Raw genomic sequence first — 72,089 nt, 5'->3', positions numbered from 1 at the left:
GATACACCATTTTTATGCCCAGTAGAGCTCCTTTTCTCCCAGAAATAGCACTGCTCTTAGGAAGAGCTCCCATTTTCTAACCAAAATGCTGCTTTACACTCCTCAAGATCACACTTACCCCCATCAAGATGGCAGTGTCACAGAAATACCAGCTTCTGCCCCCAAAATGGGACTTTGGCTCTCCAAAACAAGACATTTTCTCCCAGAAATACCAGGACTCTTAGAAATACCTCACGTTTCATCTCAAGAATACTGCTTTCCACTCCTCAAGATCACACTGACTCCCATCACAATGGCCTTTTCTCCCACATACACCAGCTTTCTCCCAAATACACGACATTTTCTCCCACATACACCCGTTTTCTCCCAAAGATGGGACATATTCTCCCAGAAATGCCAGCTTATTCTTTAACAAACGGCCTTTTTTTCCCAAAATACCAGCTTTCTCACAAACACCTGTCATTTTCCAACCAAGTCTGCTACTATCTCCCAGAAACAGCCGGTTTCCGAGAAATACCTGACGTTTGCTCTCCCAAATACTACTTGACACTCCTCCAGGGGACATTGTCTCCCCTATTTACCACGTTGTCTCCCCAAGAGACCACTTGGCACACCAAAAAGACCACCGTTGCTCTCCAGTACAAGATCTTCTTTCCCACCGGTTCCCACTTTTCTCCCCCAGCTATGTCATTTCCTCCCAGAAATGCCACTTTTCCCTTGGAAATTTCACCTTCTCTTCCAAAAAGAGGAGATTTGCTCCCAGAAATACCCCTTCTCTTACAACTGCCACACGCTTTCTCCCCAAAAAGCCTCCATGACAATGCCAAATGGGACACTTGCAGCCAAGAAGAGGACACCTTCTCTCAGAAAGACCACTTTTCTCCCCAAGAGAGGAGATTTTCTCCCAATTGGATGACATTTGCTGTAAGAAAGACCTGTTTTCTTCCCTCAAGAGGACATTGTCTTTCCCACTGAGGACATTTTCTCCCAGAAGTGCCGCTACTCTGTGAAACACCTCCATTTCCTCCCAAATCTACTCCATGACACGCCTCAGGATGACACTTACTCCCCGATTTGGGGCATTTTCTCCCAGAAATACCACTTCTCTCCCAAAGGGATGGCCTTTTCCCTCTCTAGCATCTGTTTCCTCACCAATACCTGGCATTTTCTCCCAGAAACACCAGCTTTCTCACAGATACATCACCTTCCCCCCCCCACATCAGACCTCTTCTCCCAGAAATACCAGGACTCTGCTGAATATTTCCCATTTCCTCCGGAACATACAGCATTACACTCCGCAAGAGGACAGTTTCTTTCAGAAATGTGGCATTTTATCACAGATACACCATTTTTATGCCCAGTAGAGCTCCTTTTCTCCCAGAAATAGCACTGCTCTTAGGAAGAGCTCCCATTTTCTAACCAAAATGCTGCTTTACACTCCTCAAGATCACACTTACCCCCATCAAGATGGCAGTGTCACAGAAATACCAGCTTCTGCCCCCAAAATGGGACTTTGGCTCTCCAAAACAAGACATTTTCTCCCAGAAATACCAGGACTCTTAGAAATACCTCACGTTTCATCTCAAGAATACTGCTTTCCACTCCTCAAGATCACACTGACTCCCATCACAATGGCCTTTTCTCCCACATACACCAGCTTTCTCCCAAATACACGACATTTTCTCCCACATACACCCGTTTTCTCCCAAAGATGGGACATATTCTCCCAGAAATGCCAGCTTATTCTTTAAAAAACGGCCTTTTTTTCCCAAAATACCAGCTTTCTCACAAACACCTGTCATTTTCCAACCAAGTCTGCTACTATCTCCCAGAAACAGCCGGTTTCCGAGAAATACCTGACGTTTGCTCTCCCAAATACTACTTGACACTCCTCCAGAGGACATTGTCTCCCCTATTTACCACGTTGTCTCCCCAAGAGACCACTTGGCACACCAAAAAGACCACCGTTGCTCTCCAGTACAAGATCTTCTTTCCCACCGGTTCCCACTTTTCTCCCCCAGCTATGTCATTTCCTCCCAGAAATGCCACTTTTCCCTTGGAAATTTCACCTTCTCTTCCAAAAAGAGGAGATTTGCTCCCAGAAATACCCCTTCTCTTACAACTGCCACACGCTTTCTCCCCAAAAAGCCTCCATGACAATGCCAAATGGGACACTTGCAGCCAAGAAGAGGACACCTTCTCTCAGAAAGACCACTTTTCTCCCCAAGAGAGGAGATTTTCTCCCAATTGGATGACATTTGCTGTAAGAAAGACCAGTTTTCTTCCCTCAAGAGGACATTGTCTTTCCCACTGAGGACATTTTCTCCCAGAAGTGCCGCTACTCTGTGAAACACCTCCATTTCCTCCCAAATCTACTCCATGACACGCCTCAGGATGACACTTACTCCCCGATTTGGGGCATTTTCTCCCAGAAATACCACTTCTCTCCCAAAGGGATGGCCTTTTCCCTCTCTAGCATCTGTTTCCTCACCAATACCTGGCATTTTCTCCCAGAAACACCAGCTTTCTCACAGATACATCACCTTCCCCCCCCCACATCAGACCTCTTCTCCCAGAAATACCAGGACTCTGCTGAATATTTCCCATTTCCTCCGGAACATACAGCATTACACTCCGCAAGAGGACAGTTTCTTTCAGAAATGTGGCATTTTATCACAGATACACCATTTTTATGCCCAGTAGAGCTCCTTTTCTCCCAGAAATAGCACTGCTCTTAGGAAGAGCTCCCATTTTCTAACCAAAATGCTGCTTTACACTCCTCAAGATCACACTTACCCCCATCAAGATGGCAGTGTCACAGAAATACCAGCTTCTGCCCCCAAAATGGGACTTTGGCTCTCCAAAACAAGACATTTTCTCCCAGAAATGCCAGGACTCTTAGAAATACCTCACGTTTCATCTCAAGAATACTGCTTTCCACTCCTCAAGATCACACTGACTCCCATCACAATGGCCTTTTCTCCCACATACACCAGCTTTCTCCCAAATACACGACATTTTCTCCCACATACACCCGTTTTCTCCCAAAGATGGGACATATTCTCCCAGAAATGCCAGCTTATTCTTTAAAAAACGGCCTTTTTTTCCCAAAATACCAGCTTTCTCACAAACACCTGTCATTTTCCAACCAAGTCTGCTACTATCTCCCAGAAACAGCCGGTTTCCGAGAAATACCTGACGTTTGCTCTCCCAAATACTACTTGACACTCCTCCAGAGGACATTGTCTCCCCTATTTACCACGTTGTCTCCCCAAGAGACCACTTGGCACACCAAAAAGACCACCGTTGCTCTCCAGTACAAGATCTTCTTTCCCACCGGTTCCCACTTTTCTCCCCCAGCTATGTCATTTCCTCCCAGAAATGCCACTTTTCCCTTGGAAATTTCACCTTCTCTTCCAAAAAGAGGAGATTTGCTCCCAGAAATACCCCTTCTCTTACAACTGCCACACGCTTTCTCCCCAAAAAGCCTCCATGACAATGCCAAATGGGACACTTGCAGCCAAGAAGAGGACACCTTCTCTCAGAAAGACCACTTTTCTCCCCAAGAGAGGAGATTTTCTCCCAATTGGATGACATTTGCTGTAAGAAAGACCAGTTTTCTTCCCTCAAGAGGACATTGTCTTTCCCACTGAGGACATTTTCTCCCAGAAGTGCCGCTACTCTGTGAAACACCTCCATTTCCTCCCAAATCTACTCCATGACACGCCTCAGGATGACACTTACTCCCCGATTTGGGGCATTTTCTCCCAGAAATACCACTTCTCTCCCAAAGGGATGGCCTTTTCCCTCTCTAGCATCTGTTTCCTCACCAATACCTGGCATTTTCTCCCAGAAACACCAGCTTTCTCACAGATACATCACCTTCCCCCCCCACATCAGACCTCTTCTCCCAGAAATACCAGGACTCTGCTGAATATTTCCCATTTCCTCCGGAACATACAGCATTACACTCCGCAAGAGGACAGTTTCTTTCAGAAATGTGGCATTTTATCACAGATACACCATTTTTATGCCCAGTAGAGCTCCTTTTCTCCCAGAAATAGCACTGCTCTTAGGAAGAGCTCCCATTTTCTAACCAAAATGCTGCTTTACACTCCTCAAGATCACACTTACCCCCATCAAGATGGCAGTGTCACAGAAATACCAGCTTCTGCCCCCAAAATGGGACTTTGGCTCTCCAAAACAAGACATTTTCTCCCAGAAATACCAGGACTCTTAGAAATACCTCACGTTTCATCTCAAGAATACTGCTTTCCACTCCTCAAGATCACACTGACTCCCATCACAATGGCCTTTTCTCCCACATACACCAGCTTTCTCCCAAATACACGACATTTTCTCCCACATACACCCGTTTTCTCCCAAAGATGGGACATATTCTCCCAGAAATGCCAGCTTATTCTTTAAAAAACGGCCTTTTTTTCCCAAAATACCAGCTTTCTCACAAACACCTGTCATTTTCCAACCAAGTCTGCTACTATCTCCCAGAAACAGCCGGTTTCCGAGAAATACCTGACGTTTGCTCTCCCAAATACTACTTGACACTCCTCCAGAGGACATTGTCTCCCCTATTTACCACGTTGTCTCCCCAAGAGACCACTTGGCACACCAAAAAGACCACCGTTGCTCTCCAGTACAAGATCTTCTTTCCCACCGGTTCCCACTTTTCTCCCCCAGCTATGTCATTTCCTCCCAGAAATGCCACTTTTCCCTTGGAAATTTCACCTTCTCTTCCAAAAAGAGGAGATTTGCTCCCAGAAATACCCCTTCTCTTACAACTGCCACACGCTTTCTCCCCAAAAAGCCTCCATGACAATGCCAAATGGGACACTTGCAGCCAAGAAGAGGACACCTTCTCTCAGAAAGACCACTTTTCTCCCCAAGAGAGGAGATTTTCTCCCAATTGGATGACATTTGCTGTAAGAAAGACCAGTTTTCTTCCCTCAAGAGGACATTGTCTTTCCCACTGAGGACATTTTCTCCCAGAAGTGCCGCTACTCTGTGAAACACCTCCATTTCCTCCCAAATCTACTCCATGACACGCCTCAGGATGACACTTACTCCCCGATTTGGGGCATTTTCTCCCAGAAATACCACTTCTCTCCCAAAGGGATGGCCTTTTCCCTCTCTAGCATCTGTTTCCTCACCAATACCTGGCATTTTCTCCCAGAAACACCAGCTTTCTCACAGATACATCACCTTCCCCCCCCCACATCAGACCTCTTCTCCCAGAAATACCAGGACTCTGCTGAATATTTCCCATTTCCTCCGGAACATACAGCATTACACTCCGCAAGAGGACAGTTTCTTTCAGAAATGTGGCATTTTATCACAGATACACCATTTTTATGCCCAGTAGAGCTCCTTTTCTCCCAGAAATAGCACTGCTCTTAGGAAGAGCTCCCATTTTCTAACCAAAATGCTGCTTTACACTCCTCAAGATCACACTTACCCCCATCAAGATGGCAGTGTCACAGAAATACCAGCTTCTGCCCCCAAAATGGGACTTTGGCTCTCCAAAACAAGACATTTTCTCCCAGAAATACCAGGACTCTTAGAAATACCTCACGTTTCATCTCAAGAATACTGCTTTCCACTCCTCAAGATCACACTGACTCCCATCACAATGGCCTTTTCTCCCACATACACCAGCTTTCTCCCAAATACACGACATTTTCTCCCACATACACCCGTTTTCTCCCAAAGATGGGACATATTCTCCCAGAAATGCCAGCTTATTCTTTAAAAAACGGCCTTTTTTTCCCAAAATACCAGCTTTCTCACAAACACCTGTCATTTTCCAACCAAGTCTGCTACTATCTCCCAGAAACAGCCGGTTTCCGAGAAATACCTGACGTTTGCTCTCCCAAATACTACTTGACACTCCTCCAGAGGACATTGTCTCCCCTATTTACCACGTTGTCTCCCCAAGAGACCACTTGGCACACCAAAAAGACCACCGTTGCTCTCCAGTACAAGATCTTCTTTCCCACCGGTTCCCACTTTTCTCCCCCAGCTATGTCATTTCCTCCCAGAAATGCCACTTTTCCCTTGGAAATTTCACCTTCTCTTCCAAAAAGAGGAGATTTGCTCCCAGAAATACCCCTTCTCTTACAACTGCCACACGCTTTCTCCCCAAAAAGCCTCCATGACAATGCCAAATGGGACACTTGCAGCCAAGAAGAGGACACCTTCTCTCAGAAAGACCACTTTTCTCCCCAAGAGAGGAGATTTTCTCCCAATTGGATGACATTTGCTGTAAGAAAGACCTGTTTTCTTCCCTCAAGAGGACATTGTCTTTCCCACTGAGGACATTTTCTCCCAGAAGTGCCGCTACTCTGTGAAACACCTCCATTTCCTCCCAAATCTACTCCATGACACGCCTCAGGATGACACTTACTCCCCGATTTGGGGCATTTTCTCCCAGAAATACCACTTCTCTCCCAAAGGGATGGCCTTTTCCCTCTCTAGCATCTGTTTCCTCACCAATACCTGGCATTTTCTCCCAGAAACACCAGCTTTCTCACAGATACATCACCTTCCCCCCCCCACATCAGACCTCTTCTCCCAGAAATACCAGGACTCTGCTGAATATTTCCCATTTCCTCCGGAACATACAGCATTACACTCCGCAAGAGGACAGTTTCTTTCAGAAATGTGGCATTTTATCACAGATACACCATTTTTATGCCCAGTAGAGCTCCTTTTCTCCCAGAAATAGCACTGCTCTTAGGAAGAGCTCCCATTTTCTAACCAAAATGCTGCTTTACACTCCTCAAGATCACACTTACCCCCATCAAGATGGCAGTGTCACAGAAATACCAGCTTCTGCCCCCAAAATGGGACTTTGGCTCTCCAAAACAAGACATTTTCTCCCAGAAATGCCAGGACTCTTAGAAATACCTCACGTTTCATCTCAAGAATACTGCTTTCCACTCCTCAAGATCACACTGACTCCCATCACAATGGCCTTTTCTCCCACATACACCAGCTTTCTCCCAAATACACGACATTTTCTCCCACATACACCCGTTTTCTCCCAAAGATGGGACATATTCTCCCAGAAATGCCAGCTTATTCTTTAAAAAACGGCCTTTTTTTCCCAAAATACCAGCTTTCTCACAAACACCTGTCATTTTCCAACCAAGTCTGCTACTATCTCCCAGAAACAGCCGGTTTCCGAGAAATACCTGACGTTTGCTCTCCCAAATACTACTTGACACTCCTCCAGAGGACATTGTCTCCCCTATTTACCACGTTGTCTCCCCAAGAGACCACTTGGCACACCAAAAAGACCACCGTTGCTCTCCAGTACAAGATCTTCTTTCCCACCGGTTCCCACTTTTCTCCCCCAGCTATGTCATTTCCTCCCAGAAATGCCACTTTTCCCTTGGAAATTTCACCTTCTCTTCCAAAAAGAGGAGATTTGCTCCCAGAAATACCCCTTCTCTTACAACTGCCACACGCTTTCTCCCCAAAAAGCCTCCATGACAATGCCAAATGGGACACTTGCAGCCAAGAAGAGGACACCTTCTCTCAGAAAGACCACTTTTCTCCCCAAGAGAGGAGATTTTCTCCCAATTGGATGACATTTGCTGTAAGAAAGACCAGTTTTCTTCCCTCAAGAGGACATTGTCTTTCCCACTGAGGACATTTTCTCCCAGAAGTGCCGCTACTCTGTGAAACACCTCCATTTCCTCCCAAATCTACTCCATGACACGCCTCAGGATGACACTTACTCCCCGATTTGGGGCATTTTCTCCCAGAAATACCACTTCTCTCCCAAAGGGATGGCCTTTTCCCTCTCTAGCATCTGTTTCCTCACCAATACCTGGCATTTTCTCCCAGAAACACCAGCTTTCTCACAGATACATCACCTTCCCCCCCCCACATCAGACCTCTTCTCCCAGAAATACCAGGACTCTGCTGAATATTTCCCATTTCCTCCGGAACATACAGCATTACACTCCGCAAGAGGACAGTTTCTTTCAGAAATGTGGCATTTTATCACAGATACACCATTTTTATGCCCAGTAGAGCTCCTTTTCTCCCAGAAATAGCACTGCTCTTAGGAAGAGCTCCCATTTTCTAACCAAAATGCTGCTTTACACTCCTCAAGATCACACTTACCCCCATCAAGATGGCAGTGTCACAGAAATACCAGCTTCTGCCCCCAAAATGGGACTTTGGCTCTCCAAAACAAGACATTTTCTCCCAGAAATGCCAGGACTCTTAGAAATACCTCACGTTTCATCTCAAGAATACTGCTTTCCACTCCTCAAGATCACACTGACTCCCATCACAATGGCCTTTTCTCCCACATACACCAGCTTTCTCCCAAATACACGACATTTTCTCCCACATACACCCGTTTTCTCCCAAAGATGGGACATATTCTCCCAGAAATGCCAGCTTATTCTTTAAAAAACGGCCTTTTTTTCCCAAAATACCAGCTTTCTCACAAACACCTGTCATTTTCCAACCAAGTCTGCTACTATCTCCCAGAAACAGCCGGTTTCCGAGAAATACCTGACGTTTGCTCTCCCAAATACTACTTGACACTCCTCCAGAGGACATTGTCTCCCCTATTTACCACGTTGTCTCCCCAAGAGACCACTTGGCACACCAAAAAGACCACCGTTGCTCTCCAGTACAAGATCTTCTTTCCCACCGGTTCCCACTTTTCTCCCCCAGCTATGTCATTTCCTCCCAGAAATGCCACTTTTCCCTTGGAAATTTCACCTTCTCTTCCAAAAAGAGGAGATTTGCTCCCAGAAATACCCCTTCTCTTACAACTGCCACATGCTTTCTCCCCAAAAAGCCTCCATGACAATGCCAAATGGGACACTTGCAGCCAAGAAGAGGACACCTTCTCTCAGAAAGACCACTTTTCTCCCCAAGAGAGGAGATTTTCTCCCAATTGGATGACATTTGCTGTAAGAAAGACCAGTTTTCTTCCCTCAAGAGGACATTGTCATTCCCACTGAGGACATTTTCTCCCAGAAGTGCCGCTACTCTGTGAAACACCTCCATTTCCTCCCAAATCTACTCCATGACACGCCTCAGGATGACACTTACTCCCCGATTTGGGGCATTTTCTCCCAGAAATACCACTTCTCTCCCAAAGGGATGGCCTTTTCCCTCTCTAGCATCTGTTTCCTCACCAATACCTGGCATTTTCTCCCAGAAACACCAGCTTTCTCACAGATACATCACCTTCCCCCCCACATCAGACCTCTTCTCCCAGAAATACCAGGACTCTGCTGAATATTTCCCATTTCCTCCGGAACATACAGCATTACACTCCGCAAGAGGACAGTTTCTTTCAGATATGTGGCATTTTATCACAGATACACCATTTTTATGCCCAGTAGAGCTCCTTTTCTCCCAGAAATAGCACTGCTCTTAGGAAGAGCTCCATTTTCTAACCAAAATGCTGCTTTACACTCCTCAAGATCACACTTACCCCCATCAAGATGGCAGTGTCACAGAAATACCAGCTTCTGCCCCCAAAATGGGACTTTGGCTCTCCAAAACAAGACATTTTCTCCCAGAAATGCCAGGACTCTTAGAAATACCTCACGTTTCATCTCAAGAATACTGCTTTCCACTCCTCAAGATCACACTGACTCCCATCACAATGGCCTTTTCTCCCACATACACCAGCTTTCTCCCAAATACACGACATTTTCTCCCACATACACCCGTTTTCTCCCAAAGATGGGACATATTCTCCCAGAAATGCCAGCTTATTCTTTAAAAAACGGCCTTTTTTTCCCAAAATACCAGCTTTCTCACAAACACCTGTCATTTTCCAACCAAGTCTGCTACTATCTCCCAGAAACAGCCGGTTTCCGAGAAATACCTGACGTTTGCTCTCCCAAATACTACTTGACACTCCTCCAGAGGACATTGTCTCCCCTATTTACCACGTTGTCTCCCCAAGAGACCACTTGGCACACCAAAAAGACCACCGTTGCTCTCCAGTACAAGATCTTCTTTCCCACCGGTTCCCACTTTTCTCCCCCAGCTATGTCATTTCCTCCCAGAAATGCCACTTTTCCCTTGGAAATTTCACCTTCTCTTCCAAAAAGAGGAGATTTGCTCCCAGAAATACCCCTTCTCTTACAACTGCCACACGCTTTCTCCCCAAAAAGCCTCCATGACAATGCCAAATGGGACACTTGCAGCCAAGAAGAGGACACCTTCTCTCAGAAAGACCACTTTTCTCCCCAAGAGAGGAGATTTTCTCCCAATTGGATGACATTTGCTGTAAGAAAGACCAGTTTTCTTCCCTCAAGAGGACATTGTCTTTCCCACTGAGGACATTTTCTCCCAGAAGTGCCGCTACTCTGTGAAACACCTCCATTTCCTCCCAAATCTACTCCATGACACGCCTCAGGATGACACTTACTCCCCGATTTGGGGCATTTTCTCCCAGAAATACCACTTCTCTCCCAAAGGGATGGCCTTTTCCCTCTCTAGCATCTGTTTCCTCACCAATACCTGGCATTTTCTCCCAGAAACACCAGCTTTCTCACAGATACATCACCTTCCCCCCCCCCACATCAGACCTCTTCTCCCAGAAATACCAGGACTCTGCTGAATATTTCCCATTTCCTCCGGAACATACAGCATTACACTCCGCAAGAGGACAGTTTCTTTCAGAAATGTGGCATTTTATCACAGATACACCATTTTTATGCCCAGTAGAGCTCCTTTTCTCCCAGAAATAGCACTGCTCTTAGGAAGAGCTCCCATTTTCTAACCAAAATGCTGCTTTACACTCCTCAAGATCACACTTACCCCCATCAAGATGGCAGTGTCACAGAAATACCAGCTTCTGCCCCCAAAATGGGACTTTGGCTCTCCAGAACAAGACATTTTCTCCCAGAAATACCAGGACTCTTAGAAATACCTCACGTTTCATCTCAAGAATACTGCTTTCCACTCCTCAAGATCACACTGACTCCCATCACAATGGCCTTTTCTCCCACATACACCAGCTTTCTCCCAAATACACGACATTTTCTCCCACATACACCCGTTTTCTCCCAAAGATGGGACATATTCTCCCAGAAATGCCAGCTTATTCTTTAACAAACGGCCTTTTTTTCCCAAAATACCAGCTTTCTCACAAACACCTGTCATTTTCCAACCAAGTCTGCTACTATCTCCCAGAAACAGCCGGTTTCCGAGAAATACCTGACGTTTGCTCTCCCAAATACTACTTGACACTCCTCCAGAGGACATTGTCTCCCCTATTTACCACGTTGTCTCCCCAAGAGACCACTTGGCACACCAAAAAGACCACCGTTGCTCTCCAGTACAAGATCTTCTTTCCCACCGGTTCCCACTTTTCTCCCCCAGCTATGTCATTTCCTCCCAGAAATGCCACTTTTCCCTTGGAAATTTCACCTTCTCTTCCAAAAAGAGGAGATTTGCTCCCAGAAATACCCCTTCTCTTACAACTGCCACACGCTTTCTCCCCAAAAAGCCTCCATGACAATGCCAAATGGGACACTTGCAGCCAAGAAGAGGACACCTTCTCTCAGAAAGACCACTTTTCTCCCCAAGAGAGGAGATTTTCTCCCAATTGGATGACATTTGCTGTAAGAAAGACCAGTTTTCTTCCCTCAAGAGGACATTGTCTTTCCCACTGAGGACATTTTCTCCCAGAAGTGCCGCTACTCTGTGAAACACCTCCATTTCCTCCCAAATCTACTCCATGACACGCCTCAGGATGACACTTACTCCCCGATTTGGGGCATTTTCTCCCAGAAATACCACTTCTCTCCCAAAGGGATGGCCTTTTCCCTCTCTAGCATCTGTTTCCTCACCAATACCTGGCATTTTCTCCCAGAAACACCAGCTTTCTCACAGATACATCACCTTCCCCCCCCCACATCAGACCTCTTCTCCCAGAAATACCAGGACTCTGCTGAATATTTCCCATTTCCTCCGGAACATACAGCATTACACTCCGCAAGAGGACAGTTTCTTTCAGAAATGTGGCATTTTATCACAGATACACCATTTTTATGCCCAGTAGAGCTCCTTTTCTCCCAGAAATAGCACTGCTCTTAGGAAGAGCTCCCATTTTCTAACCAAAATGCTGCTTTACACTCCTCAAGATCACACTTACCCCCATCAAGATGGCAGTGTCACAGAAATACCAGCTTCTGCCCCCAAAATGGGACTTTGGCTCTCCAAAACAAGACATTTTCTCCCAGAAATGCCAGGACTCTTAGAAATACCTCACGTTTCATCTCAAGAATACTGCTTTCCACTCCTCAAGATCACACTGACTCCCATCACAATGGCCTTTTCTCCCACATACACCAGCTTTCTCCCAAATACACGACATTTTCTCCCACATACACCCGTTTTCTCCCAAAGATGGGACATATTCTCCCAGAAATGCCAGCTTATTCTTTAAAAAACGGCCTTTTTTTCCCAAAATACCAGCTTTCTCACAAACACCTGTCATTTTCCAACCAAGTCTGCTACTATCTCCCAGAAACAGCCGGTTTCCGAGAAATACCTGACGTTTGCTCTCCCAAATACTACTTGACACTCCTCCAGAGGACATTGTCTCCCCTATTTACCACGTTGTCTCCCCAAGAGACCACTTGGCACACCAAAAAGACCACCGTTGCTCTCCAGTACAAGATCTTCTTTCCCACCGGTTCCCACTTTTCTCCCCCAGCTATGTCATTTCCTCCCAGAAATGCCACTTTTCCCTTGGAAATTTCACCTTCTCTTCCAAAAAGAGGAGATTTGCTCCCAGAAATACCCCTTCTCTTACAACTGCCACACGCTTTCTCCCCAAAAAGCCTCCATGACAATGCCAAATGGGACACTTGCAGCCAAGAAGAGGACACCTTCTCTCAGAAAGACCACTTTTCTCCCCAAGAGAGGAGATTTTCTCCCAATTGGATGACATTTGCTGTAAGAAAGACCAGTTTTCTTCCCTCAAGAGGACATTGTCATTCCCACTGAGGACATTTTCTCCCAGAAGTGCCGCTACTCTGTGAAACACCTCCATTTCCTCCCAAATCTACTCCATGACACGCCTCAGGATGACACTTACTCCCCGATTTGGGGCATTTTCTCCCAGAAATACCACTTCTCTCCCAAAGGGATGGCCTTTTCCCTCTCTAGCATCTGTTTCCTCACCAATACCTGGCATTTTCTCCCAGAAACACCAGCTTTCTCACAGATACATCACCTTCCCCCCCCCACATCAGACCTCTTCTCCCAGAAATACCAGGACTCTGCTGAATATTTCCCATTTCCTCCGGAACATACAGCATTACACTCCGCAAGAGGACAGTTTCTTTCAGATATGTGGCATTTTATCACAGATACACCATTTTTATGCCCAGTAGAGCTCCTTTTCTCCCAGAAATAGCACTGCTCTTAGGAAGAGCTCCCATTTTCTAACCAAAATGCTGCTTTACACTCCTCAAGATCACACTTACCCCCATCAAGATGGCAGTGTCACAGAAATACCAGCTTCTGCCCCCAAAATGGGACTTTGGCTCTCCAAAACAAGACATTTTCTCCCAGAAATGCCAGGACTCTTAGAAATACCTCACGTTTCATCTCAAGAATACTGCTTTCCACTCCTCAAGATCACACTGACTCCCATCACAATGGCCTTTTCTCCCACATACACCAGCTTTCTCCCAAATACACGACATTTTCTCCCACATACACCCGTTTTCTCCCAAAGATGGGACATATTCTCCCAGAAATGCCAGCTTATTCTTTAAAAAACGGCCTTTTTTTCCCAAAATACCAGCTTTCTCACAAACACCTGTCATTTTCCAACCAAGTCTGCTACTATCTCCCAGAAACAGCCGGTTTCCGAGAAATACCTGACGTTTGCTCTCCCAAATACTACTTGACACTCCTCCAGAGGACATTGTCTCCCCTATTTACCACGTTGTCTCCCCAAGAGACCACTTGGCACACCAAAAAGACCACCGTTGCTTTCCAGTACAAGATCTTCTTTCCCACCGGTTCCCACTTTTCTCCCCCAGCTATGTCATTTCCTCCCAGAAATGCCACTTTTCCCTTGGAAATTTCACCTTCTCTTCCAAAAAGAGGAGATTTGCTCCCAGAAATACCCCTTCTCTTACAACTGCCACACGCTTTCTCCCCAAAAAGCCTCCATGACAATGCCAAATGGGACACTTGCAGCCAAGAAGAGGACACCTTCTCTCAGAAAGACCACTTTTCTCCCCAAGAGAGGAGATTTTCTCCCAATTGGATGACATTTGCTGTAAGAAAGACCAGTTTTCTTCCCTCAAGAGGACATTGTCTTTCCCACTGAGGACATTTTCTCCCAGAAGTGCCGCTACTCTGTGAAACACCTCCATTTCCTCCCAAATCTACTCCATGACACGCCTCAGGATGACACTTACTCCCCGATTTGGGGCATTTTCTCCCAGAAATACCACTTCTCTCCCAAAGGGATGGCCTTTTCCCTCTCTAGCATCTGTTTCCTCACCAATACCTGGCATTTTCTCCCAGAAACACCAGCTTTCTCACAGATACATCACCTTCCCCCCCCCACATCAGACCTCTTCTCCCAGAAATACCAGGACTCTGCTGAATATTTCCCATTTCCTCCGGAACATACAGCATTACACTCCGCAAGAGGACAGTTTCTTTCAGATATGTGGCATTTTATCACAGATACACCATTTTTATGCCCAGTAGAGCTCCTTTTCTCCCAGAAATAGCACTGCTCTTAGGAAGAGCTCCCATTTTCTAACCAAAATGCTGCTTTACACTCCTCAAGATCACACTTACCCCCATCAAGATGGCAGTGTCACAGAAATACCAGCTTCTGCCCCCAAAATGGGACTTTGGCTCTCCAAAACAAGACATTTTCTCCCAGAAATGCCAGGACTCTTAGAAATACCTCACGTTTCATCTCAAGAATACTGCTTTCCACTCCTCAAGATCACACTGACTCCCATCACAATGGCCTTTTCTCCCACATACACCAGCTTTCTCCCAAATACACGACATTTTCTCCCACATACACCCGTTTTCTCCCAAAGATGGGACATATTCTCCCAGAAATGCCAGCTTATTCTTTAAAAAACGGCCTTTTTTCCCCAAAATACCAGCTTTCTCACAAACACCTGTCATTTTCCAACCAAGTCTGCTACTATCTCCCAGAAACAGCCGGTTTCCGAGAAATACCTGACGTTTGCTCTCCCAAATACTACTTGACACTCCTCCAGAGGACATTGTCTCCCCTATTTACCACGTTGTCTCCCCAAGAGACCACTTGGCACACCAAAAAGACCACCGTTGCTCTCCAGTACAAGATCTTCTTTCCCACCGGTTCCCACTTTTCTCCCCCAGCTATGTCATTTCCTCCCAGAAATGCCACTTTTCCCTTGGAAATTTCACCTTCTCTTCCAAAAAGAGGAGATTTGCTCCCAGAAATACCCCTTCTCTTACAACTGCCACACGCTTTCTCCCCAAAAAGCCTCCATGACAATGCCAAATGGGACACTTGCAGCCAAGAAGAGGACACCTTCTCTCAGAAAGACCACTTTTCTCCCCAAGAGAGGAGATTTTCTCCCAATTGGATGACATTTGCTGTAAGAAAGACCAGTTTTCTTCCCTCAAGAGGACATTGTCTTTCCCACTGAGGACATTTTCTCCCAGAAGTGCCGCTACTCTGTGAAACACCTCCATTTCCTCCCAAATCTACTCCATGACACGCCTCAGGATGACACTTACTCCCCGATTTGGGGCATTTTCTCCCAGAAATACCACTTCTCTCCCAAAGGGATGGCCTTTTCCCTCTCTAGCATCTGTTTCCTCACCAATACCTGGCATTTTCTCCCAGAAACACCAGCTTTCTCACAGATACATCACCTTCCCCCCCCCACATCAGACCTCTTCTCCCAGAAATACCAGGACTCTGCTGAATATTTCCCATTTCCTCCGGAACATACAGCATTACACTCCGCAAGAGGACAGTTTCTTTCAGATATGTGGCATTTTATCACAGATACACCATTTTTATGCCCAGTAGAGCTCCTTTTCTCCCAGAAATAGCACTGCTCTTAGGAAGAGCTCCCATTTTCTAACCAAAATGCTGCTTTACACTCCTCAAGATCACACTTACCCCCATCAAGATGGCAGTGTCACAGAAATACCAGCTTCTGCCCCCAAAATGGGACTTTGGCTCTCCAAAACAAGACATTTTCTCCCAGAAATGCCAGGACTCTTAGAAATACCTCACGTTTCATCTCAAGAATACTGCTTTCCACTCCTCAAGATCACACTGACTCCCATCACAATGGCCTTTTCTCCCACATACACCAGCTTTCTCCCAAATACACGACATTTTCTCCCACATACACCCGTTTTCTCCCAAAGATGGGACATATTCTCCCAGAAATGCCAGCTTATTCTTTAAAAAACGGCCTTTTTTTCCCAAAATACCAGCTTTCTCACAAACACCTGTCATTTTCCAACCAAGTCTGCTACTATCTCCCAGAAACAGCCGGTTTCCGAGAAATACCTGACGTTTGCTCTCCCAAATACTACTTGACACTCCTCCAGAGGACATTGTCTCCCCTATTTACCACGTTGTCTCCCCAAGAGACCACTTGGCACACCAAAAAGACCACCGTTGCTCTCCAGTACAAGATCTTCTTTCCCACCGGTTCCCACTTTTCTCCCCCAGCTATGTCATTTCCTCCCAGAAATGCCACTTTTCCCTTGGAAATTTCACCTTCTCTTCCAAAAAGAGGAGATTTGCTCCCAGAAATACCCCTTCTCTTACAACTGCCACACGCTTTCTCCCCAAAAAGCCTCCATGACAATGCCAAATGGGACACTTGCAGCCAAGAAGAGGACACCTTCTCTCAGAAAGACCACTTTTCTCCCCAAGAGAGGAGATTTTCTCCCAATTGGATGACATTTGCTGTAAGAAAGACCAGTTTTCTTCCCTCAAGAGGACATTGTCTTTCCCACTGAGGACATTTTCTCCCAGAAGTGCCGCTACTCTGTGAAACACCTCCATTTCCTCCCAAATCTACTCCATGACACGCCTCAGGATGACACTTACTCCCCGATTTGGGGCATTTTCTCCCAGAAATACCACTTCTCTCCCAAAGGGATGGCCTTTTCCCTCTCTAGCATCTGTTTCCTCACCAATACCTGGCATTTTCTCCCAGAAACACCAGCTTTCTCACAGATACATCACCTTCCCCCCCCCACATCAGACCTCTTCTCCCAGAAATACCAGGACTCTGCTGAATATTTCCCATTTCCTCCGGAACATACAGCATTACACTCCGCAAGAGGACAGTTTCTTTCAGAAATGTGGCATTTTATCACAGATACACCATTTTTATGCCCAGTAGAGCTCCTTTTCTCCCAGAAATAGCACTGCTCTTAGGAAGAGCTCCCATTTTCTAACCAAAATGCTGCTTTACACTCCTCAAGATCACACTTACCCCCATCAAGATGGCAGTGTCACAGAAATACCAGCTTCTGCCCCCAAAATGGGACTTTGGCTCTCCAAAACAAGACATTTTCTCCCAGAAATGCCAGGACTCTTAGAAATACCTCACGTTTCATCTCAAGAATACTGCTTTCCACTCCTCAAGATCACACTGACTCCCATCACAATGGCCTTTTCTCCCACATACACCAGCTTTCTCCCAAATACACGACATTTTCTCCCACATACACCCGTTTTCTCCCAAAGATGGGACATATTCTCCCAGAAATGCCAGCTTATTCTTTAAAAAACGGCCTTTTTTCCCCAAAATACCAGCTTTCTCACAAACACCTGTCATTTTCCAACCAAGTCTGCTACTATCTCCCAGAAACAGCCGGTTTCCGAGAAATACCTGACGTTTGCTCTCCCAAATACTACTTGACACTCCTCCAGAGGACATTGTCTCCCCTATTTACCACGTTGTCTCCCCAAGAGACCACTTGGCACACCAAAAAGACCACCGTTGCTCTCCAGTACAAGATCTTCTTTCCCACCGGTTCCCACTTTTCTCCCCCAGCTATGTCATTTCCTCCCAGAAATGCCACTTTTCCCTTGGAAATTTCACCTTCTCTTCCAAAAAGAGGAGATTTGCTCCCAGAAATACCCCTTCTCTTACAACTGCCACACGCTTTCTCCCCAAAAAGCCTCCATGACAATGCCAAATGGGACACTTGCAGCCAAGAAGAGGACACCTTCTCTCAGAAAGACCACTTTTCTCCCCAAGAGAGGAGATTTTCTCCCAATTGGATGACATTTGCTGTAAGAAAGACCAGTTTTCTTCCCTCAAGAGGACATTGTCTTTCCCACTGAGGACATTTTCTCCCAGAAGTGCCGCTACTCTGTGAAACACCTCCATTTCCTCCCAAATCTACTCCATGACACGCCTCAGGATGACACTTACTCCCCGATTTGGGGCATTTTCTCCCAGAAATACCACTTCTCTCCCAAAGGGATGGCCTTTTCCCTCTCTAGCATCTGTTTCCTCACCAATACCTGGCATTTTCTCCCAGAAACACCAGCTTTCTCACAGATACATCACCTTCCCCCCCCCACATCAGACCTCTTCTCCCAGAAATACCAGGACTCTGCTGAATATTTCCCATTTCCTCCGGAACATACAGCATTACACTCCGCAAGAGGACAGTTTCTTTCAGATATGTGGCATTTTATCACAGATACACCATTTTTATGCCCAGTAGAGCTCCTTTTCTCCCAGAAATAGCACTGCTCTTAGGAAGAGCTCCCATTTTCTAACCAAAATGCTGCTTTACACTCCTCAAGATCACACTTACCCCCATCAAGATGGCAGTGTCACAGAAATACCAGCTTCTGCCCCCAAAATGGGACTTTGGCTCTCCAAAACAAGACATTTTCTCCCAGAAATGCCAGGACTCTTAGAAATACCTCACGTTTCATCTCAAGAATACTGCTTTCCACTCCTCAAGATCACACTGACTCCCATCACAATGGCCTTTTCTCCCACATACACCAGCTTTCTCCCAAATACACGACATTTTCTCCCACATACACCCGTTTTCTCCCAAAGATGGGACATATTCTCCCAGAAATGCCAGCTTATTCTTTAAAAAACGGCCTTTTTTTCCCAAAATACCAGCTTTCTCACAAACACCTGTCATTTTCCAACCAAGTCTGCTACTATCTCCCAGAAACAGCCGGTTTCCGAGAAATACCTGACGTTTGCTCTCCCAAATACTACTTGACACTCCTCCAGAGGACATTGTCTCCCCTATTTACCACGTTGTCTCCCCAAGAGACCACTTGGCACACCAAAAAGACCACCGTTGCTTTCCAGTACAAGATCTTCTTTCCCACCGGTTCCCACTTTTCTCCCCCAGCTATGTCATTTCCTCCCAGAAATGCCACTTTTCCCTTGGAAATTTCACCTTCTCTTCCAAAAAGAGGAGATTTGCTCCCAGAAATACCCCTTCTCTTACAACTGCCACACGCTTTCTCCCCAAAAAGCCTCCATGACAATGCCAAATGGGACACTTGCAGCCAAGAAGAGGACACCTTCTCTCAGAAAGACCACTTTTCTCCCCAAGAGAGGAGATTTTCTCCCAATTGGATGACATTTGCTGTAAGAAAGACCAGTTTTCTTCCCTCAAGAGGACATTGTCTTTCCCACTGAGGACATTTTCTCCCAGAAGTGCCGCTACTCTGTGAAACACCTCCATTTCCTCCCAAATCTACTCCATGACACGCCTCAGGATGACACTTACTCCCCGATTTGGGGCATTTTCTCCCAGAAATACCACTTCTCTCCCAAAGGGATGGCCTTTTCCCTCTCTAGCATCTGTTTCCTCACCAATACCTGGCATTTTCTCCCAGAAACACCAGCTTTCTCACAGATACATCACCTTCCCCCCCCCACATCAGACCTCTTCTCCCAGAAATACCAGGACTCTGCTGAATATTTCCCATTTCCTCCGGAACATACAGCATTACACTCCGCAAGAGGACAGTTTCTTTCAGATATGTGGCATTTTATCACAGATACACCATTTTTATGCCCAGTAGAGCTCCTTTTCTCCCAGAAATAGCACTGCTCTTAGGAAGAGCTCCCATTTTCTAACCAAAATGCTGCTTTACACTCCTCAAGATCACACTTACCCCCATCAAGATGGCAGTGTCACAGAAATACCAGCTTCTGCCCCCAAAATGGGACTTTGGCTCTCCAAAACAAGACATTTTCTCCCAGAAATGCCAGTACTCTTAGAAATACCTCACGTTTCATCTCAAGAATACTGCTTTCCACTCCTCAAGATCACACTGACTCCCATCACAATGGCCTTTTCTCCCACATACACCAGCTTTCTCCCAAATACACGACATTTTCTCCCACATACACCCGTTTTCTCCCAAAGATGGGACATATTCTCCCAGAAATGCCAGCTTATTCTTTAAAAAACGGCCTTTTTTCCCCAAAATACCAGCTTTCTCACAAACACCTGTCATTTTCCAACCAAGTCTGCTACTATCTCCCAGAAACAGCCGGTTTCCGAGAAATACCTGACGTTTGCTCTCCCAAATACTACTTGACACTCCTCCAGAGGACATTGTCTCCCCTATTTACCACGTTGTCTCCCCAAGAGACCACTTGGCACACCAAAAAGACCACCGTTGCTCTCCAGTACAAGATCTTCTTTCCCACCGGTTCCCACTTTTCTCCCCCAGCTATGTCATTTCCTCCCAGAAATGCCACTTTTCCCTTGGAAATTTCACCTTCTCTTCCAAAAAGAGGAGATTTGCTCCCAGAAATACCCCTTCTCTTACAACTGCCACACGCTTTCTCCCCAAAAAGCCTCCATGACAATGCCAAATGGGACACTTGCAGCCAAGAAGAGGACACCTTCTCTCAGAAAGACCACTTTTCTCCCCAAGAGAGGAGATTTTCTCCCAATTGGATGACATTTGCTGTAAGAAAGACCAGTTTTCTTCCCTCAAGAGGACATTGTCTTTCCCACTGAGGACATTTTCTCCCAGAAGTGCCGCTACTCTGTGAAACACCTCCATTTCCTCCCAAATCTACTCCATGACACGCCTCAGGATGACACTTACTCCCCGATTTGGGGCATTTTCTCCCAGAAATACCACTTCTCTCCCAAAGGGATGGCCTTTTCCCTCTCTAGCATCTGTTTCCTCACCAATACCTGGCATTTTCTCCCAGAAACACCAGCTTTCTCACAGATACATCACCTTCCCCCCCCCACATCAGACCTCTTCTCCCAGAAATACCAGGACTCTGCTGAATATTTCCCATTTCCTCCGGAACATACAGCATTACACTCCGCAAGAGGACAGTTTCTTTCAGATATGTGGCATTTTATCACAGATACACCATTTTTATGCCCAGTAGAGCTCCTTTTCTCCCAGAAATAGCACTGCTCTTAGGAAGAGCTCCCATTTTCTAACCAAAATGCTGCTTTACACTCCTCAAGATCACACTTACCCCCATCAAGATGGCAGTGTCACAGAAATACCAGCTTCTGCCCCCAAAATGGGACTTTGGCTCTCCAAAACAAGACATTTTCTCCCAGAAATGCCAGGACTCTTAGAAATACCTCACGTTTCATCTCAAGAATACTGCTTTCCACTCCTCAAGATCACACTGACTCCCATCACAATGGCCTTTTCTCCCACATACACCAGCTTTCTCCCAAATACACGACATTTTCTCCCACATACACCCGTTTTCTCCCAAAGATGGGACATATTCTCCCAGAAATGCCAGCTTATTCTTTAAAAAACGGCCTTTTTTTCCCAAAATACCAGCTTTCTCACAAACACCTGTCATTTTCCAACCAAGTCTGCTACTATCTCCCAGAAACAGCCGGTTTCCGAGAAATACCTGACGTTTGCTCTCCCAAATACTACTTGACACTCCTCCAGAGGACATTGTCTCCCCTATTTACCACGTTGTCTCCCCAAGAGACCACTTGGCACACCAAAAAGACCACCGTTGCTCTCCAGTACAAGATCTTCTTTCCCACCGGTTCCCACTTTTCTCCCCCAGCTATGTCATTTCCTCCCAGAAATGCCACTTTTCCCTTGGAAATTTCACCTTCTCTTCCAAAAAGAGGAGATTTGCTCCCAGAAATACCCCTTCTCTTACAACTGCCACACGCTTTCTCCCCAAAAAGCCTCCATGACAATGCCAAATGGGACACTTGCAGCCAAGAAGAGGACACCTTCTCTCAGAAAGACCACTTTTCTCCCCAAGAGAGGAGATTTTCTCCCAATTGGATGACATTTGCTGTAAGAAAGACCAGTTTTCTTCCCTCAAGAGGACATTGTCTTTCCCACTGAGGACATTTTCTCCCAGAAGTGCCGCTACTCTGTGAAACACCTCCATTTCCTCCCAAATCTACTCCATGACACGCCTCAGGATGACACTTACTCCCCGATTTGGGGCATTTTCTCCCAGAAATACCACTTCTCTCCCAAAGGGATGGCCTTTTCCCTCTCTAGCATCTGTTTCCTCACCAATACCTGGCATTTTCTCCCAGAAACACCAGCTTTCTCACAGATACATCACCTTCCCCCCCCCACATCAGACCTCTTCTCCCAGAAATACCAGGACTCTGCTGAATATTTCCCATTTCCTCCGGAACATACAGCATTACACTCCGCAAGAGGACAGTTTCTTTCAGAAATGTGGCATTTTATCACAGATACACCATTTTTATGCCCAGTAGAGCTCCTTTTCTCCCAGAAATAGCACTGCTCTTAGGAAGAGCTCCCATTTTCTAACCAAAATGCTGCTTTACACTCCTCAAGATCACACTTACCCCCATCAAGATGGCAGTGTCACAGAAATACCAGCTTCTGCCCCCAAAATGGGACTTTGGCTCTCCAAAACAAGACATTTTCTCCCAGAAATGCCAGGACTCTTAGAAATACCTCACGTTTCATCTCAAGAATACTGCTTTCCACTCCTCAAGATCACACTGACTCCCATCACAATGGCCTTTTCTCCCACATACACCAGCTTTCTCCCAAATACACGACATTTTCTCCCACATACACCCGTTTTCTCCCAAAGATGGGACATATTCTCCCAGAAATGCCAGCTTATTCTTTAAAAAACGGCCTTTTTTCCCCAAAATACCAGCTTTCTCACAAACACCTGTCATTTTCCAACCAAGTCTGCTACTATCTCCCAGAAACAGCCGGTTTCCGAGAAATACCTGACGTTTGCTCTCCCAAATACTACTTGACACTCCTCCAGAGGACATTGTCTCCCCTATTTACCACGTTGTCTCCCCAAGAGACCACTTGGCACACCAAAAAGACCACCGTTGCTCTCCAGTACAAGATCTTCTTTCCCACCGGTTCCCACTTTTCTCCCCCAGCTATGTCATTTCCTCCCAGAAATGCCACTTTTCCCTTGGAAATTTCACCTTCTCTTCCAAAAAGAGGAGATTTGCTCCCAGAAATACCCCTTCTCTTACAACTGCCACACGCTTTCTCCCCAAAAAGCCTCCATGACAATGCCAAATGGGACACTTGCAGCCAAGAAGAGGACACCTTCTCTCAGAAAGACCACTTTTCTCCCCAAGAGAGGAGATTTTCTCCCAATTGGATGACATTTGCTGTAAGAAAGACCAGTTTTCTTCCCTCAAGAGGACATTGTCTTTCCCACTGAGGACATTTTCTCCCAGAAGTGCCGCTACTCTGTGAAACACCTCCATTTCCTCCCAAATCTACTCCATGACACGCCTCAGGATGACACTTACTCCCCGATTTGGGGCATTTTCTCCCAGAAATACCACTTCTCTCCCAAAGGGATGGCCTTTTCCCTCTCTAGCATCTGTTTCCTCACCAATACCTGGCATTTTCTCCCAGAAACACCAGCTTTCTCACAGATACATCACCTTCCCCCCCCCACATCAGACCTCTTCTCCCAGAAATACCAGGACTCTGCTGAATATTTCCCATTTCCTCCGGAACATACAGCATTACACTCCGCAAGAGGACAGTTTCTTTCAGATATGTGGCATTTTATCACAGATACACCATTTTTATGCCCAGTAGAGCTCCTTTTCTCCCAGAAATAGCACTGCTCTTAGGAAGAGCTCCCATTTTCTAACCAAAATGCTGCTTTACACTCCTCAAGATCACACTTACCCCCATCAAGATGGCAGTGTCACAGAAATACCAGCTTCTGCCCCCAAAATGGGACTTTGGCTCTCCAAAACAAGACATTTTCTCCCAGAAATGCCAGGACTCTTAGAAATACCTCACGTTTCATCTCAAGAATACTGCTTTCCACTCCTCAAGATCACACTGACTCCCATCACAATGGCCTTTTCTCCCACATACACCAGCTTTCTCCCAAATACACGACATTTTCTCCCACATACACCCGTTTTCTCCCAAAGATGGGACATATTCTCCCAGAAATGCCAGCTTATTCTTTAAAAAACGGCCTTTTTTTCCCAAAATACCAGCTTTCTCACAAACACCTGTCATTTTCCAACCAAGTCTGCTACTATCTCCCAGAAACAGCCGGTTTCCGAGAAATACCTGACGTTTGCTCTCCCAAATACTACTTGACACTCCTCCAGAGGACATTGTCTCCCCTATTTACCACGTTGTCTCCCCAAGAGACCACTTGGCACACCAAAAAGACCACCGTTGCTCTCCAGTACAAGATCTTCTTTCCCACCGGTTCCCACTTTTCTCCCCCAGCTATGTCATTTCCTCCCAGAAATGCCACTTTTCCCTTGGAAATTTCACCTTCTCTTCCAAAAAGAGGAGATTTGCTCCCAGAAATACCCCTTCTCTTACAACTGCCACACGCTTTCTCCCCAAAAAGCCTCCATGACAATGCCAAATGGGACACTTGCAGCCAAGAAGAGGACACCTTCTCTCAGAAAGACCACTTTTCTCCCCAAGAGAGGAGATTTTCTCCCAATTGGATGACATTTGCTGTAAGAAAGACCAGTTTTCTTCCCTCAAGAGGACATTGTCTTTCCCACTGAGGACATTTTCTCCCAGAAGTGCCGCTACTCTGTGAAACACCTCCATTTCCTCCCAAATCTACTCCATGACACGCCTCAGGATGACACTTACTCCCCGATTTGGGGCATTTTCTCCCAGAAATACCACTTCTCTCCCAAAGGGATGGCCTTTTCCCTCTCTAGCATCTGTTTCCTCACCAATACCTGGCATTTTCTCCCAGAAACACCAGCTTTCTCACAGATACATCACCTTCCCCCCCCCACATCAGACCTCTTCTCCCAGAAATACCAGGACTCTGCTGAATATTTCCCATTTCCTCCGGAACATACAGCATTACACTCCGCAAGAGGACAGTTTCTTTCAGAAATGTGGCATTTTATCACAGATACACCATTTTTATGCCCAGTAGAGCTCCTTTTCTCCCAGAAATAGCACTGCTCTTAGGAAGAGCTCCCATTTTCTAACCAAAATGCTGCTTTACACTCCTCAAGATCACACTTACCCCCATCAAGATGGCAGTGTCACAGAAATACCAGCTTCTGCCCCCAAAATGGGACTTTGGCTCTCCAAAACAAGACATTTTCTCCCAGAAATGCCAGGACTCTTAGAAATACCTCACGTTTCATCTCAAGAATACTGCTTTCCACTCCTCAAGATCACACTGACTCCCATCACAATGGCCTTTTCTCCCACATACACCAGCTTTCTCCCAAATACACGACATTTTCTCCCACATACACCCGTTTTCTCCCAAAGATGGGACATATTCTCCCAGAAATGCCAGCTTATTCTTTAAAAAACGGCCTTTTTTTCCCAAAATACCAGCTTTCTCACAAACACCTGTCATTTTCCAACCAAGTCTGCTACTATCTCCCAGAAACAGCCGGTTTCCGAGAAATACCTGACGTTTGCTCTCCCAAATACTACTTGACACTCCTCCAGAGGACATTGTCTCCCCTATTTACCACGTTGTCTCCCCAAGAGACCACTTGGCACACCAAAAAGACCACCGTTGCTCTCCAGTACAAGATCTTCTTTCCCACCGGTTCCCACTTTTCTCCCCCAGCTATGTCATTTCCTCCCAGAAATGCCACTTTTCCCTTGGAAATTTCACCTTCTCTTCCAAAAAGAGGAGATTTGCTCCCAGAAATACCCCTTCTCTTACAACTGCCACACGCTTTCTCCCCAAAAAGCCTCCATGACAATGCCAAATGGGACACTTGCAGCCAAGAAGAGGACACCTTCTCTCAGAAAGACCACTTTTCTCCCCAAGAGAGGAGATTTTCTCCCAATTGGATGACATTTGCTGTAAGAAAGACCAGTTTTCTTCCCTCAAGAGGACATTGTCTTTCCCACTGAGGACATTTTCTCCCAGAAGTGCCGCTACTCTGTGAAACACCTCCATTTCCTCCCAAATCTACTCCATGACACGCCTCAGGATGACACTTACTCCCCGATTTGGGGCATTTTCTCCCAGAAATACCACTTCTCTCCCAAAGGGATGGCCTTTTCCCTCTCTAGCATCTGTTTCCTCACCAATACCTGGCATTTTCTCCCAGAAACACCAGCTTTCTCACAGATACATCACCTTCCCCCCCCCACATCAGACCTCTTCTCCCAGAAATACCAGGACTCTGCTGAATATTTCCCATTTCCTCCGGAACATACAGCATTACACTCCGCAAGAGGACAGTTTCTTTCAGAAATGTGGCATTTTATCACAGATACACCATTTTTATGCCCAGTAGAGCTCCTTTTCTCCCAGAAATAGCACTGCTCTTAGGAAGAGCTCCCATTTTCTAACCAAAATGCTGCTTTACACTCCTCAAGATCACACTTACCCCCATCAAGATGGCAGTGTCACAGAAATACCAGCTTCTGCCCCCAAAATGGGACTTTGGCTCTCCAGAACAAGACATTTTCTCCCAGAAATACCAGGACTCTTAGAAATACCTCACGTTTCATCTCAAGAATACTGCTTTCCACTCCTCAAGATCACACTGACTCCCATCACAATGGCCTTTTCTCCCACATACACCAGCTTTCTCCCAAATACACGACATTTTCTCCCACATACACCCGTTTTCTCCCAAAGATGGGACATATTCTCCCAGAAATGCCAGCTTATTCTTTAAAAAACGGCCTTTTTTTCCCAAAATACCAGCTTTCTCACAAACACCTGTCATTTTCCAACCAAGTCTGCTACTATCTCCCAGAAACAGCCGGTTTCCGAGAAATACCTGACGTTTGCTCTCCCAAATACTACTTGACACTCCTCCAGAGGACATTGTCTCCCCTATTTACCACGTTGTCTCCCCAAGAGACCACTTGGCACACCAAAAAGACCACCGTTGCTCTCCAGTACAAGATCTTCTTTCCCACCGGTTCCCACTTTTCTCCCCCAGCTATGTCATTTCCTCCCAGAAATGCCACTTTTCCCTTGGAAATTTCACCTTCTCTTCCAAAAAGAGGAGATTTGCTCCCAGAAATACCCCTTCTCTTACAACTGCCACACGCTTTCTCCCCAAAAAGCCTCCATGACAATGCCAAATGGGACACTTGCAGCCAAGAAGAGGACACCTTCTCTCAGAAAGACCACTTTTCTCCCCAAGAGAGGAGATTTTCTCCCAATTGGATGACATTTGCTGTAAGAAAGACCAGTTTTCTTCCCTCAAGAGGACATTGTCTTTCCCACTGAGGACATTTTCTCCCAGAAGTGCCGCTACTCTGTGAAACACCTCCATTTCCTCCCAAATCTACTCCATGACACGCCTCAGGATGACACTTACTCCCCGATTTGGGGCATTTTCTCCCAGAAATACCACTTCTCTCCCAAAGGGATGGCCTTTTCCCTCTCTAGCATCTGTTTCCTCACCAATACCTGGCATTTTCTCCCAGAAACACCAGCTTTCTCACAGATACATCACCTTCCCCCCCCCACATCAGACCTCTTCTCCCAGAAATACCAGGACTCTGCTGAATATTTCCCATTTCCTCCGGAACATACAGCATTACACTCCGCAAGAGGACAGTTTCTTTCAGAAATGTGGCATTTTATCACAGATACACCATTTTTATGCCCAGTAGAGCTCCTTTTCTCCCAGAAATAGCACTGCTCTTAGGAAGAGCTCCCATTTTCTAACCAAAATGCTGCTTTACACTCCTCAAGATCACACTTACCCCCATCAAGATGGCAGTGTCACAGAAATACCAGCTTCTGCCCCCAAAATGGGACTTTGGCTCTCCAAAACAAGACATTTTCTCCCAGAAATGCCAGGACTCTTAGAAATACCTCACGTTTCATCTCAAGAATACTGCTTTCCACTCCTCAAGATCACACTGACTCCCATCACAATGGCCTTTTCTCCCACATACACCAGCTTTCTCCCAAATACACGACATTTTCTCCCACATACACCCGTTTTCTCCCAAAGATGGGACATATTCTCCCAGAAATGCCAGCTTATTCTTTAAAAAACGGCCTTTTTTTCCCAAAATACCAGCTTTCTCACAAACACCTGTCATTTTCCAACCAAGTCTGCTACTATCTCCCAGAAACAGCCGGTTTCCGAGAAATACCTGACGTTTGCTCTCCCAAATACTACTTGACACTCCTCCAGAGGACATTGTCTCCCCTATTTACCACGTTGTCTCCCCAAGAGACCACTTGGCACACCAAAAAGACCACCGTTGCTCTCCAGTACAAGATCTTCTTTCCCACCGGTTCCCACTTTTCTCCCCCAGCTATGTCATTTCCTCCCAGAAATGCCACTTTTCCCTTGGAAATTTCACCTTCTCTTCCAAAAAGAGGAGATTTGCTCCCAGAAATACCCCTTCTCTTACAACTGCCACACGCTTTCTCCCCAAAAAGCCTCCATGACAATGCCAAATGGGACACTTGCAGCCAAGAAGAGGACACCTTCTCTCAGAAAGACCACTTTTCTCCCCAAGAGAGGAGATTTTCTCCCAATTGGATGACATTTGCTGTAAGAAAGACCAGTTTTCTTCCCTCAAGAGGACATTGTCTTTCCCACTGAGGACATTTTCTCCCAGAAGTGCCGCTACTCTGTGAAACACCTCCATTTCCTCCCAAATCTACTCCATGACACGCCTCAGGATGACACTTACTCCCCGATTTGGGGCATTTTCTCCCAGAAATACCACTTCTCTCCCAAAGGGATGGCCTTTTCCCTCTCTAGCATCTGTTTCCTCACCAATACCTGGCATTTTCTCCCAGAAACACCAGCTTTCTCACAGATACATCACCTTCCCCCCCCCACATCAGACCTCTTCTCCCAGAAATACCAGGACTCTGCTGAATATTTCCCATTTCCTCCGGAACATACAGCATTACACTCCGCAAGAGGACAGTTTCTTTCAGATATGTGGCATTTTATCACAGATACACCATTTTTATGCCCAGTAGAGCTCCTTTTCTCCCAGAAATAGCACTGCTCTTAGGAAGAGCTCCCATTTTCTAACCAAAATGCTGCTTTACACTCCTCAAGATCACACTTACCCCCATCAAGATGGCAGTGTCACAGAAATACCAGCTTCTGCCCCCAAAATGGGACTTTGGCTCTCCAAAACAAGACATTTTCTCCCAGAAATGCCAGGACTCTTAGAAATACCTCACGTTTCATCTCAAGAATACTGCTTTCCACTCCTCAAGATCACACTGACTCCCATCACAATGGCCTTTTCTCCCACATACACCAGCTTTCTCCCAAATACACGACATTTTCTCCCACATACACCCGTTTTCTCCCAAAGATGGGACATATTCTCCCAGAAATGCCAGCTTATTCTTTAAAAAACGGCCTTTTTTTCCCAAAATACCAGCTTTCTCACAAACACCTGTCATTTTCCAACCAAGTCTGCTACTATCTCCCAGAAACAGCCGGTTTCCGAGAAATACCTGACGTTTGCTCTCCCAAATACTACTTGACACTCCTCCAGAGGACATTGTCTCCCCTATTTACCACGTTGTCTCCCCAAGAGACCACTTGGCACACCAAAAAGACCACCGTTGCTCTCCAGTACAAGATCTTCTTTCCCACCGGTTCCCACTTTTCTCCCCCAGCTATGTCATTTCCTCCCAGAAATGCCACTTTTCCCTTGGAAATTTCACCTTCTCTTCCAAAAAGAGGAGATTTGCTCCCAGAAATACCCCTTCTCTTACAACTGCCACACGCTTTCTCCCCAAAAAGCCTCCATGACAATGCCAAATGGGACACTTGCAGCCAAGAAGAGGACACCTTCTCTCAGAAAGACCACTTTTCTCCCCAAGAGAGGAGATTTTCTCCCAATTGGATGACATTTGCTGTAAGAAAGACCAGTTTTCTTCCCTCAAGAGGACATTGTCTTTCCCACTGAGGACATTTTCTCCCAGAAGTGCCGCTACTCTGTGAAACACCTCCATTTCCTCCCAAATCTACTCCATGACACGCCTCAGGATGACACTTACTCCCCGATTTGGGGCATTTTCTCCCAGAAATACCACTTCTCTCCCAAAGGGATGGCCTTTTCCCTCTCTAGCATCTGTTTCCTCACCAATACCTGGCATTTTCTCCCAGAAACACCAGCTTTCTCACAGATACATCACCTTCCCCCCCCCACATCAGACCTCTTCTCCCAGAAATACCAGGACTCTGCTGAATATTTCCCATTTCCTCCGGAACATACAGCATTACACTCCGCAAGAGGACAGTTTCTTTCAGATATGTGGCATTTTATCACAGATACACCATTTTTATGCCCAGTAGAGCTCCTTTTCTCCCAGAAATAGCACTGCTCTTAGGAAGAGCTCCCATTTTCTAACCAAAATGCTGCTTTACACTCCTCAAGATCACACTTACCCCCATCAAGATGGCAGTGTCACAGAAATACCAGCTTCTGCCCCCAAAATGGGACTTTGGCTCTCCAAAACAAGACATTTTCTCCCAGAAATGCCAGGACTCTTAGAAATACCTCACGTTTCATCTCAAGAATACTGCTTTCCACTCCTCAAGATCACACTGACTCCCATCACAATGGCCTTTTCTCCCACATACACCAGCTTTCTCCCAAATACACGACATTTTCTCCCACATACACACGTTTTCTCCCAAAGATGGGACATATTCTCCCAGAAATGCCAGCTTATTCTTTAAAAAACGGCCTTTTTTTCCCAAAATACCAGCTTTCTCACAAACACCTGTCATTTTCCAACCAAGTCTGCTACTATCTCCCAGAAACAGCCGGTTTCCGAGAAATACCTGACGTTTGCTCTCCCAAATACTACTTGACACTCCTCCAGAGGACATTGTCTCCCCTATTTACCACGTTGTCTCCCCAAGAGACCACTTGGCACACCAAAAAGACCACCGTTGCTCTCCAGTACAAGATCTTCTTTCCCACCGGTTCCCACTTTTCTCCCCCAGCTATGTCATTTCCTCCCAGAAATGCCACTTTTCCCTTGGAAATTTCACCTTCTCTTCCAAAAAGAGGAGATTTGCTCCCAGAAATACCCCTTCTCTTACAACTGCCACACGCTTTCTCCCCAAAAAGCCTCCATGACAATGCCAAATGGGACACTTGCAGCCAAGAAGAGGACACCTTCTCTCAGAAAGACCACTTTTCTCCCCAAGAGAGGAGATTTTCTCCCAATTGGATGACATTTGCTGTAAGAAAGACCAGTTTTCTTCCCTCAAGAGGACATTGTCTTTCCCACTGAGGACATTTTCTCCCAGAAGTGCCGCTACTCTGTGAAACACCTCCATTTCCTCCCAAATCTACTCCATGACACGCCTCAGGATGACACTTACTCCCCGATTTGGGGCATTTTCTCCCAGAAATACCACTTCTCTCCCAAAGGGATGGCCTTTTCCCTCTCTAGCATCTGTTTCCTCACCAATACCTGGCATTTTCTCCCAGAAACACCAGCTTTCTCACAGATACATCACCTTCCCCCCCCCACATCAGACCTCTTCTCCCAGAAATACCAGGACTCTGCTGAATATTTCCCATTTCCTCCGGAACATACAGCATTACACTCCGCAAGAGGACAGTTTCTTTCAGAAATGTGGCATTTTATCACAGATACACCATTTTTATGCCCAGTAGAGCTCCTTTTCTCCCAGAAATAGCACTGCTCTTAGGAAGAGCTCCCATTTTCTAACCAAAATGCTGCTTTACACTCCTCAAGATCACACTTACCCCCATCAAGATGGCAGTGTCACAGAAATACCAGCTTCTGCCCCCAAAATGGGACTTTGGCTCTCCAGAACAAGACATTTTCTCCCAGAAATACCAGGACTCTTAGAAATACCTCACGTTTCATCTCAAGAATACTGCTTTCCACTCCTCAAGATCACACTGACTCCCATCACAATGGCCTTTTCTCCCACATACACCAGCTTTCTCCCAAATACACGACATTTTCTCCCACATACACCCGTTTTCTCCCAAAGATGGGACATATTCTCCCAGAAATGCCAGCTTATTCTTTAAAAAACGGCCTTTTTTTCCCAAAATACCAGCTTTCTCACAAACACCTGTCATTTTCCAACCAAGTCTGCTACTATCTCCCAGAAACAGCCGGTTTCCGAGAAATACCTGACGTTTGCTCTCCCAAATACTACTTGACACTCCTCCAGAGGACATTGTCTCCCCTATTTACCACGTTGTCTCCCCAAGAGACCACTTGGCACACCAAAAAGACCACCGTTGCTCTCCAGTACAAGATCTTCTTTCCCACCGGTTCCCACTTTTCTCCCCCAGCTATGTCATTTCCTCCCAGAAATGCCACTTTTCCCTTGGAAATTTCACCTTCTCTTCCAAAAAGAGGAGATTTGCTCCCAGAAATACCCCTTCTCTTACAACTGCCACACGCTTTCTCCCCAAAAAGCCTCCATGACAATGCCAAATGGGACACTTGCAGCCAAGAAGAGGACACCTTCTCTCAGAAAGACCACTTTTCTCCCCAAGAGAGGAGATTTTCTCCCAATTGGATGACATTTGCTGTAAGAAAGACCAGTTTTCTTCCCTCAAGAGGACATTGTCTTTCCCACTGAGGACATTTTCTCCCAGAAGTGCCGCTACTCTGTGAAACACCTCCATTTCCTCCCAAATCTACTCCATGACACGCCTCAGGATGACACTTACTCCCCGATTTGGGGCATTTTCTCCCAGAAATACCACTTCTCTCCCAAAGGGATGGCCTTTTCCCTCTCTAGCATCTGTTTCCTCACCAATACCTGGCATTTTCTCCCAGAAACACCAGCTTTCTCACAGATACATCACCTTCCCCCCCCCACATCAGACCTCTTCTCCCAGAAATACCAGGACTCTGCTGAATATTTCCCATTTCCTCCGGAACATACAGCATTACACTCCGCAAGAGGACAGTTTCTTTCAGATATGTGGCATTTTATCACAGATACACCATTTTTATGCCCAGTAGAGCTCCTTTTCTCCCAGAAATAGCACTGCTCTTAGGAAGAGCTCCCATTTTCTAACCAAAATGCTGCTTTACACTCCTCAAGATCACACTTACCCCCATCAAGATGGCAGTGTCACAGAAATACCAGCTTCTGCCCCCAAAATGGGACTTTGGCTCTCCAAAACAAGACATTTTCTCCCAGAAATGCCAGGACTCTTAGAAATACCTCACGTTTCATCTCAAGAATACTGCTTTCCACTCCTCAAGATCACACTGACTCCCATCACAATGGCCTTTTCTCCCACATACACCAGCTTTCTCCCAAATACACGACATTTTCTCCCACATACACACGTTTTCTCCCAAAGATGGGACATATTCTCCCAGAAATGCCAGCTTATTCTTTAAAAAACGGCCTTTTTTTCCCAAAATACCAGCTTTCTCACAAACACCTGTCATTTTCCAACCAAGTCTGCTACTATCTCCCAGAAACAGCCGGTTTCCGAGAAATACCTGACGTTTGCTCTCCCAAATACTACTTGACACTCCTCCAGAGGACATTGTCTCCCCTATTTACCACGTTGTCTCCCCAAGAGACCACTTGGCACACCAAAAAGACCACCGTTGCTCTCCAGTACAAGATCTTCTTTCCCACCGGTTCCCACTTTTCTCCCCCAGCTATGTCATTTCCTCCCAGAAATGCCACTTTTCCCTTGGAAATTTCACCTTCTCTTCCAAAAAGAGGAGATTTGCTCCCAGAAATACCCCTTCTCTTACAACTGCCACACGCTTTCTCCCCAAAAAGCCTCCATGACAATGCCAAATGGGACACTTGCAGCCAAGAAGAGGACACCTTCTCTCAGAAAGACCACTTTTCTCCCCAAGAGAGGAGATTTTCTCCCAATTGGATGACATTTGCTGTAAGAAAGACCAGTTTTCTTCCCTCAAGAGGACATTGTCTTTCCCACTGAGGACATTTTCTCCCAGAAGTGCCGCTACTCTGTGAAACACCTCCATTTCCTCCCAAATCTACTCCATGACACGCCTCAGGATGACACTTACTCCCCGATTTGGGGCATTTTCTCCCAGAAATACCACTTCTCTCCCAAAGGGATGGCCTTTTCCCTCTCTAGCATCTGTTTCCTCACCAATACCTGGCATTTTCTCCCAGAAACACCAGCTTTCTCACAGATACATCACCTTCCCCCCCCCACATCAGACCTCTTCTCCCAGAAATACCAGGACTCTGCTGAATATTTCCCATTTCCTCCGGAACATACAGCATTACACTCCGCAAGAGGACAGTTTCTTTCAGAAATGTGGCATTTTATCACAGATACACCATTTTTATGCCCAGTAGAGCTCCTTTTCTCCCAGAAATAGCACTGCTCTTAGGAAGAGCTCCCATTTTCTAACCAAAATGCTGCTTTACACTCCTCAAGATCACACTTACCCCCATCAAGATGGCAGTGTCACAGAAATACCAGCTTCTGCCCCCAAAATGGGACTTTGGCTCTCCAGAACAAGACATTTTCTCCCAGAAATACCAGGACTCTTAGAAATACCTCACGTTTCATCTCAAGAATACTGCTTTCCACTCCTCAAGATCACACTGACTCCCATCACAATGGCCTTTTCTCCCACATACACCAGCTTTCTCCCAAATACACGACATTTTCTCCCACATACACACGTTTTCTCCCAAAGATGGGACATATTCTCCCAGAAATGCCAGCTTATTCTTTAAAAAACGGCCTTTTTTTCCCAAAATACCAGCTTTCTCACAAACACCTGTCATTTTCCAACCAAGTCTGCTACTATCTCCCAGAAACAGCCGGTTTCCGAGAAATACCTGACGTTTGCTCTCCCAAATACTACTTGACACTCCTCCAGAGGACATTGTCTCCCCTATTTACCACGTTGTCTCCCCAAGAGACCACTTGGCACACCAAAAAGACCACCGTTGCTCTCCAGTACAAGATCTTCTTTCCCACCGGTTCCCACTTTTCTCCCCCAGCTATGTCATTTCCTCCCAGAAATGCCACTTTTCCCTTGGAAATTTCACCTTCTCTTCCAAAAAGAGGAGACTTGCTCCCAGAAATACCCCTTCTCTTACAACTGCCACACGCTTTCTCCCCAAAAAGCCTCCATGACAATGCCAAATGGGACACTTGCAGCCAAGAAGAGGACACCTTCTCTCAGAAAGACCACTTTTCTCCCCAAGAGAGGAGATTTTCTCCCAATTGGATGACATTTGCTGTAAGAAAGACCTGTTTTCTTCCCTCAAGAGGACATTGTCTTTCCCACTGAGGACATTTTCTCCCAGAAGTGCCGCTACTCTGTGAAACACCTCCATTTCCTCCCAAATCTACTCCATGACACGCCTCAGGATGACACTTACTCCCCGATTTGGGGCATTTTCTCCCAGAAATACCACTTCTCTCCCAAAGGGATAGCCTTTTCCCTCTCTAGCATCTGTTTCCTCACCAATACCTGACATTTTCTCCCAGAAACACCAGCTTTCTCGCAGATACATCACCTTCTCCCCCCCACATCAGATGTTCCCTCCCAGAAATATGGCATTTGATCACTGATATACTCTTTCAAGGGAATACCAGGTTTCATAAAAATACCTCATAATTTCTCCATGAAGTTCGTTAGCAAGATGACACTTTCACCCTAAATAGGAGATTTTCTCTCAGAAATGCATGCTTCCCCCTCTCAGAACGGCATCTTCTCCACAAATTAGGACAGTATCTCCCCGAAATACCACATTTCTCCAATCCAATGACATTATCTCTACGGAGAGTTTGCAGTTGCTGCCCGTTAAATCTCTTTTCTCCCCTAATACCACTTTCAGACTTCAACAGCGGTCTTGTCGGATGCCGAGAAAGGGCGACTTCAGCCGGATGCTTTCCTCGGACGAGCGGCTTCTTCTGCGCACATCCCAAAGGAGTGGTTCTGACTTCTCCTTGTGTCCATGCATTCTGCACTACGCTTCTCTCTCATTCTTAACCCTTGATTCCTAGGGACATTTCCTTTTTCTCTGTTTTTCCGATGCTACACTTCAGCATTCTGTGACGAACATAGTAGAAGGGAAAAGCCCCTCTAAGAAGGCAGCTAGAAGTTCCAGGAGAGACACACGTTGTGCTTTCAGAGAGGACGTTACAGAAAGTCGAGAGATGTGGATTCTTTCCTGCGGAGAAAAAACCCCCTGTTTTCAGGAAATGCAGTATTCTGAAATCGCACGTTCTCGGCATAGCAATTTCGCTATTTCGCTCTCGTGGGTGGACGGCGCCACTCTCTATTAACCGCTTCGGAGAGTTTGCAGTTGCTGGCCGTTAACTCTCTTTTCTCCCCGAATGCCGCTTTGTGCCTTCAGCAGCGGTCTCGTCTCTCTCGCATGCCGAGAAAGAGCGACTTCAGCCGGATGCTTTTCTCGGACGAGCGGCTTCTTCTGCGCACATCGCAAAGGAGCGGTTCTTGTCTTCTCCTTGTGTCCATGCATTCTGCACTACGCTTCTCTCTCATTCTTATGCCTTTCCGTTTATTCCTAGGGACATTTCGTTTTTCTCTGTTTTTCCGATGCTACACTTCAGCATTCTGTGACGAACAGAGTGGAAGGGAAAAGCCCCTCTAATAAGGCAGCTAGAAGTTCCAGGAGCGACACACGTTGTGCTTTCAGAGAGGACGTTACAGAAAGTCGAGAGATGTGGATTCTTTCCTGCGGAGAAAAAAACCCCTGTTTTCAGGAAATGCAGTATTCTGAAATCGCACGTTCTCGGCATAGCAATTTCGCTATTTCGCTCTCGTGGGTGGACGGCGCCACTCTCTGTTAACCGCTTCGGAGAGTTTGCAGTTGCTGGTCGAGAAATCGCGGTTCTCCCCGAATGCCGCTGTGTGCCTTCAGCAGCGGTCTCGTCTCTCTCGCATGCCGAGGAAGAGCGACTTCAGCCGGATGCTTTTCTCGGACGAGCGGCTTCTTCTGCGCACATCGCAAAGGAGCGGTTCTTGTCTTCTCCTTGTGTCCATGCATTCTGCACTACGCTTCTCTCTCATTCTTATGCCTTTCCGTTTATTCCTAGGGACATTTCGTTTTTCTCTGTTTTTCCGATGCTACACTTCAGCATTCTGTGACGAACAGAGTGGAAGGGAAAAGCCCCTCTAATAAGGCAGCTAGAAGTTCCAGGAGCGACACACGTTGTGCTTTCAGAGAGGACGTTACAGAAAGTCGAGAGATGTGGATTCTTTCCTGCGGAGAAAAAACCCCCTGTTTTCAGGAAATGCAGTATTCTGAAATCGCACGTTCTCGGCATAGCAATTTCGCTATTTCGCTCTCGTGGGTGGACGGCGCCACTCTCTGTTAACCGCTTCGGAGAGTTTGCAGTTGCTGGTCGAGAAATCGCGGTTCTCCCCGAATGCCGCTGTGTGCCTTCAGCAGCGGTCTCGTCTCTCTCGCATGCCGAGGAAGAGCGACTTCAGCCGGATGCTTTTCTCGGACGAGCGGCTTCTTCTGCGCACATCGCAAAGGAGCGGTTCTTGTCTTCTCCTTGTGTCCATGCATTCTGCACTACGCTTCTCTCTCATTCTTATGCCTTTCCGTTTATTCCTAGGGACATTTCGTTTTTCTCTGTTTTTCCGATGCTACACTTCAGCATTCTGTGACGAACAGAGTGGAAGGGAAAAGCCCCTCTAATAAGGCAGCTAGAAGTTCCAGGAGCGACACACGTTGTGCTTTCAGAGAGGACGTTACAGAAAGTCGAGAGATGTGGATTCTTTCCTGCGGAGAAAAAAACCCCTGTTTTCAGGAAATGCAGTATTCTGAAATCGCACGTTCTCGGCATAGCAATTTCGCTATTTCGCTCTCGTGGGTGGACGGCGCCACTCTCTGTTAACCGCTTCGGAGAGTTTGCAGTTGCTGGTCGAGAAATCGCGGTTCTCCCCGAATGCCGCTGTGTGCCTTCAGCAGCGGTCTCGTCTCTCTCGCATGCCGAGAAAGAGCGACTTCAGCCGGATGCTTTTCTCGGACGAGCGGCTTCTTCTGCGCACATCGCAAAGGAGCGGTTCTTGTCTTCTCCTTGTGTCCATGCATTCTGCACTACGCTTCTCTCTCATTCTTATGCCTTTCCGTTTATTCCTAGGGACATTTCGTTTTTCTCTGTTTTTCCGATGCTACACTTCAGCATTCTGTGACGAACAGAGTGGAAGGGAAAAGCCCCTCTAATAAGGCAGCTAGAAGTTCCAGGAGCGACACACGTTGTGCTTTCAGAGAGGACGTTACAGAAAGTCGAGAGATGTGGATTCTTTCCTGCGGAGAAAAAAACCCCTGTTTTCAGGCAATGCAGTATGCAGAATTCACACGTTCTTGGCATCACAGTTCCGTTATTTCGCTCACGCACGTCTAAATCGGCTCTCGCGTTGAACCGCTTCGGAGACTTTGCAGTTGCTGGTCGAGAAATCGCGGTTCTCCCCGAATGCCGCTGTGTGCCTTCAGCAGCGGTCTCGTCTCTCTCGCATGCCGAGAAAGAGCGACTTCAGCCGGATGCTTTTCTCGGACGAGCGGCTTCTTCTGCGCACATCGCAAAGGAGCGGTTCTTGTCTTCTCCTTGTGTCCATGCACATTCTGCACTACGCTTCTCTCTCATTCTTATGCCTTTCCGTTTATTCCTAGGGACATTTCGTTTTTCTCTGTTTTTCCGATGCTACACTTCAGCATTCTGTGACGAACAGAGTGGAAGGGAAAAGCCCCTCTAATAAGGCAGCTAGAAGTTCCAGGAGAGACACACGTTGTGCTTTCAGAGAGGACGTTACAGAAAGTCGAGAGATGTGGATTCTTTCCTGCGGAGAAAAAAACCCCTGTTTTCAGGCAATGCAGTATGCAGAATTCACACGTTCTTGGCATCACAGTTCCGTTATTTCGCTCACGCACGTCTAAATCGGCTCTCGCGTTGAACCGCTTCGGAGACTTTGCAGTTGCTGGTCGAGAAATCGCGGTTCTCCCCGAATGCCGCTGTGTGCCTTCAGCAGCGGTCTCGTCTCTCTCGCATGCCGAGAAAGAGCGACTTCAGCCGGATGCTTTTCTCGGACGAGCGGCTTCTTCTGCGCACATCGCAAAGGAGCGGTTCTTGTCTTCTCCTTGTGTCCATGCATTCTGCACTACGCTTCTCTCTCATTCTTATGCCTTTCCGTTTATTCCTAGGGACATTTCGTTTTTCTCTGTTTTTCCGATGCTACACTTCAGCATTCTGTGACGAACAGAGTGGAAGGGAAAAGCCCCTCTAATAAGGCAGCTAGAAGTTCCAGGAGCGACACACGTTGTGCTTTCAGAGAGGACGTTACAGAAAGTCGAGAGATGTGGATTCTTTCCTGCGGAGAAAAAAACCCCTGTTTTCAGGCAATGCAGTATGCAGAATTCACACGTTCTTGGCATCACAGTTCCGTTATTTCGCTCACGCACGTCTAAATCGGCTCTCGCGTTGAACCGCTTCGGAGAGTTTGCAGTTGCTGGCCGTTAAATCGCTTTTCTCCCCGAATGCCGCTTTGTGCCTTCAGCAGCGGTCTCGTCTCTCTCGCATGCAGAGAAAGAGCGACTTCAGCCGGATGCTTTTCTCGGACGAGCGGCTTCTTCTGCGCACATCGCAAAGGAGCGGTTCTTGTCTTCTCCTTGTGTCCATGCATTCTGCACTACGCTTCTCTCTCATTCTTATGCCTTTCCGTTTATTCCTAGGGACATTTCGTTTTTCTCTGTTTTTCCGATGCTACACTTCAGCATTCTGTGACGAACAGAGTGGAAGGGAAAAGCCCCTCTAATAAGGCAGCTAGAAGTTCCAGGAGCGACACACGTTGTGCTTTCAGAGAGGACGTTACAGAAAGTCGAGAGATGTGGATTCTTTCCTGCGGAGAAAAAAACCCCTGTTTTCAGGCAATGCAGTATGCAGAATTCACACGTTCTTGGCATCACAGTTCCGTTATTTCGCTCACGCACGTCTAAATCGGCTCTCGCGTTGAACCGCTTCGGAGAGTTTGCAGTTGCTGGCCGTTAAATCGCTTTTCTCCCCGAATGCCGCTTTGTGCCTTCAGCAGCGGTCTCGTCTCTCTCGCATGCCGAGAAAGAGCGACTTCAGCCGGATGCTTTTCTCGGGCGAGCGGCTTCTTCTGCGCACATCGCAAAGGAGCGGTTCTTGTCTTCTCCTTGTGTCCATGCATTCTGCACTACGCTTCTCTCTCATTCTTATGCCTTTCCGTTTATTCCTAGGGACATTTCGTTTTTCTCTGTTTTTCCGATGCTACACTTCAGCATTCTGTGACGAACAGAGTGGAAGGGAAAAGCCCCTCTAATAAGGCAGCTAGAAGTTCCAGGAGAGACACACGTGGTGCTTTCAGAGAGGACGTTACAGAAAGTCGAGAGATGTGGATTCTTTCCTGCGGAGAAAAAACCCCCTGTTTTCAGGAAATGCAGTATTCTGAAATCGCACGTTCTCGGCATAGCAATTTCGCTATTTCGCTCTCGTGGGTGGACGGCGCCACTCTCTGTTAACCGCTTCGGAGAGTTTGCAGTTGCTGGTCGAGAAATCGCAGTTCTCCCCGAATGCCGCTGTGTGCCTTCAGCAGCGGTCTCGTCTCTCTCGCATGCCGAGAAAGAGCGACTTCAGCCGGATGCTTTTCTCGGACGAGCGGCTTCTTCTGCGCACATCGCAAAGGAGCGGTTCTTGTCTTCTCCTTGTGTCCATGCATTCTGCACTACGCTTCTCTCTCATTCTTAACCCTTGATTCCTAGGGACATTTCGTTTTTCTCTGTTTTTCCGATGCTACACTTCAGCATTCTGTGACGAACAGAGTGGAAGGGAAAAGCCCCTCTAATAAGGCAGCTAGAAGTTCCAGGAGCGACACACGTTGTGCTTTCAGAGAGGACGTTACAGAAAGTCGAGAGATGTGGATTCTTTCCTGCGGAGAAAAAACCCCCTGTTTTCAGGAAATGCAGTATTCTGAAATCGCACGTTCTCGGCATAGCAATTTCGCTATTTCGCTCTCGTGGGTGGACGGCGCCACTCTCTATTAACCGCTTCGGAGAGTTTGCAGTTGCTGGCCGTTAAATCGCAGTTCTCCCCGAATGCCGCTGTGTGCCTTCAGCAGCGGTCTCGTCTCTCTCGCATGCCGAGAAAGAGCGACTTCAGCCGGATGCTTTTCTCGGACGAGCGGCTTCTTCTGCGCACATCGCAAAGGAGCGGTTCTTGTCTTCTCCTTGTGTCCATGCATTCTGCACTACGCTTCTCTCTCATTCTTATGCCTTTCCGTTTATTCCTAGGGACATTTCGTTTTTCTCTGTTTTTCCGATGCTACACTTCAGCATTCTGTGACGAACAGAGTGGAAGGGAAAAGCCCCTCTAATAAGGCAGCTAGAAGTTCCAGGAGCGACACACGTTGTGCTTTCAGAGAGGACGTTACAGAAAGTCGAGAGATGTGGATTCTTTCCTGCGGAGAAAAAAACCCCTGTTTTCAGGCAATGCAGTATGCAGAATTCACACGTTCTTGGCATCACAGTTCCGTTATTTCGCTCACGCACGTCTAAATCGGCTCTCGCGTTGAACCGCTTCGGAGAGTTTGCAGTTGCTGGCCGTTAAATCGCTTTTCTCCCCGAATGCCGCTGTGTGCCTTCAGCAGCGGTCTCGTCTCTCTCGCATGCCGAGAAAGAGCGACTTCAGCCGGATGCTTTTCTCGGACGAGCGGCTTCTTCTGCGCACATCGCAAAGGAGCGGTTCTTGTCTTCTCCTTGTGTCCATGCACATTCTGCACTACGCTTCTCTCTCATTCTTATGCCTTTCCGTTTATTCCTAGGGACATTTCGTTTTTCTCTGTTTTTCCGATGCTACACTTCAGCATTCTGTGACGAACAGAGTGGAAGGGAAAAGCCCCTCTAATAAGGCAGCTAGAAGTTCCAGGAGAGACACACGTTGTGCTTTCAGAGAGGACGTTACAGAAAGTCGAGAGATGTGGATTCTTTCCTGCGGAGAAAAAAACCCCTGTTTTCAGGCAATGCAGTATGCAGAATTCACACGTTCTTGGCATCACAGTTCCGTTATTTCGCTCACGCACGTCTAAATCGGCTCTCGCGTTGAACCGCTTCGGAGACTTTGCAGTTGCTGGTCGAGAAATCGCGGTTCTCCCCGAATGCCGCTGTGTGCCTTCAGCAGCGGTCTCGTCTCTCTCGCATGCCGAGAAAGAGCGACTTCAGCCGGATGCTTTTCTCGGACGAGCGGCTTCTTCTGCGCACATCGCAAAGGAGCGGTTCTTGTCTTCTCCTTGTGTCCATGCATTCTGCACTACGCTTCTCTCTCATTCTTATGCCTTTCCGTTTATTCCTAGGGACATTTCGTTTTTCTCTGTTTTTCCGATGCTACACTTCAGCATTCTGTGACGAACAGAGTGGAAGGGAAAAGCCCCTCTAATAAGGCAGCTAGAAGTTCCAGGAGAGACACACGTGGTGCTTTCAGAGAGGACGTTACAGAAAGTCGAGAGATGTGGATTCTTTCCTGCGGAGAAAAAACCCCCTGTTTTCAGGAAATGCAGTATTCTGAAATCGCACGTTCTCGGCATAGCAATTTCGCTATTTCGCTCTCGTGGGTGGACGGCGCCACTCTCTGTTAACCGCTTCGGAGAGTTTGCAGTTGCTGGTCGAGAAATCGCAGTTCTCCCCGAATGCCGCTGTGTGCCTTCAGCAGCGGTCTCGTCTCTCTCGCATGCCGAGAAAGAGCGACTTCAGCCGGATGCTTTTCTCGGACGAGCGGCTTCTTCTGCGCACATCGCAAAGGAGCGGTTCTTGTCTTCTCCTTGTGTCCATGCATTCTGCACTACGCTTCTCTCTCATTCTTATGCCTTTCCGTTGATTCCTAGGGACATTTCGTTTTTCTCTGTTTTTCCGATGCTACACTTCAGCATTCTGTGACGAACAGAGTGGAAGGGAAAAGCCCCTCTAATAAGGCAGCTAGAAGTTCCAGGAGCGACACACGTTGTGCTTTCAGAGAGGACGTTACAGAAAGTCGAGAGATGTGGATTCTTTCCTGCGGAGAAAAAAACCCCTGTTTTCAGGCAATGCAGTATGCAGAATTCACACGTTCTTGGCATCACAGTTCCGTTATTTCGCTCACGCACGTCTAAATCGGCTCTCGCGTTGAACCGCTTCGGAGAGTTTGCAGTTGCTGGCCGTTAAATCGCTTTTCTCCCGAATGCCGCTTTGTGCCTTCAGCAGCGGTCTCGTCTCTCTCGCATGCCGAGAAAGAGCGACTTCAGCCGGATGCTTTTCTCGGACGAGCGGCTTCTTCTGCGCACATCGCAAAGGAGCGGTTCTTGTCTTCTCCTTGTGTCCATGCATTCTGCACTACGCTTCTCTCTCATTCTTAACCCTTGATTCCTAGGGACATTTCGTTTTTCTCTGTTTTTCTATGCTACACTTCAGCATTCTGTGACGAACAGAGTGGAAGGGAAAAGCCCCTCTAATAAGGCAGCTAGAAGTTCCAGGAGCGACACACGTTGTGCTTTCAGAGAGGACGTTACAGAAAGTCGAGAGATGTGGATTCTTTCCTGCGGAGAAAAAAACCCCTGTTTTCAGGCAATGCAGTATGCAGAATTCACACGTTCTTGGCATCACAGTTCCGTTATTTCGCTCACGCACGTCTAAATCGGCTCTCGCGTTGAACCGCTTCGGAGAGTTTGCAGTTGCTGGCCGTTAAATCGCTTTTCTCCCCGAATGCCGCTGTGTGCCTTCAGCAGCGGTCTCGTCTCTCTCGCATGCCGAGAAAGAGCGACTTCAGCCGGATGCTTTTCTCGGACGAGCGGCTTCTTCTGCGCACATCGCAAAGGAGCGGTTCTTGTCTTCTCCTTGTGTCCATGCACATTCTGCACTACGCTTCTCTCTCATTCTTATGCCTTTCCGTTTATTCCTAGGGACATTTCGTTTTTCTCTGTTTTTCCGATGCTACACTTCAGCATTCTGTGACGAACAGAGTGGAAGGGAAAAGCCCCTCTAATAAGGCAGCTAGAAGTTCCAGGAGAGACACACGTTGTGCTTTCAGAGAGGACGTTACAGAAAGTCGAGAGATGTGGATTCTTTCCTGCGGAGAAAAAAACCCCTGTTTTCAGGCAATGCAGTATGCAGAATTCACACGTTCTTGGCATCACAGTTCCGTTATTTCGCTCACGCACGTCTAAATCGGCTCTCGCGTTGAACCGCTTCGGAGACTTTGCAGTTGCTGGTCGAGAAATCGCGGTTCTCCCCGAATGCCGCTGTGTGCCTTCAGCAGCGGTCTCGTCTCTCTCGCATGCCGAGAAAGAGCGACTTCAGCCGGATGCTTTTCTCGGACGAGCGGCTTCTTCTGCGCACATCGCAAAGGAGCGGTTCTTGTCTTCTCCTTGTGTCCATGCATTCTGCACTACGCTTCTCTCTCATTCTTATGCCTTTCCGTTTATTCCTAGGGACATTTCGTTTTTCTCTGTTTTTCCGATGCTACACTTCAGCATTCTGTGACGAACAGAGTGGAAGGGAAAAGCCCCTCTAATAAGGCAGCTAGAAGTTCCAGGAGAGACACACGTGGTGCTTTCAGAGAGGACGTTACAGAAAGTCGAGAGATGTGGATTCTTTCCTGCGGAGAAAAAACCCCCTGTTTTCAGGAAATGCAGTATTCTGAAATCGCACGTTCTCGGCATAGCAATTTCGCTATTTCGCTCTCGTGGGTGGACGGCGCCACTCTCTGTTAACCGCTTCGGAGAGTTTGCAGTTGCTGGTCGAGAAATCGCAGTTCTCCCCGAATGCCGCTGTGTGCCTTCAGCAGCGGTCTCGTCTCTCTCGCATGCCGAGAAAGAGCGACTTCAGCCGGATGCTTTTCTCGGACGAGCGGCTTCTTCTGCGCACATCGCAAAGGAGCGGTTCTTGTCTTCTCCTTGTGTCCATGCATTCTGCACTACGCTTCTCTCTCATTCTTATGCCTTTCCGTTGATTCCTAGGGACATTTCGTTTTTCTCTGTTTTTCCGATGCTACACTTCAGCATTCTGTGACGAACAGAGTGGAAGGGAAAAGCCCCTCTAATAAGGCAGCTAGAAGTTCCAGGAGCGACACACGTTGTGCTTTCAGAGAGGACGTTACAGAAAGTCGAGAGATGTGGATTCTTTCCTGCGGAGAAAAAAACCCCTGTTTTCAGGCAATGCAGTATGCAGAATTCACACGTTCTTGGCATCACAGTTCCGTTATTTCGCTCACGCACGTCTAAATCGGCTCTCGCGTTGAACCGCTTCGGAGAGTTTGCAGTTGCTGGCCGTTAAATCGCTTTTCTCCCCGAATGCCGCTTTGTGCCTTCAGCAGCGGTCTCGTCTCTCTCGCATGCAGAGAAAGAGCGACTTCAGCCGGATGCTTTTCTCGGACGAGCGGCTTCTTCTGCGCACATCGCAAAGGAGCGGTTCTTGTCTTCTCCTTGTGTCCATGCATTCTGCACTACGCTTCTCTCTCATTCTTATGCCTTTCCGTTTATTCCTAGGGACATTTCGTTTTTCTCTGTTTTTCCGATGCTACACTTCAGCATTCTGTGACGAACAGAGTGGAAGGGAAAAGCCCCTCTAATAAGGCAGCTAGAAGTTCCAGGAGCGACACACGTTGTGCTTTCAGAGAGGACGTTACAGAAAGTCGAGAGATGTGGATTCTTTCCTGCGGAGAAAAAAACCCCTGTTTTCAGGCAATGCAGTATGCAGAATTCACACGTTCTTGGCATCACAGTTCCGTTATTTCGCTCACGCACGTCTAAATCGGCTCTCGCGTTGAACCGCTTCGGAGAGTTTGCAGTTGCTGGCCGTTAAATCGCTTTTCTCCCCGAATGCCGCTGTGTGCCTTCAGCAGCGGTCTCGTCTCTCTCGCATGCCGAGAAAGAGCGACTTCAGCCGGATGCTTTTCTCGGGCGAGCGGCTTCTTCTGCGCACATCGCAAAGGAGCGGTTCTTGTCTTCTCCTTGTGTCCATGCATTCTGCACTACGCTTCTCTCTCATTCTTATGCCTTTCCGTTTATTCCTAGGGACATTTCGTTTTTCTCTGTTTTTCCGATGCTACACTTCAGCATTCTGTGACGAACAGAGTGGAAGGGAAAAGCCCCTCTAATAAGGCAGCTAGAAGTTCCAGGAGAGACACACGTGGTGCTTTCAGAGAGGACGTTACAGAAAGTCGAGAGATGTGGATTCTTTCCTGCGGAGAAAAAACCCCCTGTTTTCAGGAAATGCAGTATTCTGAAATCGCACGTTCTCGGCATAGCAATTTCGCTATTTCGCTCTCGTGGGTGGACGGCGCCACTCTCTGTTAACCGCTTCGGAGAGTTTGCAGTTGCTGGTCGAGAAATCGCAGTTCTCCCCGAATGCCGCTGTGTGCCTTCAGCAGCGGTCTCGTCTCTCTCGCATGCCGAGAAAGAGCGACTTCAGCCGGATGCTTTTCTCGGACGAGCGGCTTCTTCTGCGCACATCGCAAAGGAGCGGTTCTTGTCTTCTCCTTGTGTCCATGCATTCTGCACTACGCTTCTCTCTCATTCTTAACCCTTGATTCCTAGGGACATTTCGTTTTTCTCTGTTTTTCCGATGCTACACTTCAGCATTCTGTGACGAACAGAGTGGAAGGGAAAAGCCCCTCTAATAAGGCAGCTAGAAGTTCCAGGAGCGACACACGTTGTGCTTTCAGAGAGGACGTTACAGAAAGTCGAGAGATGTGGATTCTTTCCTGCGGAGAAAAAAACCCCTGTTTTCAGGAAATGCAGTATTCTGAAATCGCACGTTCTCGGCATAGCAATTTCGCTATTTCGCTCTCGTGGGTGGACGGCGCCACTCTCTATTAACCGCTTCGGAGAGTTTGCAGTTGCTGGCCGTTAAATCGCAGTTCTCCCCGAATGCCGCTGTGTGCCTTCAGCAGCGGTCTCGTCTCTCTCGCATGCCGAGAAAGAGCGACTTCAGCCGGATGCTTTTCTCGGACGAGCGGCTTCTTCTGCGCACATCGCAAAGGAGCGGTTCTTGTCTTCTCCTTGTGTCCATGCATTCTGCACTACGCTTCTCTCTCATTCTTATGCCTTTCCGTTTATTCCTAGGGACATTTCGTTTTTCTCTGTTTTTCCGATGCTACACTTCAGCATTCTGTGACGAACAGAGTGGAAGGGAAAAGCCCCTCTAATAAGGCAGCTAGAAGTTCCAGGAGCGACACACGTTGTGCTTTCAGAGAGGACGTTACAGAAAGTCGAGAGATGTGGATTCTTTCCTGCGGAGAAAAAAACCCCTGTTTTCAGGCAATGCAGTATGCAGAATTCACACGTTCTTGGCATCACAGTTCCGTTATTTCGCTCACGCACGTCTAAATCGGCTCTCGCGTTGAACCGCTTCGGAGAGTTTGCAGTTGCTGGCCGTTAAATCGCTTTTCTCCCCGAATGCCGCTGTGTGCCTTCAGCAGCGGTCTCGTCTCTCTCGCATGCCGAGAAAGAGCGACTTCAGCCGGATGCTTTTCTCGGGCGAGCGGCTTCTTCTGCGCACATCGCAAAGGAGCGGTTCTTGTCTTCTCCTTGTGTCCATGCATTCTGCACTACGCTTCTCTCTCATTCTTATGCCTTTCCGTTTATTCCTAGGGACATTTCGTTTTTCTCTGTTTTTCCGATGCTACACTTCAGCATTCTGTGACGAACAGAGTGGAAGGGAAAAGCCCCTCTAATAAGGCAGCTAGAAGTTCCAGGAGAGACACACGTGGTGCTTTCAGAGAGGACGTTACAGAAAGTCGAGAGATGTGGATTCTTTCCTGCGGAGAAAAAACCCCCTGTTTTCAGGAAATGCAGTATTCTGAAATCGCACGTTCTCGGCATAGCAATTTCGCTATTTCGCTCTCGTGGGTGGACGGCGCCACTCTCTGTTAACCGCTTCGGAGAGTTTGCAGTTGCTGGTCGAGAAATCGCAGTTCTCCCCGAATGCCGCTGTGTGCCTTCAGCAGCGGTCTCGTCTCTCTCGCATGCCGAGAAAGAGCGACTTCAGCCGGATGCTTTTCTCGGACGAGCGGCTTCTTCTGCGCACATCGCAAAGGAGCGGTTCTTGTCTTCTCCTTGTGTCCATGCATTCTGCACTACGCTTCTCTCTCATTCTTAACCCTTGATTCCTAGGGACATTTCGTTTTTCTCTGTTTTTCCGATGCTACACTTCAGCATTCTGTGACGAACAGAGTGGAAGGGAAAAGCCCCTCTAATAAGGCAGCTAGAAGTTCCAGGAGCGACACACGTTGTGCTTTCAGAGAGGACGTTACAGAAAGTCGAGAGATGTGGATTCTTTCCTGCGGAGAAAAAAACCCCTGTTTTCAGGAAATGCAGTATTCTGAAATCGCACGTTCTCGGCATAGCAATTTCGCTATTTCGCTCTCGTGGGTGGACGGCGCCACTCTCTATTAACCGCTTCGGAGAGTTTGCAGTTGCTGGCCGTTAAATCGCAGTTCTCCCCGAATGCCGCTGTGTGCCTTCAGCAGCGGTCTCGTCTCTCTCGCATGCCGAGAAAGAGCGACTTCAGCCGGATGCTTTTCTCGGACGAGCGGCTTCTTCTGCGCACATCGCAAAGGAGCGGTTCTTGTCTTCTCCTTGTGTCCATGCATTCTGCACTACGCTTCTCTCTCATTCTTATGCCTTTCCGTTTATTCCTAGGGACATTTCGTTTTTCTCTGTTTTTCCGATGCTACACTTCAGCATTCTGTGACGAACAGAGTGGAAGGGAAAAGCCCCTCTAATAAGGCAGCTAGAAGTTCCAGGAGCGACACACGTTGTGCTTTCAGAGAGGACGTTACAGAAAGTCGAGAGATGTGGATTCTTTCCTGCGGAGAAAAAAACCCCTGTTTTCAGGCAATGCAGTATGCAGAATTCACACGTTCTTGGCATCACAGTTCCGTTATTTCGCTCACGCACGTCTAAATCGGCTCTCGCGTTGAACCGCTTCGGAGACTTTGCAGTTGCTGGTCGAGAAATCGCAGTTCTCCCCGAATGCCGCTGTGTGCCTTCAGCAGCGGTCTCGTCTCTCTCGCATGCCGAGAAAGAGCGACTTCAGCCGGATGCTTTTCTCGGACGAGCGGCTTCTTCTGCGCACATCGCAAAGGAGCGGTTCTTGTCTTCTCCTTGTGTCCATGCACATTCTGCACTACGCTTCTCTCTCATTCTTATGCCTTTCCGTTTATTCCTAGGGACATTTCGTTTTTCTCTGTTTTTCCGATGCTACACTTCAGCATTCTGTGACGAACAGAGTGGAAGGGAAAAGCCCCTCTAATAAGGCAGCTAGAAGTTCCAGGAGAGACACACGTTGTGCTTTCAGAGAGGACGTTACAGAAAGTCGAGAGATGTGGATTCTTTCCTGCGGAGAAAAAAACCCCTGTTTTCAGGCAATGCAGTATGCAGAATTCACACGTTCTTGGCATCACAGTTCCGTTATTTCGCTCACGCACGTCTAAATCGGCTCTCGCGTTGAACCGCTTCGGAGACTTTGCAGTTGCTGGTCGAGAAATCGCGGTTCTCCCCGAATGCCGCTGTGTGCCTTCAGCAGCGGTCTCGTCTCTCTCGCATGCCGAGAAAGAGCGACTTCAGCCGGATGCTTTTCTCGGACGAGCGGCTTCTTCTGCGCACATCGCAAAGGAGCGGTTCTTGTCTTCTCCTTGTGTCCATGCATTCTGCACTACGCTTCTCTCTCATTCTTATGCCTTTCCGTTTATTCCTAGGGACATTTCGTTTTTCTCTGTTTTTCCGATGCTACACTTCAGCATTCTGTGACGAACAGAGTGGAAGGGAAAAGCCCCTCTAATAAGGCAGCTAGAAGTTCCAGGAGAGACACACGTGGTGCTTTCAGAGAGGACGTTACAGAAAGTCGAGAGATGTGGATTCTTTCCTGCGGAGAAAAAACCCCCTGTTTTCAGGAAATGCAGTATTCTGAAATCGCACGTTCTCGGCATAGCAATTTCGCTATTTCGCTCTCGTGGGTGGACGGCGCCACTCTCTGTTAACCGCTTCGGAGAGTTTGCAGTTGCTGGTCGAGAAATCGCAGTTCTCCCCGAATGCCGCTGTGTGCCTTCAGCAGCGGTCTCGTCTCTCTCGCATGCCGAGAAAGAGCGACTTCAGCCGGATGCTTTTCTCGGACGAGCGGCTTCTTCTGCGCACATCGCAAAGGAGCGGTTCTTGTCTTCTCCTTGTGTCCATGCATTCTGCACTACGCTTCTCTCTCATTCTTATGCCTTTCCGTTGATTCCTAGGGACATTTCGTTTTTCTCTGTTTTTCCGATGCTACACTTCAGCATTCTGTGACGAACAGAGTGGAAGGGAAAAGCCCCTCTAATAAGGCAGCTAGAAGTTCCAGGAGCGACACACGTTGTGCTTTCAGAGAGGACGTTACAGAAAGTCGAGAGATGTGGATTCTTTCCTGCGGAGAAAAAAACCCCTGTTTTCAGGCAATGCAGTATGCAGAATTCACACGTTCTTGGCATCACAGTTCCGTTATTTCGCTCACGCACGTCTAAATCGGCTCTCGCGTTGAACCGCTTCGGAGAGTTTGCAGTTGCTGGCCGTTAAATCGCTTTTCTCCCGAATGCCGCTTTGTGCCTTCAGCAGCGGTCTCGTCTCTCTCGCATGCCGAGAAAGAGCGACTTCAGCCGGATGCTTTTCTCGGACGAGCGGCTTCTTCTGCGCACATCGCAAAGGAGCGGTTCTTGTCTTCTCCTTGTGTCCATGCATTCTGCACTACGCTTCTCTCTCATTCTTAACCCTTGATTCCTAGGGACATTTCGTTTTTCTCTGTTTTTCTATGCTACACTTCAGCATTCTGTGACGAACAGAGTGGAAGGGAAAAGCCCCTCTAATAAGGCAGCTAGAAGTTCCAGGAGAGACACACGTTGTGCTTTCAGAGAGGACGTTACAGAAAGTCGAGAGATGTGGATTCTTTCCTGCGGAGAAAAAAACCCCTGTTTTCAGGCAATGCAGTATGCAGAATTCACACGTTCTTGGCATCACAGTTCCGTTATTTCGCTCACGCACGTCTAAATCGGCTCTCGCGTTGAACCGCTTCGGAGACTTTGCAGTTGCTGGTCGAGAAATCGCGGTTCTCCCCGAATGCCGCTGTGTGCCTTCAGCAGCGGTCTCGTCTCTCTCGCATGCCGAGAAAGAGCGACTTCAGCCGGATGCTTTTCTCGGACGAGCGGCTTCTTCTGCGCACATCGCAAAGGAGCGGTTCTTGTCTTCTCCTTGTGTCCATGCATTCTGCACTACGCTTCTCTCTCATTCTTATGCCTTTCCGTTTATTCCTAGGGACATTTCGTTTTTCTCTGTTTTTCCGATGCTACACTTCAGCATTCTGTGACGAACAGAGTGGAAGGGAAAAGCCCCTCTAATAAGGCAGCTAGAAGTTCCAGGAGAGACACACGTGGTGCTTTCAGAGAGGACGTTACAGAAAGTCGAGAGATGTGGATTCTTTCCTGCGGAGAAAAAACCCCCTGTTTTCAGGAAATGCAGTATTCTGAAATCGCACGTTCTCGGCATAGCAATTTCGCTATTTCGCTCTCGTGGGTGGACGGCGCCACTCTCTATTAACCGCTTCGGAGAGTTTGCAGTTGCTGGCCGTTAAATCGCTTTTCTCCCCGAATGCCGCTTTGTGCCTTCAGCAGCGGTCTCGTCTCTCTCGCATGCCGAGAAAGAGCGACTTCAGCCGGATGCTTTTCTCGGACGAGCGGCTTCTTCTGCGCACATCGCAAAGGAGCGGTTCTTGTCTTCTCCTTGTGTCCATGCATTCTGCACTACGCTTCTCTCTCATTCTTAACCCTTGATTCCTAGGGACATTTCCTTTTTCTCTGTTTTTCCGATGCTACACTTCAGCATTCTGTGACGAACAGAGTGGAAGGGAAAAGCCCCTCTAATAAGGCAGCTAGAAGTTCCAGGAGAGACACACGTTGTGCTTTCAGAGAGGACGTTACAGAAAGTCGAGAGATGTGGATTCTTTCCTGCGGAGAAAAAAACCCCTGTTTTCAGGCAATGCAGTATGCAGAATTCACACGTTCTTGGCATCACAGTTCCGTTATTTCGCTCACGCACGTCTAAATCGGCTCTCGCGTTGAACCGCTTCGGAGACTTTGCAGTTGCTGGTCGAGAAATCGCGGTTCTCCCCGAATGCCGCTGTGTGCCTTCAGCAGCGGTCTCGTCTCTCTCGCATGCCGAGAAAGAGCGACTTCAGCCGGATGCTTTTCTCGGACGAGCGGCTTCTTCTGCGCACATCGCAAAGGAGCGGTTCTTGTCTTCTCCTTGTGTCCATGCATTCTGCACTACGCTTCTCTCTCATTCTTATGCCTTTCCGTTTATTCCTAGGGACATTTCGTTTTTCTCTGTTTTTCCGATGCTACACTTCAGCATTCTGTGACGAACAGAGTGGAAGGGAAAAGCCCCTCTAATAAGGCAGCTAGAAGTTCCAGGAGAGACACACGTGGTGCTTTCAGAGAGGACGTTACAGAAAGTCGAGAGATGTGGATTCTTTCCTGCGGAGAAAAAACCCCCTGTTTTCAGGAAATGCAGTATTCTGAAATCGCACGTTCTCGGCATAGCAATTTCGCTATTTCGCTCTCGTGGGTGGACGGCGCCACTCTCTGTTAACCGCTTCGGAGAGTTTGCAGTTGCTGGTCGAGAAATCGCAGTTCTCCCCGAATGCCGCTGTGTGCCTTCAGCAGCGGTCTCGTCTCTCTCGCATGCCGAGAAAGAGCGACTTCAGCCGGATGCTTTTCTCGGACGAGCGGCTTCTTCTGCGCACATCGCAAAGGAGCGGTTCTTGTCTTCTCCTTGTGTCCATGCATTCTGCACTATGCTTCTCTCTCATTCTTATGCCTTTCCGTTTATTCCTAGGGACATTTCGTTTTTCTCTGTTTTTCCGATGCTACACTTCAGCATTCTGTGACGAACAGAGTGGAAGGGAAAAGCCCCTCTAATAAGGCAGCTAGAAGTTCCAGGAGCGACACACGTTGTGCTTTCAGAGAGGACGTTACAGAAAGTCGAGAGATGTGGATTCTTTCCTGCGGAGAAAAAAACCCCTGTTTTCAGGCAATGCAGTATGCAGAATTCACACGTTCTTGGCATCACAGTTCCGTTATTTCGCTCACGCACGTCTAAATCGGCTCTCGCGTTGAACCGCTTCGGAGAGTTTGCAGTTGCTGGCCGTTAAATCGCTTTTCTCCCCGAATGCCGCTTTGTGCCTTCAGCAGCGGTCTCGTCTCTCTCGCATGCCGAGAAAGAGCGACTTCAGCCGGATGCTTTTCTCGGACGAGCGGCTTCTTCTGCGCACATCGCAAAGGAGCGGTTCTTGTCTTCTCCTTGTGTCCATGCATTCTGCACTACGCTTCTCTCTCATTCTTAACCCTTGATTCCTAGGGACATTTCGTTTTTCTCTGTTTTTCTATGCTACACTTCAGCATTCTGTGACGAACAGAGTGGAAGGGAAAAGCCCCTCTAATAAGGCAGCTAGAAGTTCCAGGAGAGACACACGTTGTGCTTTCAGAGAGGACGTTACAGAAAGTCGAGAGATGTGGATTCTTTCCTGCGGAGAAAAAAACCCCTGTTTTCAGGCAATGCAGTATGCAGAATTCACACGTTCTTGGCATCACAGTTCCGTTATTTCGCTCACGCACGTCTAAATCGGCTCTCGCGTTGAACCGCTTCGGAGACTTTGCAGTTGCTGGTCGAGAAATCGCGGTTCTCCCCGAATGCCGCTGTGTGCCTTCAGCAGCGGTCTCGTCTCTCTCGCATGCCGAGAAAGAGCGACTTCAGCCGGATGCTTTTCTCGGACGAGCGGCTTCTTCTGCGCACATCGCAAAGGAGCGGTTCTTGTCTTCTCCTTGTGTCCATGCATTCTGCACTACGCTTCTCTCTCATTCTTATGCCTTTCCGTTTATTCCTAGGGACATTTCGTTTTTCTCTGTTTTTCCGATGCTACACTTCAGCATTCTGTGACGAACAGAGTGGAAGGGAAAAGCCCCTCTAATAAGGCAGCTAGAAGTTCCAGGAGAGACACACGTGGTGCTTTCAGAGAGGACGTTACAGAAAGTCGAGAGATGTGGATTCTTTCCTGCGGAGAAAAAACCCCCTGTTTTCAGGAAATGCAGTATTCTGAAATCGCACGTTCTCGGCATAGCAATTTCGCTATTTCGCTCTCGTGGGTGGACGGCGCCACTCTCTGTTAACCGCTTCGGAGAGTTTGCAGTTGCTGGTCGAGAAATCGCAGTTCTCCCCGAATGCCGCTGTGTGCCTTCAGCAGCGGTCTCGTCTCTCTCGCATGCCGAGAAAGAGCGACTTCAGCCGGATGCTTTTCTCGGACGAGCGGCTTCTTCTGCGCACATCGCAAAGGAGCGGTTCTTGTCTTCTCCTTGTGTCCATGCATTCTGCACTACGCTTCTCTCTCATTCTTATGCCTTTCCGTTTATTCCTAGGGACATTTCGTTTTTCTCTGTTTTTCCGATGCTACACTTCAGCATTCTGTGACGAACAGAGTGGAAGGGAAAAGCCCCTCTAATAAGGCAGCTAGAAGTTCCAGGAGAGACACACGTTGTGCTTTCAGAGAGGACGTTACAGAAAGTCGAGAGATGTGGATTCTTTCCTGCGGAGAAAAAACCCCCTGTTTTCAGGAAATGCAGTATTCTGAAATCGCACGTTCTCGGCATAGCAATTTCGCTATTTCGCTCTCGTGGGTGGACGGCGCCACTCTCTATTAACCGCTTCGGAGAGTTTGCAGTTGCTGGCCGTTAAATCGCTTTTCTCCCCGAATGCCGCTTTTTGCCTTCAGCAGCGGTCTCGTCTCTCTCGCATGCCGAGAAAGAGCGACTTCAGCCGGATGCTTTTCTCGGACGAGCGGCTTCTTCTGCGCACATCGCAAAGGAGCGGTTCTTGTCTTCTCCTTGTGTCCATGCATTCTGCACTACGCTTCTCTCTCATTCTTAACCCTTGATTCCTAGGGACATTTCGTTTTTCTCTGTTTTTCCGATGCTACACTTCAGCATTCTGTGACGAACAGAGTGGAAGGGAAAAGCCCCTCTAATAAGGCAGCTAGAAGTTCCAGGAGCGACACACGTTGTGCTTTCAGAGAGGACGTTACAGAAAGTCGAGAGATGTGGATTCTTTCCTGCGGAGAAAAAAACCCCTGTTTTCAGGCAATGCAGTATGCAGAATTCACACGTTCTTGGCATCACAGTTCCGTTATTTCGCTCACGCACGTCTAAATCGGCTCTCGCGTTGAACCGCTTCGGAGACTTTGCAGTTGCTGGTCGAGAAATCGCGGTTCTCCCCGAATGCCGCTGTGTGCCTTCAGCAGCGGTCTCGTCTCTCTCGCATGCCGAGAAAGAGCGACTTCAGCCGGATGCTTTTCTCGGACGAGCGGCTTCTTCTGCGCACATCGCAAAGGAGCGGTTCTTGTCTTCTCCTTGTGTCCATGCATTCTGCACTACGCTTCTCTCTCATTCTTATGCCTTTCCGTTTATTCCTAGGGACATTTCGTTTTTCTCTGTTTTTCCGATGCTACACTTCAGCATTCTGTGACGAACAGAGTGGAAGGGAAAAGCCCCTCTAATAAGGCAGCTAGAAGTTCCAGGAGAGACACACGTTGTGCTTTCAGAGAGGACGTTACAGAAAGTCGAGAGATGTGGATTCTTTCCTGCGGAGAAAAAACCCCCTGTTTTCAGGAAATGCAGTATTCTGAAATCGCACGTTCTCGGCATAGCAATTTCGCTATTTCGCTCTCGTGGGTGGACGGCGCCACTCTCTGTTAACCGCTTCGGAGAGTTTGCAGTTGCTGGTCGAGAAATCGCAGTTCTCCCCGAATGCCGCTGTGTGCCTTCAGCAGCGGTCTCGTCTCTCTCGCATGCCGAGAAAGAGCGACTTCAGCCGGATGCTTTTCTCGGACGAGCGGCTTCTTCTGCGCACATCGCAAAGGAGCAGTTCTTGTCTTCTCCTTGTGTCCATGCATTCTGCACTACGCTTCTCTCTCATTCTTATGCCTTTCCGTTTATTCCTAGGGACATTTCGTTTTTCTCTGTTTTTCCGATGCTACACTTCAGCATTCTGTGACGAACAGAGTGGAAGGGAAAAGCCCCTCTAATAAGGCAGCTAGAAGTTCCAGGAGAGACACACGTTGTGCTTTCAGAGAGGACGTTACAGAAAGTCGAGAGATGTGGATTCTTTCCTGCGGAGAAAAAACCCCCTGTTTTCAGGAAATGCAGTATTCTGAAATCGCACGTTCTCGGCATAGCAATTTCGCTATTTCGCTCTCGTGGGTGGACGGCGCCACTCTCTATTAACCGCTTCGGAGAGTTTGCAGTTGCTGGCCGTTAAATCGCTTTTCTCCCCGAATGCCGCTTTTTGCCTTCAGCAGCGGTCTCGTCTCTCTCGCATGCCGAGAAAGAGCGACTTCAGCCGGATGCTTTTCTCGGACGAGCGGCTTCTTCTGCGCACATCGCAAAGGAGCGGTTCTTGTCTTCTCCTTGTGTCCATGCATTCTGCACTACGCTTCTCTCTCATTCTTAACCCTTGATTCCTAGGGACATTTCCTTTTTCTCTGTTTTTCCGATGCTACACTTCAGCATTCTGTGACGAACAGAGTGGAAGGGAAAAGCCCCTCTAATAAGGCAGCTAGAAGTTCCAGGAGAGACACACGTTGTGCTTTCAGAGAGGACGTTACAGAAAGTCGAGAGATGTGGATTCTTTCCTGCGGAGAAAAAAACCCCTGTTTTCAGGCAATGCAGTATGCAGAATTCACACGTTCTTGGCATCACAGTTCCGTTATTTCGCTCACGCACGTCTAAATCGGCTCTCGCGTTGAACCGCTTCGGAGACTTTGCAGTTGCTGGTCGAGAAATCGCAGTTCTCCCCGAATGCCGCTGTGTGCCTTCAGCAGCGGTCTCGTCTCTCTCACATGCCGAGAAAGAGCGACTTCAGCCGGATGCTTTTCTCGGACGAGCGGCTTCTTCTGCGCACATCGCAAAGGAGCGGTTCTGTCTTCTCCTTGTGTCCATGCATTCTGCACTACGCTTCTCTCTCATTCTTATGCCCTTCCGTTTATTCCTAGGGACATTTCGTTTTTCTCTGTTTTTCCGATGCTACACTTCAGCATTCTGTGACGAACAGAGTGGAAGGGAAAAGCCCCTCTAATAAGGCAGCTAGAAGTTCCAGGAGCGACACACGTTGTGCTTTCAGAGAGGACGTTACAGAAAGTCGAGAGATGTGGATTCTTTCCTGCGGAGAAAAAACCCCCTGTTTTCAGGAAATGCAGTATTCTGAAATCGCACGTTCTCGGCATAGCAATTTCGCTATTTCGCTCTCGTGGGTGGACGGCGCCACTCTCTATTAACCGCTTCGGAGAGTTTGCAGTTGCTGGCCGTTAAATCGCTTTTCTCCCCGAATGCCGCTTTTTGCCTTCAGCAGCGGTCTCGTCTCTCTCGCATGCCGAGAAAGAGCGACTTCAGCCGGATGCTTTTCTCGGACGAGCGGCTTCTTCTGCGCACATCGCAAAGGAGCGGTTCTTGTCTTCTCCTTGTGTCCATGCATTCTGCACTACGCTTCTCTCTCATTCTTATGCCTTTCCGTTTATTCCTAGGGACATTTCGTTTTTCTCTGTTTTTCCGATGCTACACTTCAGCATTCTGTGACGAACAGAGTGGAAGGGAAAAGCCCCTCTAATAAGGCAGCTAGAAGTTCCAGGAGCGACACACGTTGTGCTTTCAGAGAGGACGTTACAGAAAGTCGAGAGATGTGGATTCTTTCCTGCGGAGAAAAAAACCCCTGTTTTCAGGCAATGCAGTATGCAGAATTCACACGTTCTTGGCATCACAGTTCCGTTATTTCGCTCACGCACGTCTAAATCGGCTCTCGCGTTGAACCGCTTCGGAGAGTTTGCAGTTGCTGGCCGTTAAATCGCTTTTCTCCCCGAATGCCGCTTTGTGCCTTCAGCAGCGGTCTCGTCTCTCTCGCATGCAGAGAAAGAGCGACTTCAGCCGGATGCTTTTCTCGGACGAGCGGCTTCTTCTGCGCACATCGCAAAGGAGCGGTTCTTGTCTTCTCCTTGTGTCCATGCATTCTGCACTACGCTTCTCTCTCATTCTTATGCCTTTCCGTTTATTCCTAGGGACATTTCGTTTTTCTCTGTTTTTCCGATGCTACACTTCAGCATTCTGTGACGAACAGAGTGGAAGGGAAAAGCCCCTCTAATAAGGCAGCTAGAAGTTCCAGGAGAGACACACGTTGTGCTTTCAGAGAGGACGTTACAGAAAGTCGAGAGATGTGGATTCTTTCCTGCGGAGAAAAAACCCCCTGTTTTCAGGAAATGCAGTATTCTGAAATCGCACGTTCTCGGCATAGCAATTTCGCTATTTCGCTCTCGTGGGTGGACGGCGCCACTCTCTATTAACCGCTTCGGAGAGTTTGCAGTTGCTGGCCGTTAAATCGCTTTTCTCCCCGAATGCCGCTTTTTGCCTTCAGCAGCGGTCTCGTCTCTCTCGCATGCCGAGAAAGAGCGACTTCAGCCGGATGCTTTTCTCGGACGAGCGGCTTCTTCTGCGCACATCGCAAAGGAGCGGTTCTTGTCTTCTCCTTGTGTCCATGCATTCTGCACTACGCTTCTCTCTCATTCTTAACCCTTGATTCCTAGGGACATTTCCTTTTTCTCTGTTTTTCCGATGCTACACTTCAGCATTCTGTGACGAACAGAGTGGAAGGGAAAAGCCCCTCTAATAAGGCAGCTAGAAGTTCCAGGAGAGACACACGTTGTGCTTTCAGAGAGGACGTTACAGAAAGTCGAGAGATGTGGATTCTTTCCTGCGGAGAAAAAAACCCCTGTTTTCAGGCAATGCAGTATGCAGAATTCACACGTTCTTGGCATCACAGTTCCGTTATTTCGCTCACGCACGTCTAAATCGGCTCTCGCGTTGAACCGCTTCGGAGACTTTGCAGTTGCTGGTCGAGAAATCGCGGTTCTCCCCGAATGCCGCTGTGTGCCTTCAGCAGCGGTCTCGTCTCTCTCGCATGCCGAGAAAGAGCGACTTCAGCCGGATGCTTTTCTCGGACGAGCGGCTTCTTCTGCGCACATCGCAAAGGAGCGGTTCTGTCTTCTCCTTGTGTCCATGCATTCTGCACTACGCTTCTCTCTCATTCTTATGCCCTTCCGTTTATTCCTAGGGACATTTCGTTTTTCTCTGTTTTTCCGATGCTACACTTCAGCATTCTGTGACGAACAGAGTGGAAGGGAAAAGCCCCTCTAATAAGGCAGCTAGAAGTTCCAGGAGCGACACACGTTGTGCTTTCAGAGAGGACGTTACAGAAAGTCGAGAGATGTGGATTCTTTCCTGCGGAGAAAAAACCCCCTGTTTTCAGGCAATGCAGTATTCTGAAATCGCACGTTCTCGGCATAGCAATTTCGCTATTTCGCTCTCGTGGGTGGACGGCGCCACTCTCTATTAACCGCTTCGGAGAGTTTGCAGTTGCTGGCCGTTAAATCGCTTTTCTCCCCGAATGCCGCTGTGTGCCTTCAGCAGCGGTCTCGTCTCTCTCGCATGCCGAGAAAGAGCGACTTCAGCCGGATGCTTTTCTCGGACGAGCGGCTTCTTCTGCGCACATCGCAAAGGAGCGGTTCTTGTCTTCTCCTTGTGTCCATGCATTCTGCACTACGCTTCTCTCTCATTCTTATGCCTTTCCGTTTATTCCTAGGGACATTTCGTTTTTCTCTGTTTTTCCGATGCTACACTTCAGCATTCTGTGACGAACAGAGTGGAAGGGAAAAGCCCCTCTAATAAGGCAGCTAGAAGTTCCAGGAGCGACACACGTTGTGCTTTCAGAGAGGACGTTACAGAAAGTCGAGAGATGTGGATTCTTTCCTGCGGAGAAAAAAACCCCTGTTTTCAGGCAATGCAGTATGCAGAATTCACACGTTCTTGGCATCACAGTTCCGTTATTTCGCTCACGCACGTCTAAATCGGCTCTCGCGTTGAACCGCTTCGGAGAGTTTGCAGTTGCTGGCCGTTAAATCGCTTTTCTCCCCGAATGCCGCTTTGTGCCTTCAGCAGCGGTCTCGTCTCTCTCGCATGCCGAGAAAGAGCGACTTCAGCCGGATGCTTTTCTCGGACGAGCGGCTTCTTCTGCGCACATCGCAAAGGAGCGGTTCTTGTCTTCTCCTTGTGTCCATGCATTCTGCACTACGCTTCTCTCTCATTCTTATGCCTTTCCGTTTATTCCTAGGGACATTTCGTTTTTCTCTGTTTTTCCGATGCTACACTTCAGCATTCTGTGACGAACAGAGTGGAAGGGAAAAGCCCCTCTAATAAGGCAGCTAGAAGTTCCAGGAGAGACACACGTTGTGCTTTCAGAGAGGACGTTACAGAAAGTCGAGAGATGTGGATTCTTTCCTGCGGAGAAAAAAACCCCTGTTTTCAGGCAATGCAGTATGCAGAATTCACACGTTCTTGGCATCACAGTTCCGTTATTTCGCTCACGCACGTCTAAATCGGCTCTCGCGTTGAACCGCTTCGGAGACTTTGCAGTTGCTGGTCGAGAAATCGCGGTTCTCCCCGAATGCCGCTGTGTGCCTTCAGCAGCGGTCTCGTCTCTCTCGCATGCCGAGAAAGAGCGACTTCAGCCGGATGCTTTTCTCGGACGAGCGGCTTCTTCTGCGCACATCGCAAAGGAGCGGTTCTTGTCTTCTCCTTGTGTCCATGCATTCTGCACTACGCTTCTCTCTCATTCTTATGCCCTTCCGTTGATTCCTAGGGACATTTCGTTTTTCTCTGTTTTTCCGATGCTACACTTCAGCATTCTGTGACGAACAGAGTGGAAGGGAAAAGCCCCTCTAATAAGGCAGCTAGAAGTTCCAGGAGCGACACACGTGGTGCTTTCAGAGAGGACGTTACAGAAAGTCGAGAGATGTGGATTCTTTCCTGCGGAGAAAAAACCCCCTGTTTTCAGGAAATGCAGTATTCTGAAATCGCACGTTCTCGGCATAGCAATTTCGCTATTTCGCTCTCGTGGGTGGACGGCGCCACTCTCTATTAACCGCTTCGGAGAGTTTGCAGTTGCTGGCCGTTAAATCGCTTTTCTCCCCGAATGCCGCTTTTTGCCTTCAGCAGCGGTCTCGTCTCTCTCGCATTACGAGAAAGAGCGACTTCAGCCGGATGCTTTTCTCGGACGAGCGGCTTCTTCTGCGCACATCGCAAAGGAGCGGTTCTTGTCTTCTCCTTGTGTCCATGCATTCTGCACTACGCTTCTCTCTCATTCTTATGCCTTTCCGTTTATTCCTAGGGACATTTCGTTTTTCTCTGTTTTTCCGATGCTACACTTCAGCATTCTGTGACGAACAGAGTGGAAGGGAAAAGCCCCTCTAATAAGGCAGCTAGAAGTTCCAGGAGCGACACACGTTGTGCTTTCAGAGAGGACGTTACAGAAAGTCGAGAGATGTGGATTCTTTCCTGCGGAGAAAAAAACCCCTGTTTTCAGGCAATGCAGTATGCAGAATTCACACGTTCTTGGCATCACAGTTCCGTTATTTCGCTCACGCACGTCTAAATCGGCTCTCGCGTTGAACCGCTTCGGAGAGTTTGCAGTTGCTGGCCGTTAAATCGCTTTTCTCCCCGAATGCCGCTTTGTGCCTTCAGCAGCGGGCTCGTCTCTCTCGCATGCCGAGAAAGAGCGACTTCAGCCGGATGCTTTTCTCGGACGAGCGGCTTCTTCTGCGCACATCGCAAAGGAGCGGTTCTTGTCTTCTCCTTGTGTCCATGCATTCTGCACTACGCTTCTCTCTCATTCTTATGCCTTTCCGTTTATTCCTAGGGACATTTCGTTTTTCTCTGTTTTTCTGATGCTACACTTCAGCATTCTGTGACGAACATAGTAGAAGGGAAAAGCCCCTCTAATAAGGCAGCTAGAAGTTCCAGGAGCGACACACGTTGTGCTTTCAGAGAGGACGTTACAGAAAGTCGAGAGATGTGGATTCTTTCCTGCGGAGAAAAAACCCCCTGTTTTCAGGCAATGCAGTATTCTGAAATCGCACGTTCTCGGCATAGCAATTTCGCTATTTCGCTCTCGTGGGTGGACGGCGCCACTCTCTGTTAACCGCTTCGGAGAGTTTGCAGTTGCTGGTCGAGAAATCGCAGTTCTCCCCGAATGCCGCTGTGTGCCTTCAGCAGCGGTCTCGTCTCTCTCGCATGCCGAGAAAGAGCGACTTCAGCCGGATGCTTTTCTCGGACGAGCGGCTTCTTCTGCGCACATCGCAAAGGAGCGGTTCTTGTCTTCTCCTTGTGTCCATGCATTCTGCACTACGCTTCTCTCTCATTCTTATGCCCTTCCGTTTATTCCTAGGGACATTTCGTTTTTCTCTGTTTTTCCGATGCTACACTTCAGCATTCTGTGACGAACAGAGTGGAAGGGAAAAGCCCCTCTAATAAGGCAGCTAGAAGTTCCAGGAGAGACACACGTTGTGCTTTCAGAGAGGACGTTACAGAAAGTCGAGAGATGTGGATTCTTTCCTGCGGAGAAAAAACCCCCTGTTTTCAGGAAATGCAGTATTCTGAAATCGCACGTTCTCGGCATAGCAATTTCGCTATTTCGCTCTCGTGGGTGGACGGCGCCACTCTCTATTAACCGCTTCGGAGAGTTTGCAGTTGCTGGCCGTTAAATCGCTTTTCTCCCCGAATGCCGCTTTTTGCCTTCAGCAGCGGTCTCGTCTCTCTCGCATGCCGAGAAAGAGCGACTTCAGCCGGATGCTTTTCTCGGACGAGCGGCTTCTTCTGCGCACATCGCAAAGGAGCGGTTCTTGTCTTCTCCTTGTGTCCATGCATTCTGCACTACGCTTCTCTCTCATTCTTATGCCTTTCCGTTTATTCCTAGGGACATTTCGTTTTTCTCTGTTTTTCCGATGCTACACTTCAGCATTCTGTGACGAACAGAGTGGAAGGGAAAAGCCCCTCTAATAAGGCAGCTAGAAGTTCCAGGAGCGACACACGTTGTGCTTTCAGAGAGGACGTTACAGAAAGTCGAGAGATGTGGATTCTTTCCTGCGGAGAAAAAAACCCCTGTTTTCAGGCAATGCAGTATGCAGAATTCACACGTTCTTGGCATCACAGTTCCGTTATTTCGCTCACGCACGTCTAAATCGGCTCTCGCGTTGAACCGCTTCGGAGAGTTTGCAGTTGCTGGCCGTTAAATCGCTTTTCTCCCCGAATGCCGCTTTGTGCCTTCAGCAGCGGGCTCGTCTCTCTCGCATGCCGAGAAAGAGCGACTTCAGCCGGATGCTTTTCTCGGACGAGCGGCTTCTTCTGCGCACATCGCAAAGGAGCGGTTCTTGTCTTCTCCTTGTGTCCATGCATTCTGCACTACGCTTCTCTCTCATTCTTATGCCTTTCCGTTTATTCCTAGGGACATTTCGTTTTTCTCTGTTTTTCTGATGCTACACTTCAGCATTCTGTGACGAACAGAGTGGAAGGGAAAAGCCCCTCTAATAAGGCAGCTAGAAGTTCCAGGAGCGACACACGTTGTGCTTTCAGAGAGGACGTTACAGAAAGTCGAGAGATGTGGATTCTTTCCTGCGGAGAAAAAACCCCCTGTTTTCAGGCAATGCAGTATTCTGAAATCGCACGTTCTCGGCATAGCAATTTCGCTATTTCGCTCTCGTGGGTGGACGGCGCCACTCTCTGTTAACCGCTTCGGAGAGTTTGCAGTTGCTGGTCGAGAAATCGCAGTTCTCCCCGAATGCCGCTGTGTGCCTTCAGCAGCGGTCTCGTCTCTCTCGCATTACGAGAAAGAGCGACTTCAGCCGGATGCTTTTCTCGGACGAGCGGCTTCTTCTGCGCACATCGCAAAGGAGCGGTTCTTGTCTTCTCCTTGTGTCCATGCATTCTGCACTACGCTTCTCTCTCATTCTTATGCCCTTCCATTTATTCCTAGGGACATTTCGTTTTTCTCTGTTTTTCCGATGCTACACTTCAGCATTCTGTGACGAACAGAGTGGAAGGGAAAAGCCCCTCTAATAAGGCAGCTAGAAGTTCCAGGAGAGACACACGTTGTGCTTTCAGAGAGGACGTTACAGAAAGTCGAGAGATGTGGATTCTTTCCTGCGGAGAAAAAACCCCCTGTTTTCAGGAAATGCAGTATTCTGAAATCGCACGTTCTCGGCATAGCAATTTCGCTATTTCGCTCTCGTGGGTGGACGGCGCCACTCTCTGTTAACCGCTTCGGAGAGTTTGCAGTTGCTGGTCGAGAAATCGCGGTTCTCCCCGAATGCCGCTGTGTGCCTTCTCAGCGGTCTCGTCTCTCTCGCATGCCGAGAAAGAGCGACTTCAGCCGGATGCTTTTCTCGGACGAGCGGCTTCTTCTGCGCACATCGCAAAGGAGCGGTTCTTGTCTTCTCCTTGTGTCCATGCATTCTGCACTACGCTTCTCTCTCATTCTTATGCCCTTCCGTTTATTCCTAGGGACATTTCGTTTTTCTCTGTTTTTCCGATGCTACACTTCAGCATTCTGTGACGAACAGAGTGGAAGGGAAAAGCCCCTCTAATAAGGCAGCTAGAAGTTCCAGGAGAGACACACGTTGTGCTTTCAGAGAGGACGTTACAGAAAGTCGAGAGATGTGGATTCTTTCCTGCGGAGAAAAAACCCCCTGTTTTCAGGAAATGCAGTATTCTGAAATCGCACGTTCTCGGCATAGCAATTTCGCTATTTCGCTCTCGTGGGTGGACGGCGCCACTCTCTATTAACCGCTTCGGAGAGTTTGCAGTTGCTGGCCGTTGAATCGCTTTTCTCCCCGAATGCCGCTTTTTGCCTTCAGCAGCGGTCTCGTCTCTCTCGCATGCCGAGAAAGAGCGACTTCAGCCGGATGCTTTTCTCGGACGAGCGGCTTCTTCTGCGCACATCGCAAAGGAGCGGTTCTTGTCTTCTCCTTGTGTCCATGCATTCTGCACTACGCTTCTCTCTCATTCTTAACCCTTGATTCCTAGGGACATTTCCTTTTTCTCTGTTTTTCCGATGCTACACTTCAGCATTCTGTGACGAACAGAGTGGAAGGGAAAAGCCCCTCTAATAAGGCAGCTAGAAGTTCCAGGAGAGACACACGTGGTGCTTTCAGAGAGGACGTTACAGAAAGTCGAGAGATGTGGATTCTTTCCTGCGGAGAAAAAAACCCCTGTTTTCAGGCAATGCAGTATGCAGAATTCACACGTTCTTGGCATCACAGTTCCGTTATTTCGCTCACGCACGTCTAAATCGGCTCTCGCGTTGAACCGCTTCGGAGACTTTGCAGTTGCTGGTCGAGAAATCGCGGTTCTCCCCGAATGCCGCTGTGTGCCTTCAGCAGCGGTCTCGTCTCTCTCGCATGCCGAGAAAGAGCGACTTCAGCCGGATGCTTTTCTCGGACGAGCGGCTTCTTCTGCGCACATCGCAAAGGAGCAGTTCTTGTCTTCTCCTTGTGTCCATGCACATTCTGCACTACGCTTCTCTCTCATTCTTATGCCTTTCCGTTTATTCCTAGGGACATTTCGTTTTTCTCTGTTTTTCCGATGCTACACTTCAGCATTCTGTGACGAACAGAGTGGAAGGGAAAAGCCCCTCTAATAAGGCAGCTAGAAGTTCCAGGAGAGACACACGTGGTGCTTTCAGAGAGGACGTTACAGAAAGTCGAGAGATGTGGATTCTTTCCTGCGGAGAAAAAACCCCCTGTTTTCAGGAAATGCAGTATTCTGAAATCGCACGTTCTCGGCATAGCAATTTCTCTATTTCGCTCTCGTGGGTGGACGGCGCCACTCTCTGTTAACCGCTTCGGAGACTTTGCAGTTGCTGGTCGAGAAATCGCAGTTCTCCCCGAATGCCGCTGTGTGCCTTCAGCAGCGGTCTCGTCTCTCTCGCATGCCGAGAAAGAGCGACTTCAGCCGGATGCTTTTCTCGGACGAGCGGCTTCTTCTGCGCACATCGCAAAGGAGCGGTTCTGTCTTCTCCTTGTGTCCATGCATTCTGCACTACGCTTCTCTCTCATTCTTATGCCCTTCCGTTTATTCCTAGGGACATTTCGTTTTTCTCTGTTTTTCCGATGCTACACTTCAGCATTCTGTGACGAACAGAGTGGAAGGGAAAAGCCCCTCTAATAAGGCAGCTAGAAGTTCCAGGAGCGACACACGTTGTGCTTTCAGAGAGGACGTTACAGAAAGTCGAGAGATGTGGATTCTTTCCTGCGGAGAAAAAAACCCCTGTTTTCAGGCAATGCAGTATGCAGAATTCACACGTTCTTGGCATCACAGTTCCGTTATTTCGCTCACGCACGTCTAAATCGGCTCTCGCGTTGAACCGCTTCGGAGAGTTTGCAGTTGCTGGCCGTTAAATCGCTTTTCTCCCCGAATGCCGCTTTGTGCCTTCAGCAGCGGTCTCGTCTCTCTCGCATGCAGAGAAAGAGCGACTTCAGCCGGATGCTTTTCTCGGACGAGCGGCTTCTTCTGCGCACATCGCAAAGGAGCGGTTCTTGTCTTCTCCTTGTGTCCATGCATTCTGCACTACGCTTCTCTCTCATTCTTATGCCTTTCCGTTTATTCCTAGGGACATTTCGTTTTTCTCTGTTTTTCCGATGCTACACTTCAGCATTCTGTGACGAACAGAGTGGAAGGGAAAAGCCCCTCTAATAAGGCAGCTAGAAGTTCCAGGAGCGACACACGTTGTGCTTTCAGAGAGGACGTTACAGAAAGTCGAGAGATGTGGATTCTTTCCTGCGGAGAAAAAACCCCCTGTTTTCAGGAAATGCAGTATTCTGAAATCGCACGTTCTCGGCATAGCAATTTCGCTATTTCGCTCTCGTGGGTGGACGGCGCCACTCTCTATTAACCGCTTCGGAGAGTTTGCAGTTGCTGGCCGTTAAATCGCTTTTCTCCCCGAATGCCGCTTTTTGCCTTCAGCAGCGGTCTCGTCTCTCTCGCATGCCGAGAAAGAGCGACTTCAGCCGGATGCTTTTCTCGGACGAGCGGCTTCTTCTGCGCACATCGCAAAGGAGCGGTTCTTGTCTTCTCCTTGTGTCCATGCATTCTGCACTACGCTTCTCTCTCATTCTTAACCCTTGATTCCTAGGGACATTTCCTTTTTCTCTGTTTTTCCGATGCTACACTTCAGCATTCTGTGACGAACAGAGTGGAAGGGAAAAGCCCCTCTAATAAGGCAGCTAGAAGTTCCAGGAGAGACACACGTTGTGCTTTCAGAGAGGACGTTACAGAAAGTCGAGAGATGTGGATTCTTTCCTGCGGAGAAAAAAACCCCTGTTTTCAGGCAATGCAGTATGCAGAATTCACACGTTCTTGGCATCACAGTTCCGTTATTTCGCTCACGCACGTCTAAATCGGCTCTCGCGTTGAACCGCTTCGGAGACTTTGCAGTTGCTGGTCGAGAAATCGCGGTTCTCCCCGAATGCCGCTGTGTGCCTTCAGCAGCGGTCTCGTCTCTCTCGCATGCCGAGAAAGAGCGACTTCAGCCGGATGCTTTTCTCGGACGAGCGGCTTCTTCTGCGCACATCGCAAAGGAGCGGTTCTGTCTTCTCCTTGTGTCCATGCATTCTGCACTACGCTTCTCTCTCATTCTTATGCCCTTCCGTTTATTCCTAGGGACATTTCGTTTTTCTCTGTTTTTCCGATGCTACACTTCAGCATTCTGTGACGAACAGAGTGGAAGGGAAAAGCCCCTCTAATAAGGCAGCTAGAAGTTCCAGGAGCGACACACGTTGTGCTTTCAGAGAGGACGTTACAGAAAGTCGAGAGATGTGGATTCTTTCCTGCGGAGAAAAAACCCCCTGTTTTCAGGAAATGCAGTATTCTGAAATCGCACGTTCTCGGCATAGCAATTTCGCTATTTCGCTCTCGTGGGTGGACGGCGCCACTCTCTATTAACCGCTTCGGAGAGTTTGCAGTTGCTGGCCGTTAAATCGCTTTTCTCCCCGAATGCCGCTTTTTGCCTTCAGCAGCGGTCTCGTCTCTCTCGCATGCCGAGAAAGAGCGACTTCAGCCGGATGCTTTTCTCGGACGAGCGGCTTCTTCTGCGCACATCGCAAAGGAGCGGTTCTTGTCTTCTCCTTGTGTCCATGCATTCTGCACTACGCTTCTCTCTCATTCTTATGCCTTTCCGTTGATTCCTAGGGACATTTCGTTTTTCTCTGTTTTTCCGATGCTACACTTCAGCATTCTGTGACGAACAGAGTGGAAGGGAAAAGCCCCTCTAATAAGGCAGCTAGAAGTTCCAGGAGCGACACACGTTGTGCTTTCAGAGAGGACGTTACAGAAAGTCGAGAGATGTGGATTCTTTCCTGCGGAGAAAAAAACCCCTGTTTTCAGGCAATGCAGTATGCAGAATTCACACGTTCTTGGCATCACAGTTCCGTTATTTCGCTCACGCACGTCTAAATCGGCTCTCGCGTTGAACCGCTTCGGAGACTTTGCAGTTGCTGGCCGTTAAATCGCTTTTCTCCCCGAATGCCGCTTTGTGCCTTCAGCAGCGGTCTCGTCTCTCTCGCATGCAGAGAAAGAGCGACTTCAGCCGGATGCTTTTCTCGGACGAGCGGCTTCTTCTGCGCACATCGCAAAGGAGCGGTTCTTGTCTTCTCCTTGTGTCCATGCATTCTGCACTACGCTTCTCTCTCATTCTTATGCCTTTCCGTTTATTCCTAGGGACATTTCGTTTTTCTCTGTTTTTCCGATGCTACACTTCAGCATTCTGTGACGAACAGAGTGGAAGGGAAAAGCCCCTCTAATAAGGCAGCTAGAAGTTCCAGGAGAGACACACGTGGTGCTTTCAGAGAGGACGTTACAGAAAGTCGAGAGATGTGGATTCTTTCCTGCGGAGAAAAAAACCCCTGTTTTCAGGCAATGCAGTATGCAGAATTCACACGTTCTTGGCATCACAGTTCCGTTATTTCGCTCACGCACGTCTAAATCGGCTCTCGCGTTGAACCGCTTCGGAGACTTTGCAGTTGCTGGTCGAGAAATCGCGGTTCTCCCCGAATGCCGCTGTGTGCCTTCAGCAGCGGTCTCGTCTCTCTCGCATGCCGAGAAAGAGCGACTTCAGCCGGATGCTTTTCTCGGACGAGCGGCTTCTTCTGCGCACATCGCAAAGGAGCGGTTCTTGTCTTCTCCTTGTGTCCATGCATTCTGCACTACGCTTCTCTCTCATTCTTAACCCTTGATTCCTAGGGACATTTCGTTTTTCTCTGTTTTTCCGATGCTACACTTCAGCATTCTGTGACGAACAGAGTGGAAGGGAAAAGCCCCTCTAATAAGGCAGCTAGAAGTTCCAGGAGAGACACACGTGGTGCTTTCAGAGAGGACGTTACAGAAAGTCGAGAGATGTGGATTCTTTCCTGCGGAGAAAAAACCCCCTGTTTTCAGGAAATGCAGTATTCTGAAATCGCACGTTCTCGGCATAGCAATTTCGCTATTTCGCTCTCGTGGGTGGACGGCGCCACTCTCTGTTAACCGCTTCGGAGACTTTGCAGTTGCTGGTCGAGAAATCGCAGTTCTCCCCGAATGCCGCTGTGTGCCTTCAGCAGCGGTCTCGTCTCTCTCGCATGCCGAGAAAGAGCGACTTCAGCCGGATGCTTTTCTCGGACGAGCGGCTTCTTCTGCGCACATCGCAAAGGAGCGGTTCTGTCTTCTCCTTGTGTCCATGCATTCTGCACTACGCTTCTCTCTCATTCTTATGCCCTTCCGTTTATTCCTAGGGACATTTCGTTTTTCTCTGTTTTTCCGATGCTACACTTCAGCATTCTGTGACGAACAGAGTGGAAGGGAAAAGCCCCTCTAATAAGGCAGCTAGAAGTTCCAGGAGCGACACACGTTGTGCTTTCAGAGAGGACGTTACAGAAAGTCGAGAGATGTGGATTCTTTCCTGCGGAGAAAAAACCCCCTGTTTTCAGGAAATGCAGTATTCTGAAATCGCACGTTCTCGGCATAGCAATTTCGCTATTTCGCTCTCGTGGGTGGACGGCGCCACTCTCTATTAACCGCTTCGGAGAGTTTGCAGTTGCTGGCCGTTAAATCGCTTTTCTCCCCGAATGCCGCTGTGTGCCTTCAGCAGCGGTCTCGTCTCTCTCGCATGCCGAGAAAGAGCGACTTCAGCCGGATGCTTTTCTCGGACGAGCGGCTTCTTCTGCGCACATCGCAAAGGAGCGGTTCTTGTCTTCTCCTTGTGTCCATGCATTCTGCACTACGCTTCTCTCTCATTCTTATGCCTTTCCGTTTATTCCTAGGGACATTTCGTTTTTCTCTGTTTTTCCGATGCTACACTTCAGCATTCTGTGACGAACAGAGTGGAAGGGAAAAGCCCCTCTAATAAGGCAGCTAGAAGTTCCAGGAGCGACACACGTTGTGCTTTCAGAGAGGACGTTACAGAAAGTCGAGAGATGTGGATTCTTTCCTGCGGAGAAAAAAACCCCTGTTTTCAGGCAATGCAGTATGCAGAATTCACACGTTCTTGGCATCACAGTTCCGTTATTTCGCTCACGCACGTCTAAATCGGCTCTCGCGTTGAACCGCTTCGGAGACTTTGCAGTTGCTGGTCGAGAAATCGCGGTTCTCCCCGAATGCCGCTGTGTGCCTTCAGCAGCGGTCTCGTCTCTCTCGCATGCCGAGAAAGAGCGACTTCAGCCGGATGCTTTTCTCGGACGAGCGGCTTCTTCTGCGCACATCGCAAAGGAGCGGTTCTTGTCTTCTCCTTGTGTCCATGCATTCTGCACTACGCTTCTCTCTCATTCTTAACCCTTGATTCCTAGGGACATTTCGTTTTTCTCTGTTTTTCCGATGCTACACTTCAGCATTCTGTGACGAACAGAGTGGAAGGGAAAAGCCCCTCTAATAAGGCAGCTAGAAGTTCCAGGAGAGACACACGTGGTGCTTTCAGAGAGGACGTTACAGAAAGTCGAGAGATGTGGATTCTTTCCTGCGGAGAAAAAACCCCCTGTTTTCAGGAAATGCAGTATTCTGAAATCGCACGTTCTCGGCATAGCAATTTCGCTATTTCGCTCTCGTGGGTGGACGGCGCCACTCTCTGTTAACCGCTTCGGAGACTTTGCAGTTGCTGGTCGAGAAATCGCAGTTCTCCCCGAATGCCGCTGTGTGCCTTCAGCAGCGGTCTCGTCTCTCTCGCATGCCGAGAAAGAGCGACTTCAGCCGGATGCTTTTCTCGGACGAGCGGCTTCTTCTGCGCACATCGCAAAGGAGCGGTTCTGTCTTCTCCTTGTGTCCATGCATTCTGCACTACGCTTCTCTCTCATTCTTATGCCTTTCCGTTTATTCCTAGGGACATTTCGTTTTTCTCTGTTTTTCCGATGCTACACTTCAGCATTCTGTGACGAACAGAGTGGAAGGGAAAAGCCCCTCTAATAAGGCAGCTAGAAGTTCCAGGAGCGACACACGTTGTGCTTTCAGAGAGGACGTTACAGAAAGTCGAGAGATGTGGATTCTTTCCTGCGGAGAAAAAACCCCCTGTTTTCAGGAAATGCAGTATTCTGAAATCGCACGTTCTCGGCATAGCAATTTCGCTATTTCGCTCTCGTGGGTGGACGGCGCCACTCTCTATTAACCGCTTCGGAGA

Source organism: Phasianus colchicus, chromosome 12 (genome assembly GCF_987193195.1).
Source record: "Phasianus colchicus chromosome 12, bPhaCol1.hap1.1, whole genome shotgun sequence".
Taxonomy (NCBI): domain Eukaryota; kingdom Metazoa; phylum Chordata; class Aves; order Galliformes; family Phasianidae; genus Phasianus; species Phasianus colchicus.
Note: the sequence above shows the minus strand (reverse complement) of the source record.